The following is a 53,425-nucleotide window of genomic DNA, read 5'->3' on the forward strand; positions in this document are numbered from 1 at the left end:
ACGAGTGAAGACATTCTTGTGTAGAAATTTCACACCACCTTAGAGTCATTGGTGGGACTTGTAATTGCTTCCACCCATTTTGACACATAATCTACAACCACCAAAATGAATAAATTTCCAAAGGATGGGGGAAAGGGTCCCATGAAATTGATGCCCCAGACATTAAACAACTCGACCTCGAGAATAACTTGCAAATGCATCTCATTTCGAGCTGAAATATTACCAATCCGTTGGCATCTGTCATACCGTCTAGCAAACTCATAAGCATCCTTGAACATGGAAGGCCAATAGTACCCCGATTGAAGTACTTTTGCAGCTGTTCTTTGGCCTTCAAAATGCCCTCCATAAGGCGATGAGTGACAATGCTCAAGAATGTTTTGAATCTCTTCTTGCGGCACACAACACCTTATTACACGATCAGCACACTGCTTATAAGAAAAGGTTCATCCCAATAATAAGACCTCACATCATGGAAGAACTTCTTGAGCGACTGCCCTTTTAAATCAGATGGAATCCTCCCACTCACTAGTAGTTTGCAAAATCAGCATACCAAGGAGTGGAGTCTTTTTTTACTAAGCTTGCCATCAATAATGCCTCATTTGGGAATATCTCTTTAATTGGCTGCTCAACTTCCTTTATCTCATCATCACCTTCTACTCTAGAAAGATGATCATCCACTTGATTCTCAGCTCCTTTTCTGTCACGAATCTCCAAATTAAATTCTTGAAGAAGCAACACCCAACGAATCAGTCTCAGTTTGGCATCCTTCTTGGCAATGAGATACTTGATTGCAGAATGATCTGTGTACACCACAACTTTGGTTCGAACAAGGTAAGCTCGAAACTTGTCAAAGGCAAAAACCACAGCCAATAACTCGTTCTCTGTAATATTTTAGTTCAATTTGGTGTCGGCTAATGTTCTGCTTGCATAATAAATTGAGTGAAACACCTTCTCTCTTCTTTGGCCAAGAACAGCACCTACTGCAAAATCACTAGCATCACACATTAGCTCAAAAGGAAGTGACCAATCGGGGGCTACGATAATGGGAGCGGATACAAGAGCCTTTTTCAAAGTTACAAAAGCTTCATGACACTCCTTGGTGAACTCAAAAGATCTATTCTGCTCAAGTAAAGAGCAAAGAGGCTTTGAGATTTTTGAGATATCTTTAATAAACCTCCTATAAAAACCCGCATGCCCCAAAAAACTTCGAATTCCTTTGACAGTAGTAGGAGGTGGCAGCTTCTCAACAACTTCAACTTTCGCTCTATCCACTTCAATGCCCTTGTTAGAAACTTTATGACCTAACACAATTCCTTCTTGAATCATGAAATGACATTTCTCCCAATTGAGAACTAAATTCGTGTCTTCACATCTTGCTAAAATTTTCTCCAAGTTAACTAAACAAGTGTCAAAAGACTCCCCAAATATTGAGAAGTCATCCATGAAGATCTCAAGAATGTTTTCTGCCATATCTGAAAAAATTGCCATCATACACCTTTGAAAAGTGGCGGGAGAATTGCATAAACCAAATGGCATCTCCGAAAGGCAAAGGTACCATATGGACAAGTGAATGTTGTTTTCTCTTGGTCTTTCGGAGCTATGGCAATTTGATTATAGCCAGAATACCCATCAAGGAAACAATAGAATTCATTTCCCGCCAAACACAAGCATTTGATCAATGAATGGCAGCGGGAAATGATCTTTCTGCATGACCTTGTTCAACTTTCGATAGTCCATACAAACACGCCAACCTGTCACTATTCTTGTGGGGATCAACTCATTGTTTTCATTAGCTACCACCGTGACTCCGCCCTTTTTTTGGAACACATTGAACTGGACTTACCCAAGAACTGTCTGAAATGGGGTAGACAATGCCTAGTCACTTGAAGTATGCTTATTTAGAAGATGGAGAGACCTTACCGGTAATTATTTCTGCTATGTTGGGTGCCCAAAAAGAACTCTTGTTAGTTGATGTTTTGAAGAAATACAAAAGAGCCATTGGTTGGACCATGGCAGACATCAAGGGTATAAGTCCTTCGATTTGCATGCATAAGATTCTGTTGGAAGATTGTTGCAACCATTCTGTGGGAGCAGCAACAACGACCCTAAAAACTTGTTGTGCTAAAATTAGATATATGCAAGTGCACGCAGTCACGAACAAGTAATACAATGATAAGTATCGAGTATCATCTCCACAAGGACTGTAAAAATAAAATTTCTATTGCAAAAGTTAATTACCAAGCAAAATGCCTAAGAACCAAAATGAAATGATTAATGAACCAACTAAATGAATAAGAAAATAAGTAAATTAACTCAAAAGTGGATGCAAGATGAAAATAAAAAATGAGTTGTGAGCTTTTGAAATGTGAAAGGTTTGAACTATTGAATCCCCCTATGTTTAGCAGAAACTGTGCGTTTTGCTGCAGCAAAATGTTAGCAAATCTTTAGCAAAAATCTCAAGTTAATAAGAACTCTAAAAAAGTGCACAAAACTCTTCCAAATTTTATGCAATCAATCCTTGGACCTGTTCAAACATATTCCTATGCCAATCAAGTTCAAGAATACCATTCACAAGCACAACTCTCAAGTGTTACACAAGGATATAACATATTCCTATGTTATCTCTAATCTAATCTAATAAGATTAAGATTTTGTGTCATTCAAGCTAAGTCCATTACATTTAACCTTTCCAGAATTAAATATAACTCAATATCAAGCTATTGGTGGCCAAACAATATCAAGAAACTAACATAAACACACTTGAATGAACATGAGAATTTTTACTAAATATTTGCATAAGAAAATTACTAAACTAAAACATAAGGTTCTTCAACAATTCAAACCATAAAAATTTTAGCTCATAGCTAACTTAAGAACCACCATTACAAGATAAAATTCAACCATGGAGTTTGAATGCTAGAGTTAGAGAAGAGAAAAGAGAAAAGAAAGAAATGACAAACAACAATAGATGAGAAGTTTTCCAAAAGGGTAGATGTTAAATCTTGTTGTTGTTCTCCTCTTTTCTCCTTCTTCTTCCTCTTCTTTCACTCTTTCTTTTTCTGTAGAAAATATGGTAGAATCTCCCTTCCTTTTATGTGCTGCCCTCTTTTTTTTTTTGAAAATGGAGGTTGTCTCTTTTAGAGAACCTCCTAGATTTTGTACCAATTGCCCCAAATAAACCCTACACATGGCATGCATTTAGCCTCTCCAAGTGTTTGCTCCAGCCACCACTCCTAGAATGCCATGTCATCTCCACAAATGCCACTAATGAAGTGCCAGCTCATCTTTTTCTCAAGAAAATAAAACAAATCAGCTACTAACCTGTTTGTTGCAGTAAAAACTTCACAGAATTTTAGCAAAATTAAGAACTTGACTAACTTGCTATTTTCTTTACCAATTTATACACAAAAGTTATTGATTTCTACTAACAGCTTCAAATTGCACACATAAACATAAAATACTGAAATTTTCACAAATTAATTACAATGACACACAATTACATAAAAAACATGTTTAAAGTGATATCAAATAACTCTTTACTCAAGAGTTATCAAGGTACAATTTTATTGGTCCACATAAGTAATTATTAAAAAAAAATTAAATAAATTATTTTAAAAAAATAAAAAAACCAAAAATTAATAAAATAAAAGAACAAAATATTTTTTTTTAAAAAAAAACCTAATTCTATCTTCAACCTTCTCACTCTTTCTTTCATTCTCCTCTCTTTCTCGATGGAAGCTACTGCCCAGAATCAACAAAAAATCTAACAATCGATGGTTGAAATGAGCCACAAAATCGAAATCCTTGTCCCCCACAACCTTTAGATTCGTCTCACTCTCTCTCTCTATCTCTCTCTCTCTCTCTCTCTCATTTTTTGGTAGAGGCGAGAAGTCGCATGTTTGGTGGAGATGCACGGAGAAATCGCCGGTGCTGGTGGAGATGCACATTGGTGATGTGTTTGGACCACGAAATCGAGATCCACGAATCCCAAAACTCAGGTCCCCCAAAAACTCGCCCCCTCTCGTTCTCTCTCTCCCTGTATTTTTTTTGCAAGTTTAAGGAGGATTATGTTCGTGGTTGACAGGGATGAGAATGGAGTTTGTGGCTCTACTGGGATGGGGGACAGGTTTATGGGTTTGTGGTTGACGGGGATGAGAATGGGGTTTGTGGGTTCGTGGTTTGACAGGGATGGGGAGGACTTCGTGGTTGACGGAGATGGGGATGGGGATGGGGTTTGTGGGTTCGTGGTTAACTGGGATGGGGATGGGATTTGTGGGTTCGTGGTACGACGAGGATGGGGATGAGTTTGTGGGTTCGACAGGAACAATATTCTGGTTAGACATGGATGGACGAGTTCATGTGTTCGTAAGTTCGTGTGAAGATCTTGTAGGTGGATTGTTCTGGTTGGTCTTTTCGGTGGTAGTGGAGTTCTCAGATCTAAATTTTTTGTGTATATAAGTGTGTTTGTTTGTTAGATTTAATTTTGTTAAATTTAGTGTGAGTTTTGTTAAATTATTTTTTCTGCGACATTTGGATTTGAAAAGTAGGGTGCTGGTGGTTGTTGCGGTGATGGTGGGTGGTGGTGGTGATGGTATATCTGAAAATGATGGTGGGTTGTGGTGGCAATGGTGGTGGGTGGTGGTGTTGATGGTATATCTGAAAATAAAGAAGTGAAAAAAATTGAAAAAAAAATGAAGAAGAAAGAAAATGAAAAAAAAAGTTGTTTTTATTTTTTTTGTGTTTGAAAAATACTTTTTCATTTACATTTTTTTTTATTTTAAATGATTTTTTTTTAATTTTTAATTTTATTTTTAATATTTATTTATGTGGACCAATAATATTATTCCATGTATACGCTATGTTTATGTGAACAGTACCTTGTATACACTTAGACTGCCAACTTGACAGAAAACAGATGAAAATGGATGAAAATAGCTAATTGCTAATGAAATGTGAGTTTTGGGGGGTTTTATCGCCAAAATTTGAATTTTAAGAGTTAAATGCAAGTAAAATAAAAGTATTGAGGAGTTTTGCCGCAATTTACCCTATTTTATATGTATATTCAAATTTAATTATTTATTAAATAAATATGATATTAATAATTTTAAATTTTTTATTTTATGAACAATTTAAAGAATAAATTTACCCTAAAATTAATCCAAAGTTAATTCAAACTAGAGAAAATAGTTAATTTTTTTTTAAATTAATAATGCATTGTATTTTAAATATATTCAAATATTTTTTAAAATAAAATATTGTTTAATAAATTTGTCAATATTATATAAATTTTAAAAAAATATAATAGAGTCTAAATATTTTAATATTTAGAGTCAGAGTAAAGTTGTAGAAAAGGGTAACATGATATGATGGTGATTTCAAGTTAGTAAACATTTTAGAATTCTGTTAAAACACTGGAGTTAGATATATAGAATAATAGATAGAGGGAATTGGTGCTTCTTCTATGTCCATGTTGAGATAAGCATGTAAAATTGGTATAAGTTGGTCATGAATTTTAGAAACAAAAGAGATAAGTAGCTCTTTTACATACTCACTCATTAGTCATTAGTGATTTTCAATAATGAGGAAACCAAAGAATAATGAGAGTTGAGAATGAGATTGAGGTCCACCGTGAACCTCACCTCATCTGATTGATTCTTGACTCGTTAAGCTTACGGGATGATGATTCACCACAATCAACAGGAAATCACATCAACGGCCAAGATTGCAAAGAAGGGGGTAGGTATGGTATGAGTGGGCCCCACAATACCAACCCCCAGCCCAACTGTTTGGATTTGGATGATGAGGGAGGGTAAGGTAAGCTGGTAAGGTAAGAGAGTGACTTTTTTCCTGTTTTAATTAATTAATTAATTAATCTTTTTCCATTAATTTTCTTCTACCAACGCCACCAACAACCGAGGGAGATTAATTATTAATACGAGCGAAGTAATAATAATCTTTATAAGGCAAAGGGAAAGGCAAACATCTTCATTTACCAAAGATAAGCTATAAATAAATAAAGCCATTCTCTTCCCTCCCAACAATCTCCTCTCTTCATATTCTTTCTTTCTTTCTTCTGGAACTGCAACTATAGAACCAGAAGGAAGGAAGGAAGGAAGAAGATGAAGGTCATAGACAAGATCCGGTGTGAGGCTAACAATGACAACGTCGTCTTCTCCTTCGAGTTCTTCCCACCCAAGACGGAGGAAGGAGTCGAGAACCTCTTCGAGAGGATGGAGAGGATGGTAGCTCACAACCCAGCCTTCTGCGACATCACTTGGGGCGCTGGAGGCTCCACCGCCGATCTCACTCTCGACATCGCTAACCGAATGCAGAACACAGTCTGCGTCGAGAGCATGATGCATCTCACTTGCACCAACATGCCACTGGACAAGATCGACCACGCTCTCTCCACTATCAAGTCCAACGGCCTCCAGAACGTCCTCGCTCTCCGCGGCGACCCTCCTCACGGCCAGGACAAGTTTGTCCAAATCCAAGGTGGCTTCGCATGTGCTCTTGATCTCGTATGCCCTCTCCTCATCTCCCTTATCTCTATTCTCTTCTCAATTGTTTCATTTTCCCAGATCCATTATATTTATGTAAATATACATATCTTTCTTCCTCCTTCAGGTCAAGCATATCCGGGCTAAGTACGGTGACTACTTCGGCATCACCGTCGCCGGCTATCCAGAGGCTCATCCGGACGCAATCGGCCCCGACGGCCTCGCCTCACCCGAAGCATACCAGGTCGATCTTGCTTATTTGAAGAGTAAGGTCGATGCTGGAGCTGATTTAATAGTCACTCAACTATTCTACGACACTGACATTTTCCTCAAGTTCGTCAATGACTGTCGCCAAATTGGGATTAATTGTCCCATTGTTCCCGGAATTATGCCTATCAATAACTACAAAGGCTTCATACGCATGACCGGATTTTGCAAAACAAGGGTATGATATTGATACCTGCTATTAGCCTATTAGAATTGAATTCTTCTTTTAAGTGTTAAATTAAGGAAATGCCATTGTTTCATGATAGATTCCATCTGAGGTCACCGCTGCCCTGGAGCCTATTAAGGACAATGATGAAGCTGTGAGAGCGTATGGAATTCACCTTGGAACTGAAATGTGCAAGAAGATTTTAGGCAGTGGCATAAAAACATTGCACCTTTACACTCTTAACATGGAGAAATCAGCATTGGCCATACTAACGGTTAATTAATTTTCTCATTTCTTATAACCATCAATATCATAGAATCCAGATTGTTTATTAATACTCTTAGAATCCTAACCTGGCAGAATCTTGGGTTGATTGAAGAACGTAAAATATCCAGACCCCTTCCTTGGAGACGTCCTGCTAATGTTTTCCGAGTCAAAGAAGATGTCCGTCCCATATTCTGGTATGCAATTCTATCAAACTTTCCATTTTGGCCATAAGAGGTCAGTCGTCAGATATTGAAACGTGTTTTTCTTTGTCTCCAATAATTTCAGGGCAAACCGCCCGAAGAGCTACATATCAAGGACTACTGGCTGGGACCAGTACCCACAAGGACGATGGGGAGATTCTCGCAATCCTGCATATGGGGCTTTAACTGATTATCAGGTAACTCTTTCTTATCTTAGTACTACAAATATTAATTGCTTGTTTCATTCAGATTTCAGATAGATATATTGATTTTCTCTTTAGAATTGTTTTCTGTAAGCAGTATCACAACAAGTATGTTCCTAACTTCAATCTTAACATAAAACGTAAAGTATTATAAATAAATGATAAATATAATATAATATAAACATACATATTTTCACTTGACTATAGTATGATTACATTTTTGAAGTTATTTTTATTTATAACTAATTCAAGTTGGGACTAATTTTCTTTTAGTATTCTTATAAAGATTTTACTGATATTTGATTTGTATATATAGTTTAATTTATCTTGTAATTTTTTACGGCTTCAACATTGGATCTAGATCCTCGACCTTATTTTAAGAATACATTTAAATTTCAAATGTATTCATTTTGATATTACATATATATTCACATACAATATATTGTACCTCGATTATTATGTTTTTGAACTCTCACGCTACATTAAATTCTAATTTATCGGGTTATACTGCCCACTATCAGGGTAGGGAAAATGAATATCCTGGTAAAATTCCCATCTCTAGGCAAGACTCTCAAAGGCTATAATACCTACTTGTCCTTTGTTTTTTGAATCATGGTTCATATTTCTGTCTTGTATAAGTATCTGTTACCCATATATACTCACGGTAGAGCATTTCCCTTCTTTTATGTGTGTAAATATATCCTTTCCCCAACAGTTTATGCGACCACGTTCACGTGACAAAAAACTTGTGGAAGAATGGAGCATTCCTTTGAAGAGCGTTGAAGATATTCATGAGGTACGTTTTACCATAGCAGAATGAATTGTTGCTATTCTTATTTGCTGTGTTTATTTGTTTAATAAATGTTGTGTTGTTTTAATTATCAGCAATTTAAGAAATTATGCCTTGGAAAGTTGAAAAGCAGTCCTTGGTCTGAATTAGATGGACTTCAGCCTGAGACAAAGATCATAAATGAACAACTAGTGAAAATAAACGGAAAAGGTTTCCTGACTGTGAATAGCCAACCAGCAGTAAATGGGGAAAGATCTGATTCCCCAGTAGTTGGTAAGCAATTAATATTATCTTCATAATTCAAATGAATGGTTTGATCTCATACTTTCTGAGATGTTGTTTCTGTAGTACTACTAGTATTAATTCTAGTGATCTAATTAATACTTACTCCCATGGCAATTGGCATGGCTAACATGAGTTTGTTTGATATTAAGGATGGGGTGGGCCAGGAGGATATGTTTATCAAAAGGCGTATTTAGAGTTCTTTTGCACTAAGGATTTGTTGGACGCCCTTGTTGAAAAATGCAGCAGGGGTTTCTCATCTTTCACCTACATGGCTGTGAACAAACAAGGGCATTGGTTGGCAAATGTTGATCAAACTTTTGTCAATGCCGTAACATGGGGAGTGTTCCCAGGAAAGGAGATCATCCAGCCAACTGTTGTGGATCCTGCTAGCTTTACGGTATGGAAAGATGAGGCATTTGAAATCTGGTCAAGAGGATGGGCTCGCTTGTACCCTGAGGTTGACCCTTCTAGGAAAGTACTTGAAGAGGTTGGTTTTTTTCTTTTCTTTTCTTTCCTGTTATGTGATATTATTGTTCTGTTCTTTGATTTATTAAGCTTGTGTGTATCTCACTTTTTCAGGTGGAGAACAGCTATTTCTTGGTCAGCTTGGTCGATAATGATTACATCCATGGTGATCTTTTTGCAGTTTTTAATGAGTTCTGAGTTGTGTTGTCCTTTCTATTAGCTATTATTGAAAATGAAAATTATGCTTTGCTCTTTAGTTGGTTTGTAATTGTTATTGTCCTTTGTGAATTGTGTAATAATAAGATGAGTTTTGGAACCTCCTCCCCTGCTGCGATCCAGAAATATGGAGCAGTAACAGTAACTGCAGACCCAAAGCCGATTTCTGTAATTGTTGTCTACCTTATTCATTGTCGTTACAAGTTTTATTTATTTATAGGGTGATTCCATACAAAGTCTATAAGTTGCACTGTATCTTAAGTCACTCTCCATTGTTATTCTATTCGTTATTTCGTGACAGTAGCTCTCAAAATGCCAAAGAGAATGAATTGGACAAGATAAAGTGCATCATAATTTTACCAGTGTTTAATGTATTCTATCAAATACTTTATGTTGAACGATAAAAAAAAAAAAGAATAAATAAATTTATTATTATTTCATTATTGGTTTTTAAAATAATAATAATAAAAAATAAATAAATATCAGTCAAATAGAGAGAAAATAGGATCTCAACTCCCCACTCCCCTATTTTTACTCATCCTTTACGTTACAGGATAAAAAAAAATAATTTTATTGGAAAAAATAGGGTCTATAAATAGGAGAATTGAGAACAGAAAAAGAGAGAAAAAAATATAGAAAAAGAGAGAAAAAGAATATAAACTATACTTTCATAAATGAAATTGGATGCTCTCATCCATGGAATGCCCTCATTCCATAAATGAAATTGGATGCTGTCATCCAATGCCCTCATTCCACAAAAAATTGGATGCTCTCATCCATGGAATACTCTTATTCCACTAAATTTAAATTTATGGAATGCCCTCATTCCATTAAATTTATGGATGCCCTCATCTATGGAATGCCCTCATTCCACAAAAAAAATGAATGCCCTCATTCACAGATTTATTATCAAAATTATTTTTTTTTTAAAAAAATAATATAATAAATACACTGATTACATTCATACCTCACTGCTGCCACAAGTTGCTGAAAAAAAAGGGTTGGCGATTAACCCCGTTGATTCAAAATCGCCGAAGCAAAAAAATTGATATATCTGCTATGAAAAAAATATTAATTCATGATGTGCAAAGTGGTCCAAAGAGATAAATTATCTTTCCGAAAAGGTCAAAACGCATATATATATATATATGTATGTGTAGATGCCTACCAAATTTAATTTATGAGAATACAAATAGATATATATATATATATTCAAATATATATATTGGACTGTTTGTATATATACCAACGTGTCAAATTGAGGGTTAAAATATTGTATGATATGTATATCTATGCACACTACCCACCTCGTGTAAATGCCTTTAATTAAAGGATATGTGAGATGCATACCGTGAGATATAGTGACCAATGAACTTTGGCTATTCTGACTAATATGATAAATATATGTGCTTCGATATGTAGTTTTGTGGAAAATTGACGATTAGTAAGGAGTTGTATTTATAAACGTGAGCATCGTAGTATGCTATATAAAAAAAAAACAAACAGATATATTATATAAATTATATAATTCAATTAGTGATTGAATTATAAAGATAAATATCCTAGATACTATCTGAATAATTTAAATTAAATTTTAGATAGTATGTAATAAAAGATAAATTATTATTCCTCAAATTTTGGAATAGATAATTAAATATTAATCAAATAATCTTTTTATTTCTAAAAAATAATAAAAAGATTGCAAAACTGAATTTCATCACAAAAAAAAAGTGGTAAAATTCTAAAGTTTATAAAAAATAATAAAAAGATCCCCAAACTCAAATTTATCACCAAAAAGTGGTAAATTTCTAAATCCATACAAAATGGCACAAAATTCCAAATGAGCTCACTAAAATTAATCTTGGAATATTAAAGAGGTCATTCACCTCACCAAAATTTAAAGAGGTCTTAACCTCACAAAAATCTCAAAAATGGTAATTTTACCTAAAAATTAAAAAGTGCACTAAAATTCAAAGCCATAACAAATTAAATGGCATTCCAAAAAAAAAGAGGTCATTCACCTCATAAAAAATTAAAGTTATAAACTACGTTCGATTTGATTCCTTTCAAAAGGATACGTAGGCAACCTAATTGCTAAGATTAGGTACAATCACAAATCCTCAAAATCTCAAATGAGGTCATTCACCTCATCAAATCCCAAATGAGGTCATCTACCTCAAAAGTCTCAAATGAGGTTATTTACCTCAAAATATCAAAGTTATCGAAGATACAAAATCTTTTAACGCTATCGGAACTACGTTTGACTTGATTCTCATAAAAGGATACGTAGGCAACTTAGTTGCTAAGACTAAGTGCAGTCGCCGATACCGCAAAAAATGGTATCAAAATACAAATCCTAAAATTCCCTTAAAGGTCATACACCTAGGAATTTTTTCTAAATTTTCAAATAGCAAAGAATTTTTGAAAGTGGTCATATACCGGAATTCTTTATTCAAATTCTAAAATACTGCATTCTGAACTACAAGTGGCTTGATCCTTCACAAAGAAGGTATGTAGGCAGCTCGGTGAATTAAATGGACTGAGTTCAGCTGCAATTCCAAATTTACTCCAAATTTCCCAAATTTATTTTAATTATTTAATGTCATTGTAATTGGAATTAAAGGGTATTTCCTTTAAATAAAAGGATTGTAATTAAGAGATTATTTTTATAATCTTGGATGGATCGAACTTAAATTAATAAACTCTTATGCTATAATTTTAGTATAGGTGAAATTGTGTTTTGCATTTATTTTTAATATTCTAAATGTGAAATTTTTGCTTTAACACTTTATATCCGGGGTTAAGAGTGTTGACTTGGAAATATTTTGACATAAATTAAATGGGTTACCCAAATTTATTTTTACTTCGTATTGTTTTCAAGTTGGAGCTGCAGTGTTGTGTCATGCCTCAAGTGAAGAAGCTCAAATGTCAAAGAAGAAACATTCTATTCAACATTTGTTCTCAAATCACAGTTTTTTCTAATACTAAAAATAACAGTCATTTTTACTTCTTAAAAATTTCAAATGAAAATATTGGGTTTATTGTCATTACCTTTTATTAGACGGTCTCAGGAAAACACATTGGAAGTTTGATTAGAAAGTACAAACATTTGCACATTCGGGTCACAGCCACAGCTAGCATTTTCTTCTTGTAAACTGCAAAGACGTGTCTGTATTTCCTGTTGCGATGTAGGCTCGAATGAGAGTGAGAACATCAGCTTCAAAACCCTTTAGTTGTAGTTCTTCTAACGGCCTGCAAGTGCAATCCCATCCCAAGACTTGAGAATTAGTGAGTTTGGACAAATTCCTCTGCATTGCATTTCTGTGTAGACTGTAGAGTGATAAAGCTTCTTCCACCCTTTGACATTTTCCAAGTGCATTAATCAAAAGTTTATAACAAAACTATATCAAGACAAAGGCCACTCTGCTTTAGTTGCAAGTGCATTAATAATCAAATACAAAAATTACTACTATCACACACAGAGGCAGTTGGGAACAATTGTAGCTTTAATAATACTGCAACTGCCAACCCTCACTTATGGTGGAGGAACCATCGTTACAAACACCAACAAAGTATACAAAATTCAAACAAAACACAGAAAAAAACATGAATAGTAGAGGAAACTTCCTCATTCTCTTTACAGATGTAAGAAAGAAAGTCCCTCAAAGTCTTCTGTTTTATAAATTCAAGTAGTCAGAAAGAATTTGATCCTCTCCCATAAAGCTTTCTGTTGTAGACCCTTTGTCTTAAGAAAATTCTGCAGTTCCTTTCAAGCCGAACCACCAAAAAAGTGGCCAAAGTGGAAGCTATCTACATCTTTGACAATCTTCTACTCCCTATTAATTTACCCTGAATCATTTGCCTTACAGCACCACTGAATACATAATTCCATAAATAAATGAGTAATAGTGTCTAACCATCCTTGAGATAACACTTGGTAAGGTCTTCTATGTTCCCATCCAAAAACCTATAACTTTGGAAGGTACACAACTTTTCCACAATAACTTGGCTCACTTTTCTTCATTTTGCATCTAATTTGAAATCAGTGTATGAAAAGGCTGACTTGCAAGAGAATATCTTACTTGGATTCACCTTCCAAACCCAAAAAATAATGCACACTGAATACAGAATTGAGAAAATTATTAACACATAACCGAGTAGAAAGCACAAAATTAAAGTGAACATGCTTATTACTCAAGTAAAAAGTCTAAATCAATACCTTTAGGAAGTGAGTGCAGCCTCTTTTTTGTTGGGCAGGAAGTGTGTGCAGCCTCAGCAACCCAAACAGATTACCATCGACAGGAGCTTCACCCATTATTCGTCTACTTAAGTGAGCTTTAATTCTAAGATAAGATGCCAAATGAGTACTTCGCCTACTTTCTCCTTAGACCTCAGATTTTCTTTATTGAATCCATGAATGCTCCTGAAATAACATTTCTTAGTTTACTGAGAAATAAATTCTTAGTGTCTGTGGAAGAAGACATAACAGGTGACGTTGTGGCAATAAGGACAAAGTTTTCCCCATTTCTGACATCAATTTCATACAACTCACTGAAAACTTGCTGAAATTCATGCTTTGTTGTCTCATAAAAGGCATTACTCTGAGGAATGACATTCAAAGCCAAGATTCCATTTTTGGAGAGAATGGATTTAGCAGCCATAAGCACATGCTTCTCCCCAAATTCCAAGGGTGGAGCATAGACACCACTCCTGGCGTCACTTGAATCTAAATCAACCATGATAACATCAAACTCAGCATCAATAGAACTAGCATTACATTCTCCGGAAGGGTGAGAAATTTTCTCAAGGAACTCCATTGCATCACCAACAAATATTTTGAGGAGTGGACAATATTGCAGTCCAAAAAACTTTCTAGCAACACTTAGAACCTGTTCATCCTCCTCCACGCCCAACACCTCAAAACCCAGTTGGGTTTTGAGAAATGATAGCAAAGCCCCACCACCAACTCCTAGACATAAAGCTTTTGGCCTAAACCCACTAAAAATCCGGTCTTGAATATGTTTACCAATTAGAGAAAGGCTTGCCACCATGGGAGATAAATAGGGTTGCAGTAAAACATTATTATCAGGAGAGAATTCAACTTCACCAATTTCTATAGAATTGAAGTCAATGCCTTCCTTGGGAAAGATACGTACCTCAGATTGAATCAAATTGGGCATTCTCTTAAACCTCAACCGCCTCCGGAACTCCCTATTTCCTGCTCCATTTTCAACCTCAATTTCTACATCTTCAACTAACATCTCACCAACAATTGACCCCACAAACCTCTCCAATACCATGCCGCAAATAACACCATCTTCGTAACTCAAAATGGGTATATGGGGATTTCCATGTTTGAAGCAAGACTTAGGCGATAAAGCAAGTAAAAGAGGTTTGAAGCTGACCTCCATCGACATGCTCATGCTGTTGTTGTTGTTGTTATTTTTGCTATAAATGGTTGAGGAAGGATGATCCTTTTCGGGGGAGTTTCCGAGTAGGATGAGGCGGGAGATTCCGGGTGAGCTGTGAAGAAGGTGGAGGTGACCCGATTCGGTGCTGAAAATCCAATCGGATTCGCGGTGTTGGGGAACAAACATAGCTGCAACTAGAGGTGGGTCGAGTGTGAGAGTCGGTGAGTCGAGAACAGCAATTCGAAGAAGTGGGGAGGAATGATTTGGGTTTGGGTTGGGAGTGGGAAAGGATAGAGAGATAAATCGAGATGGAACTATGGCTTCGAATGTGGTTTTGTCGACCGCCATTGTTGGTTTGGACTATGACTCCAACAACTCGATTTGAGCTGATCAACACAAAATAAAATTAAGGAGTGAGTAGGTAAATTGGGTTAGAAAGGCTTAAATTTAACATATACATTATATTTAATTTATATATAATGAGGAGTGAATAGGTGCATTGAGTTGGCAAAGCCTTAAATTTAACATATGTTTTTTATGTATATATAATTGAGACCCCTTAAATTCAATATATGTATTTTATGGGTATATACAGTGGCAGCTAAACCTATTGAACTTTACGGTTTGTAACACTTAACCACAAAAATTGAATTTTTGGCAACTAAACTACTTAAACCCTGGTTCCGTTTTGCTCTGCACACCTCCGTCTAAAAATCACAGTTAAGTGTCACATTGGACTTTCCACGTGTACACACTTGTACACGTAACAAATTTCTAGTGGTCCACGTAATATTAATTTTAAAAAATAATTATAAATATTTAAAAAATTAAAAAATCACATTTTTTTTTCTTTTTTTACTTTTTTAAATTTAAAAAAATTAAAAAAAATTATTTTTTTTTTACTTTTTTTTTTCTTTTTCTTCTTCTTCTTCTTCTAGCCCTCTTTCTCTTTCTCTTTCTCTTGCGGGAGGAGAGGCCGAGGGCAAGGATCTTGGCTTGGGGACCGAGGTGTCGGAGCTGGTAGCTCCAGCCCAACCACATATAGCCCATGAACTACTCAAATTCCCAGATGAAAATCTCATGAAAGTTCAGGTGCAACAATTCTTGGGCATCATCAATTACTTACGAGACTTTGTTCCCCGACTGTCTGTACTGACAAGGCCACTCAGTAATATGCTCAAAAAGAATAGTCCAGAATGGTCACATGACCAAACTGTGGCAATCAAAAAACTAAAGGAAATCATGAAAAATTTACCACCTCTACAGATTCCTTCTGACGGAAAACGTGTTCTTCAAACAGACGCCAGTGACCAACATTGGAGTGTTGTCCTTCTAGAGCAAGATGAACAAGGAAAAAGACGAATATGTGGATACAAGAGTGGACACTTCAAAGATTCTCAGCTCCATTATCATTCAACACTCAAAAAACTGATTGCAATCAAGATGGGAATCACAAAATTTGAGTTCCACCTCATCGGCCATCATTTTTTAGTGGAAACCGATTTCGCTGCATCAAAAGGAATGATAAACCCGAAAAAGAACAAGACAACCAATACTCAACTTTTGAGATTGGCAACATGGTTTGATCATTAATCTTTTGAAATAAAACACCTTCCCGAAAAAGAAAATATCTTGGCCGACCTACTATCTAGACCTACGTCTATAAATATGGTCTCCTCACACCTACTCAAAACCATCCCTTTAATCAGCCACAACTCTTCCCATACCATTCCATACATATATATAATCGCATCATCATCATCGTCGCCAAAGAATTGTTCATTTCCCTGCTCATTTCCCCGAGATGCAAAGCTCATCATTTCTAAATCCAAAAAGTCAGCAAAGGAAAAGGCCTCTCACAGGGCTATTTATACTCACGAATAAATTCTCTCCAAACTTGGACCCTATTTTCAATATGATTTTCTGATTCACCCAAAGTATCCTTTTTCCCATCTAGTCCCCTTCCGGATTGCACTTTTCACTCCAAAGTCCATAGCCCATCTTTTTTGGTACCTAACATGCCTCTGTACAATGGCTATCGAAGTCCAAATTATGGCTCTTCACACTGCTATACAGTCGTTCCTCGAACAAGAAAAAATTAAACCAGCCTACGAAATCCAAATGGACATTTTGTCTTGGTACACTCCTCTAGAGGAGTGGCAAAAAATACTCTGAGATGAATGGGAAAAGGTTCGCAACAATCGACACGTCTTTGTTTATCCATCAGGACCACATGTAGCCAACATGATGGATTGCTATACCGTCTTCTTTATCAATCTTAATGCAAAATTAGACGAGAACAAGAAAATAGTTTGCAATCCCACTTTTGAACTATACGGATCCCAGGAAGCATCTTTCAGAGAGCAAGATGCAGAGTACAGAGATCTCCAAAAGATTATCTTTGAGAAAAATCAGACTATCCCACCAGAAATTTGGCCAAGAATAGAAGATGATGCCCCATGGGAAATGTTCCCCTCAGATTATTCATAGCAAGGGCACTAGAAAAGTTCCAAATTTCCGAGAACAGTCACAATCAGGTCCAAGCCCCTAAAGAAAAAAAAAAAAAACTCATCACTATGCAAAGAAACAGACACTGTGGGGGTCCTACTCCGTAAGACAAGCATTTTTGAAGATTCACAAGATCCATACATGGACCAAGAAATCAACCAGGATCCCTATCTCTTTCAGTACAATGGATTGGAATGAGAGATTGTCTATTCTGATTATGATGCATGTCCACCAGCTGGAAGTGATGAAGAGGATGAACCATCAGGTTGGCACCCACTTCAAGAAGACCCCAATTATGACTCAGACTACAATGCTGATCACGAGCCACTTATCGACCGCTAATAAGAAGTACAAAAAGATCCCATATCTCTTATTTGTGTAAGATAGCAATAAGTGAAAAAATTCCTAATAGTCATGATGTTTGTAGGAATTTTTTCTTATCGTTTGGCGTTTTCTATGTTTGTAAGTTTGTCCATTTGTTGTCAGACTGTCCTTTTCTCCGTTTGTCATTTTGTTGGTTTGTCCTCTTGTTGTCAGAGTGTCCTTTTGTGTGTTTGTTTGCTTGTAGGAAATTTCTAGGAAGTTTCCTATTTTGTATCCTACCTCATGTAAATGGCTATATATAGAGCCATCCTTTTCATTGTAAGGACATTAGAAAGCTTTCTACTAAATAAATTTCTAGTGTTCTTCTCTCAAAATGTTATTCTAAATTTTCTTTAAGAGATTTCTGAAGTAGTAATAGTGTGCATTATGGATCGTACTGAATAGATATTACTGTTATGAGTTAGGTTAAAAAAAACAACAGCAAAAAGACACATAGGTAATGAGAAAGCAAGAAACAAACTAAAATTTTACAAGTGTCAACAAACTAAAATTTATAATAGGGGGTTTTCATAACTAATATTGTCGTATTAAAATTTAAATTTATTTATATGTACACTTATTACGAAGTCTATTCATACTAAAGATAATTCTAAAAGATGCATACTATTCTCTTTATATTGTATTAAAATGTAACACCATCAAATAAATATTTATCACACTTATGCCCCAGTATTCTGCTATAGTATATGTGATAATAATAAAGTCATAAGAAAGTATTTAATTATTGCTAAAAATAATGTATTTCCAACATGGAGTGCAATTTAGTTATAATCTTTCATGACTATTTAAAAAGTTGGGATATGACCTTACAAGTTACAAAAAGAAAAAAAAGTTAGTGTATGACAAGGAAAGCGTGCTCAACAAAAATTTGCTCGCCCAAGCTCAAAAAAGAAGGTTGATTCATCCAGAGCTACTACGATTGGACCACCTTCTGGTTGCCTGAATTCATTTTCTAAAACTAGATTTGATGTGGTGGTTCAGAGATTTTAAGGGCAAGGTGGTTAGCTTAGCTATTTCAGAACATGGTAATCTGAATTCAATTTTTTATTAAATTTGAGAAAAGAAAAAATAATAACCCCAACCACATTTCTAGTTTCTATAAGTGGCATTATTACAATCTTGAACACTTTGTGCCGCAAGGGAAAATGGAAGTAGCATGTATCTATAACTCAACTTTTCAAGATGCTAAAAGCAGAAAAACACCATCCCAAATCAAAAGATGAGATTTTAACGGGAGGCCAACTTCAAAACATCGAACTGTTCATTTTTCTTATTTTGATATTCTTTTTTAAAATCTTTGAGGGCTCAGGGAAACAGAATTGGTTCAGGCTGCACAGCTTTCTGCACAAGCTCGGATTGTTCTTTCACATGAACTGAATAGAAACCAGTAGCAGTAGAAGCTGATGGAGCACGACCAACATATTTTATGTCCTCGACAGTGCCTCTGTTCAGTGCTTTCATGGCTGTGTAGAGCCGAGGTGCAATGTAATAGTATGCCCCCATGTTCATTGGCTCTTCCTGGCACCACACGACCTCAGCATCTGAAAACAATATTCATTCAAATGAAATGTTAGCTTCAAAATGTCAAATTTGTATCAGTACTACTTTGAAAAAAAACATACTTGATAATTTATTAAAGAAGCTGCTAGTTTTCAATAAACATACTTGGATATCGCTTCAGTTCTCGCTGCACAAGGTCATATGGGAACGGGCAAAGCTGCTCCACCCTACATATTGCAACATCAGATGCACTCTTCTTTTTCCTCTCCTCATCAAGCTCGTAATAAACCTGCAAAATTGGACGTCTTGTCAACAAAAAATTATCTTTTTCACTCTACATGTGATCCATAATTTCAATACTGATTATGCTTCATGACTCAGTTTGTTGCAACTTTGTGGAACAAAGAGGCAGAAAAAAGAGGACAAAAAAAACAGCTTTCTTTAGCTGTGCAGCATGATACCTTTCCAGAGCAAAGTACTAATCGTCTAATACCCTCCTCAAGGTCAGAGTGGTCATTCTGGTCCTTAATAAGACGCTTAAACCGGGTTCCCTGTTTGTCGAAACCTGGATGTCCTTGGACATCATCAAATTCAGATAAATTTGATTTGCAATCCTTGTGCCTGAGCAGGTTTTTAGGAGCCATCACAATAAGAGGCTTCCTAAATTCTCTGTGTATCTGGGGGAGACGACAATGTTAGAATGCAGAAAAACTTCTAGTTAAAAAGAAAGTCACAACACAATCAATTAGCTCCACCTACCTGACGCCTCAAAACATGGAAGTAATTAGCCGGAGTAGTACAATTGACAACCTGCCAATTGCATTCCTGAATTTGCTTCCGAACAGTTGAATCCATCTCCGGAATAACATAAGGATTGTCATCACTCATCTGCCATCAAAATTTTGAGCATATATTAATTGAATTGTGATCTAGTATTTGATAAATCAGAAGGGAGCATCTTTAAATAAATAAATAAAGTGGCTTTCAAATATAATCTACACAGAAAATGAGGGGGGTCTCAAAATGACATCTATCATGTGTCCTAGGACGACATGGTAAGTCAATACTAAAACCCTCTTCTATTATAAGAAAGAAAACAACTAATACATTATATCCATAATATAACTAGATCTGGAAGAGCTACATCAAGTAGTAAGCTTTCTTCCAATTCTACAAATTTCATGAAAGATCCAAAAAATTCTAATGAACTAAAAGATCACAAAAGGATATAAGTAGATGCATCTGAACAAACTAGAAAGGTATATCTGGTGTTTTGCCAATAAACCATTAAATTCAGGTTTTTGCACTAAAAATCTAAATTTAAAATCCCTCTTTAGCATAAAAACTATCCTTCTGACCTTGTAAAACAAGCAGAGCAACCATGGCAAGAAACTAAGGAAAATTTCTTTCTAACCTCGTAAAAGTACACAACAACCATCCATGACAAAAACACACACACACACAACAACAAGACAGGAGGTATTATTAATTTTTTAGAAAGGAGGATAAAGGGATCGATAATGTTTTTCAAGGCTTCATGTTTACAGTTTTTTTGCTTATGTAGATCAATTACCAAATTGGTTCTACCACTCAAAAAATGTTGCTACTCCCATCGATCTTCAAAGTTTAGCTTCCAATCGTTTTGGGCTTCCACGGATTCGTAAACACCATTTCAGAGGCAGAAGACGGTAACCAGACACGCCAAAATTATCAGACAAAGGTAATTCTATTCAGATTGGTTGGATAAACCATCATTATTTCACTCACAGATTTCACCTCTAAATCCTCTCCTCTCCGTTAGCAATTAGAAGAGGTATACCTAAAATCTATTATCATATATATTTATCTATACATGTGTGTGAAATCTGGTTCAATTCATAATGTAAAATCTGTTATGGATATATATAATATTGAATTGGGTAAGAGGAGAGAAATCTAGATTTTAAGAATACACTAAGGGCAGTTGTCGAAGAGGGGATTCTTGGGTAAGGTGGCCAGGGATCAGGGTGGTGAGGTCAAGGAGCTGTGGGATACTGTTGCTGGTGGCGATTCCAAGGATAAATTTCATTGTTCATTGTTCTGTCTTTTATTTTTTTTTTCAGGTTTCTGATTTAGTAGTTGCTATTTGGTTTTTGCTGCGTTAGAATTATGTAAAATCTCTTGTTCTGGCTACTTAAAATTGAATACGGCAATCTAAATGTTCCTTTCTTTGTTACAATTTAAGTGTGTACTTTGTTTTGCACATGGTCAAATCGGAAAATGTGATTAGTTGGTATACCAATGCAAAATTCAAAGGCAATGATTTCGTCTTTTTCTGCATTTTATAGTACATATATGTGTGTTTCTTCTGTATATATATCTATGTTGTTATATTCCAGTTTCCTCAGTGAATGGGATTCAATCTCCAGGTTTGTTCCTTTTTGTTTTTTTGTATATATATTGTATGAATTTTACTGTCAGTAGTATATATTGTGTTTCTGTTAAATGGCCAAGGTTTAAAGAGGAGCTTCCATCATTCTCCACCACACCACCGTTATCACGACACTGCTTTGCCATTGTTTTGTGGTTGACGTGTTTGGCCGGAATAATTGTTTCAACGATCAGTGCTTAGATCATGCCTGGCTGGATTCCATGGGCAGAGCCGTTGAAGAATTCATCCGTCAAGAGTATATATATAATCGGAAGTCCGTCAGGAGAGCTGAGAAACTTCGTCATCGGCTGTCAACAATGACTGGTGTGAAGGCTGTTAATGAGCCCAAATTATGTTATTTTAAAATTATTTCCATAATTATAGTATAATCTGTTTCAGCATTTAGACTATTTGTAGTAATGTGTTTATTATTTTATTATAAACATCATGGTTATATTTTTCTACTTATAATAATAATAAGTTAGGTTAAAACTTCATTTTTTTTAGAATCAATTAATTATAATAATTTATTTTCTTAAAATAATTAAGTATTTTTTTTTTGAAAAAGGAGAAGAGATCCTTATGTCATTGACAGGATCCTCCCCGATATATATTAAAAGTCTCCCTTATGGTGGAAGAAAACCATAATTACAAATAATAACAAAAATTCTAAGGCAAGGTTATTCCCCCACTCTGCCTCAGAAGAAAAAGAAGTAAATACATCCACATACTGGCCCTATACAAATGAATTCCATTCTCTACACAAATCTAAAAAAGATAGGTCCTCAAAATGTTTAGTTTTAAAGACCCAAGTAGCTGTCAAAAATTTGACTTGCTCCCACACATCCTCTTCTGATTTAGTAGTCCCTTCAAAGATTCTGGCATTTCTTTCAAGCCATACGGCCCAAATTGTTGCTAATATCGTTGTTTTCCATAACTTTGTTTTGCGTTTACTTCCATTTAACTTGGACACTATCAAATGTGATACAGACCTTGGCATAGCCCATGATAATTCAAATTCTCCCAACACATATGTCCATATTCGACGAATATATTTGCATTCCAAGAAAAGGTGGCCAACAGTTTCTCCGCTGCCTTTACAGCAGACACACCACCCCGGGGAGATACAAAGAAAAGGCTTCCTTTTTTGCACCTTATCATGGACATTTACTTTTTCCAAAACCACAAGCCAGCCAAACACCTTAACTTTTGATGGAACACAACTTTTCCATAGGGACTTTGTCCAATCAAGACCCCTAACTGATGGATTTGAAGTCAGCCAGGAGAAGGCTGATTTACAAGAGAAAACACCAGAAAGATCTGGTCTCCAAATACGGCTATCCTCCGAGATACTCAGTACTTTTACATGTTCTACTTTTTGCATCAACGAGATAAGGCTTGGTATCTCTCTATCCATTAAGTTCCTTCTGAATTTGAAATTCTAACTCTCCACCCATCCACCTGGTAATCCCTCGTCAACTATCATTTCCTTTATAGGAGCGTTTCTTCCATTTGAGATCACTGCTAAATCAGGGAATGCACTAACCAAAGGACAATCGTCAATCCAGACGTCTTCCCAAAACCGAATTCTATCCCCTCTTCCTATTTTAAAATGTACCAATCCCAGAAACTCGTCATACAAATCTGAGATATCTCTCCACGGACCTTTAGGAGATAGACGACTACCTTTCTTAGAGTCCCAAAGATTATCAGCCCTACCATATCTACTGACCACCACCCTATGCCACAACGAGTTTTGCTCTAAGGGAAATCTCCACAACCACTTCATAAGCAAACTTTTGTTTCTTAATTCTAACCTCCCAATTCCTAGGCCTCCCTCATGTCGAGGCCTACAAACCTCATCCCAAGCCACTAAATGCTCCCCGCCTGTTGACTCACTGCCTTCCCACAAAAAATCTCTCATCATCTTCTCCAATGCTTTAATTACTGACTTAGGTGCTTTAAATAATGAAAGGAAATATAAAGGAAGGGAAGATAGAACTGACTGAATGAGAGTCAGCCTACCCCCTTTAGATAAAAATGCACATTTCCATCCATCGAGTCTATTGGCGCACTTGTCCAGAACTGGTTCCCAAAAACTCCATTCCCTAGGCGAACCCCCCAAGGGCAGCCCCAAATATTGCAATGGCCAACTTCCTACTTCACATCCAATCCTCCTCCTTGAAACCATTTCCTCATTCGTACAAATTCCCAACAATTGGCTTTTGCTCAAGTTAATCTTTAATCCAGATAAAGCACAAAATGCTTCTACTACCCTCAACAGCTTGTGTAACGATTGTTCATTCTCAACAAAGAATAGCGTATCATCTGCGAACTGAAGGTGACTAACTTGGACTCTCTCCTTTCCTACCAAGAATCCAGAGATATTGCCTGAGCTGACAGCCTTATTCGTCATTCTCCCCAGCACATCTGCAACTAGGGTAAATAGGAAGGGCGAAAGTGGGTCACCTTGTCTGAGTCCTCGCGACCCAGAAAACTTTCCCCTTGGTGCTCCATTGACGAAGACTGAAAATGAGGTAGATGATATACACCCTTTGATCCACTTCCTCCAAATTTCTCCAAAACCTTTCTTGCACAAGACTAAGTCCACGAATTCCCATTCGACTCGGTCATAAGCTTTTTCAAAATCAATTTTGAAGACCAAACCGCTTCGACCTCTACTCCTGTAGTCTTCTACTGTCTCGTTAGCGATAAGAACTAAGTCCAGTATTTGTCGACCCTCAACAAAGGCCGACTGAGTTTCAAGGATAGTCTCACTCAAAACGCCCCTAAGTCTGATAGAGAGCATCTTAGCAATAACCTTATAAACGCTTGTTATCAGACTGATTGGTCTGAAATCTCTAACCCTGCAACTACCAAGCTTCTTAGGAATTAAGCAAATGAATGTTTCGTTGATGCTTCCTTGAATAATACCATCTCTTTCGAACGACTTAACCACTTTCATCAAATCTTCTTTGATTACCTCCCACTGAGACTGAAACAAAGCCAAACTGAAACCATCCGGCCCCGGTGCTTTACTACATTCACAGCTGAAAACTGCCTCTCTGACTTCGCTTTCATCAAACGGTCTTTCTAAATGCCTGGCGGAGTCATCTGGTATTGCATGCCAATCAATTCCTTCAATACTCCTACCCACTCTTCTTTCAGAAGTATACAAACTTGAGAAAAAAGAAGTTATCTCCTTGACTATTTCTTCCTTCTCCTCAATAATTGATCCATCTTCTCTCTCAAGTCGTGATATTGTGTTCCTGGATTTCCTTGCATTCAGCAGGTTATGAAAGAATCTTGAATTTGCATCGCCTTCCATAGCCCACTTGCATTTTGATTTCAACCATACAGCTCTTTCCTCTTCGAAGACCAATTGCTGCCATTCTTTTTTGATTGCCCTTCTTTCCTCCATTAATGATTGGTTCCACTCATCAGAGGCTTCCAAATTGTCTAGCTTCATCAGTCTTCTTTCCATTGCAATTTTTGTCAAGTGTTTATTACCGTATATCTTTTTGCTCCATTCCTTAATGTTGCCTTTGACTTCCCTCAATTTACTCATAAACTTAGTGCCCTCCCAACCAGCTCCTTCAGCCTTCTGCCACCAACTCTCAAAATTCTTGGAGAACGTACTGTGCTCTAGCCATTGATTATCAAAGCGAAAAGGGCTAGGACCCCAGGAAGGGGGATTAGAATCAAGTACAACTGGACTATGGTCCGAAACAATCCTGACCAACATCTCTTGTCTCACAAAAGTGAACGCATTACTCCAGCTATTGGTGAATAAAAATCTATCCAGCCTGCAGCAAATAGGCTTGTTTCGAAAATTCGACCAAGTAAATTTTCCATTATTCAACTGCGGATCCATTAACTTCAATTCTCGCACCAATTAATCAAACATCTTCATACTCTTAGTCCAAGATTTACTATTAAGTTTCTCTTGCACTCTCCTCACCACATTAAAATCCCCTCCTAAACACCACATATCACCACAAATTGCACTTAGACCCGCCATCTCATCCCAAAATACTGACCTCTCCTTATATGAACATGGTCCGTAGACCCCTGAGAACCACCACGGTCTTCGACCTTCTGCTTCAATTAATACTGAAATGGAAAACTCACCGACCATGGACTCCAACACATTGATACTTCTAGTATCCCATACTACCAACGTACCTCCTGATCTTCCTATGGCAGGCATCAAAATCCATGCTTTAAACCGGGATCTCCAGATACTGCCAATGAACTTTCTGTCAACAAATGCCTTCTTCACTTCTTGTAACACCACCAAATCCGGATTCACCTTACTGATTGTAGCCTTGATTGCCTTTCGCTTCATCTTGTCTCCACTTCCTCTAACATTCCAAGTTAGAATTCTCATATTGATCTTTTTGGAAGCCCCTCTGATTTTTGACCTTTCTCATAATTTATGTTAAAGGTCAAATTTTTAAGCTCTCTATTGCTCTTCCTTCCACCTTTGGAACACTGATTCTTTTGATTCTCTTCCTTCTCTTTAAGTATTAGATTCATGCCCAATTCTGCCATGGATTCAACTAGCTCCGATTCAGAAAACAACACATTATCTCTCTCGTCTGGATCGGCCACTTCCATTCTAGCTTGCTCTGTAACTAGTTCATGAGGCGCTGAATCACCTTTAGCTCCATCCTCCTCTTGCCAAAGCTCCTTGATATGACATAAAATATCTTCATTTTCTTCTGCTACTTCTTCATCTTCTTCTACATCTTCTTCTTCGTCTTCCTCTTCAGTACAAGAACCATCTTCGTCTTCCGAATTGTCATCTTCTGAGCTGATTTTGTTAATTGCTTCCACACTTAGTTCTTCATCCTTGTCCAACTCCTCAAGGTGATCTTCCCCACCTATCTGCTCCATTACATCAACGCTGCCAGGAGAAATGAATTTTCGTTTTCTAATGTATACTTTCAGCATTTTTTTGCTAATAATTTCCTCCCCAAGTAAAACTTTTTCTGATTCTTGTAATACTGAGTTTGAAATAAGTCTTCCTGTAGCCATGAAATCTTCCCATAAATTAATAGTTGCATTTTTAAAATCCTCTCTTCTCTTCGGTCTTACTTTCTTGAGAATGCCTTCAAAAATCGCATTTAACTCATTCAAGACAGCCGTTGATTGATCTGCTAAGGGCACCCGAACTGTCCTTTTTTCCAGTAATATTGTATATGGGCCCAAATGTCTGTAATTAAGGTGACCCATGTCACTGCTCAGCACCTCCAAACCCAATAAAGGGACAGCCACACCAACCGGCCCACTAACAAGCTGTCCGAATCCTTCCTTTGGCCCTACCCCCTCCAAATAATTAATCTTGGGCCTCTCCCTAGCATTGATTCGGCCCACCTCAGTTACAATACTATTCTGGCCCAATTTAATAAAGATATCATCTTCATATAGCTGCCACATGTACTTTAAATTAATAAAAGTGCTAGGTGTGGACAGCCTGACACGTGGCCCTTCTAAATCCCTCACCAACCTCCTAAAAATACTATGAATAGTTATCATTCCCCTAGATTCTTGTGATTTCTTTTTGAAAATACCAACCGCGTCCACACCATTAATCTGCGCATGAAAATCAGTCTCGATAGTCTCAAAATCGTCTCTGCCCATTAAAAGCTTCCCTGAATGAGCTCCGGCCACCATGATCCCCAAAGCTACTGAGTTCTCCGATTCCGACTCCCCTATTTTTTCTAAAAAAGTTGTTGCAGATTCTCTCTTGCTCTCATCTTCATTCACGACCCAGTTCTCAGCCTCTTGGTGAACATCAGGCTCGGCTCCACCATGAATCTCAACACTGCCAGCCGCTGCCAATATTTCTTCTTCATCCCTACCATCTCCAACCTTTTCAACTACCGCCACTCCATTTACTCCATTTTTTCCCTCTACCGCAGGCACATTACCATCCCCAAACACCTTGTTGTGATCAAAATCTTGATACCAACAAGTACCAAAATATCCATGAAACCTATAATTTAAATCATTAAGTTTGAACATTTTCAATTCCACCCGTTTACCATCGTGCTCTAAGACCACATATTCTGGTACAAAACCAGAATCATCACCCCTCAACTGAAGTCTCATATGCGAGAGCATGCTTGCTTCAGCCGTGTCTTTATCCACATCCAAGAGACCACCACAACAATCACCAATTTTTCTGAAAATCTTCATATGCCAAAAGTTCAGAGGCAAACCTTGTATTCCAATCCAGGAATCCCTACACTCCACTTTAATATTTTCCTTTTGTGACTCCCAACTCCATGGATGAAAAGACACTACAGTTTGTGCCCCTGGAACACTCATATTTTGAGTTTTGATTAATTCATCTCTATCCATCTTGTCCTTACACCAAACTATACATCTGTCATCAAATAATTGACTAACCACCAATTTTCTCCCTAACTCCCTAGAGAGATTATAGAATATGACACTCCAGGATGCATGGCTGTTGTCTCGGATAAGGATAGTGGCCAACTCCCAATTTCTGATTTGCGCCCTCGATCTCATGTATTCATAAAACTTTGGTTGGTGAAATCTCTTCTCTGGATAAGGATTTTTTGGTTTGAAGCTAGGATTGATGGCTGGGAATAATTCCCTCCACTCAATATCTCCTTTCCTGCGGCCAAACTTTTTAGCAGATACAAACTTTTTTGCCTTAGCATTCTCCACCTGAATGTTCTGTTTGGTCGTTGTTTTCCACGGCTCCTTCACTACATTCGCCCACGATCGCTGATTCAATGTTCTTCCATTGTTTGTCTCTGCTTTCTGCTGAGTCCAAGATTGAATGGTTGTAGGCTCCCACGCCTTCTGCTCTTCTCTGTGACTGCTACTCCGGTCCTTTGATACTGTCACCGGCCTCTTTACAACCCCACTGAGACAATTCTTTAGCTCTAACCAGCCCTTCGCACCCTCTTCTTTAGGCACAATGATCATCTTAAGTTTGTTTTCCTTCAGCACAGAGATTTTCAGGAAAGAACTTTTGTTATTGGCATAGCATTCCATGAGGCAGCTTGCAACACTATTACGGAAGGATCGTTTAAGATTGACTCTTTGTGCCCCTGATTTCTGTTGAATCTCCTCCAAAGTGTCAATAATCCAATCTGCTGCGTCAATGGTTACGGTAACTTCGTATCCAAACAATCTTGTTCTTTCGCAAATACGAACTGCTCCCCCATCGTACGACAGTGTAACCATAAACACTTTATGCTTAGTTTGAAAACTCCAATATTTTTGGAATTTTTTGGCCACAGAAGGACCAGGAAAATTTTTCCAGCCAAGACCAGTAGGGTAGTGGCCATGTTTCTTCCCAAAACCAGTGGGGTTTTGGTGACGACCATGACCAGAAGGGCCATGGATCCCCCTCGTATGCATGGGCACACTTCTCAGAAAGAGGAGAGAGAAGAGAGCATAATTAGAGGAGAGAGAAAAAAAAAAAAAGAATCCCCTAATTTAAATTCATAAACCTTTTAAAACTGGGCTTTCACTAGAAAAGAGAATAAATTTCTTAAAATAATTAAGTATTTAACAAGATCTCTTTTAGCAATTAATAATTATAAATAATTTTTTATATAAATCCATGTTATAATTATTTTAACAGTTAAGTCTTTTTTTAGAGAACAGTTAAGCCATTTAATTATAATATTTATAATGAATTTTTTTTTACGAAAATTAGACTTCTTTTTACACAAATTAAAATTCTCTTTTTGTATAATAAATTTTTGAAGTAATTAATTATTTTTAAATGATATTAAATTATTTTTTATGACTAGAAGAACTAAGTATGAGTTTTTTTATTCGAGTTTGAGGTTCTTCGTTTTCTGGAGGAGCTTGACTTTGTTTTTTGACTCTAGTTTTGTTTTTTTTTTTTTGAGTAAATGACTCCTTATCCAAAAAAAAAAAGGAGGAGCTTAGCCATTTTTTTTTTCTCCATCTTTTTTTTAAAATATATTCAACCTATTTCATTTTTTACTTTTTAAATATTTAAATAAAAAAACTAAATAATTAAGTGTAATAATTTTAAATTAAAGTTATAAGTATAATAAAATTTTAATTATGAAATTATATGTATATAATTTTAAATTATAAAGAATTTTGCTATAAAAATTTTAATAATTTAAGGGCAAAAAAAATTACTAAAAGATTCTTATTTAATAATAAATTACAAAAAATTAATTAATAATCTATCTATCTATATCTATCTATATCTATATATATAAAAGAGAAGTATCTGGCGGTGACGTGGATCTATATATCTATATATCTATATATATAGGAGAAGTATGAGGCAGTGACGTGACACTCTAAAATCACTCTAAACACTTCTAATTATTCTCTCCTTAATTCTCTCATTTTTTAATCTTTTATTGCTTAATTAATAAAAGAAAATTTAAAGAGTAATTTTTATTGATTAATTAATTAAAAAAAACTACTAAAATATTTATTTATTTATCAATAAAATATATTTGTTAGTTTTAGAAAATTATCTAAAATATCCTTAACCAAATATATTCAATGTATATATATATATCAAGTTAATTATATTCTAAATCTCAATTCTCAATAACTCAAATTTTATTATTATATATCTTTTATATACAAGCCACACTCTTCCTTCTCTTCATCTCTCTCTACGATTCTTTTCTATTTTCTTTGTATGACATTGTTTAATGTATATTTATCAACCTATTCCAAATTTTATTTCTTTATCAACCACTCTCCCTTACTCTCTTTCTACCAATTTATCTCTTTTATGGCAACATCGTTTTACTTCTATATTTGTTTTTTCGAATCTCTTTTCTTAGTATTAATTTTATATTTCTTTCATTCAAATTCATATTTACATGAATATCCTTAAGCATTTATTTGTGTTTATACTTCTATATTTGTGTTCAAATCACTTTCCTTAGTATTGATTTGTGTTTACAATTGAAGCTAACTCTCTCTTTCTTTGCGCCTCGGTCTCCAAACACTCCGGCCCCAAAATTATAGAAGAAAAAATTATTTTAAGCCATAAGGTTAAGGAATCAATTCCCAATATTTACTTTTTTTAATATTTGTTCTATGTCAGCATATATCAAGCTTTTTATTTGTTAATTCTTTTTTATATTATCTCCTTAATTCTCTTATTTTTATATTTTTTTAATAAATAATATTCATATACTTATACCATAAATTCTTCAATTTTATATTTTTTCTAATATTTTAAATTAATGATTATTAATTTTCTATTTTTTCTAAGATTTCAAATTAATGATTATTAATAGTAATGTGGAAGTGTTAAAAAATATCTATAATATATAATCTATCTCACTACCAAATCTCATGCTTGAGTGAAAACAAAAGAGAAAGCTCTTTTCGTCCAAAAAAGAAGGAAGCTCTCCCAAAAGTGATGCTAGAGGGATTCACATGTATGTGTATTACTTTGTTATTTATTTTTCTATAGCGCTTTCTCTATTGCCTATTGTCATATATATTTGGTTTCATTTATAGCATATCAATGCATTATCTATTCCTATATTTATTGGCGGGATTCTAAGTTTCATTTAAGGAATTTTTATCATTGCATATTAACTATTTATGTGGTTTTTTTAATTATTATTTTCTCTTTTTGTTTAACTTGGAAATTATTTGGATGACTCTATATCTATTCTATATAAAGTATAGATATATAACTGAAATTCTTGGTTTTTGAGAATTTTATGGATGACTTTTAATTTTTATTTAATAAAATAATAAAATATTATTTATCTATAATAAAATAATAATAAATATCCTAAATTAAATATTTGAATTAAATATTTAAATTTGAACTGATATTTATCTATAAAGCAAAACACATTTACCGGCTTTGTTGGAAAGCCACAAAGATGGGTATCGAATCGAGCAGAGAAGATGTAAGTTTTATTTTTTTTTTGCAAAAATACCAATGATGGTGGTAATTGTTTGAATTTTGGTAAAAAGTTTGGATTTTTATCAACTGGGGTTTGTTGGTGTTTTTTTTTTATCTACAGGGTATTGTTATGGAGAAGAGAGTTACTGAGCTGAGTCTGTCTGAGTTTCTATGTTATGGGCCTCAAAAAGAGGTTGGAAAAGAAGGGAAACCTTTGCTTAGGAAAAGCAAAGATGGGAATATTACAGAGTGGAATGTTGAAACTGATGACTCTCTTTGTACACTCCAAGAAGCTTTTGAACAAGTGGAACCAGCTTTGGGGTTTAACATAGAATTGAAATTTGATGACAGTGTTTTGTATCAACAAGACTATCTTATTCATGTTCTTCAAGCTATTTTAGATGTGGTTTTTGGCTATGCCAAAGACAGATCTATAATCTTCTCAAGTTTCCAACCTGATGCAGTTCTTTTGGTCAAGAAATTACAAGACAAATATCCAGTAAAAATAAAATCATATTTTTGAAAATTAAAACATAGGTTTTTGTTTTTGTTTAGTTTTGTAAAGTGGGGATGTTTTAGAATTTACTAATTATCTTTTTGTAATATTTCAGGTCTATTTTTTGACCAATGGAGGAACTGAGATTTTCCTTGATGTTAGGAGAAATTCCTTAGAAGAAGCCATGAAATTGTGCTTGGAAGGTGGTTTAAATGGGATTGTCTCAGAAGTTAAAGGGGTTTTCAGAAATCCAGGGGCTGTGCCCAAAATCAAGGACCATAATCTTTCACTCCTAACATATGGAAAATTAAAGTAAGAGTCTATAGTCTAATTTTTCTACATCAAATATCTTGACTTTTGTTCTAATTGGTAACTATATATTAACCTTTTCTTTTTATTTGATGTATTAATGCAGTAATGTAAGTGATGAAGCTGTGTACATTCAACACCTAATGGGAATAGATGGAGTGATTGTAGATTTGGTACAAGAAATTAGTCTTTGATTTAATGAAACCAACAACAAATAACATTGAAGAAGAGAGCCTTTCTCAAGGTGATGATGAGAACATAAAGCTCAAAACAAAGCCACAATTTTCTCAGAAAGAGCTTTCTTTTCTCTTGAAGCTCATCCCTCAGTTGATACAGATTTAATACAATATTTTAACCTTTTGTTTTTTTTACTTATATTGTTCCACTTTGTTTTGTGGTGAAAAGAGAGTTGGATTAGAGGAGTTTGACACGCCAATATACTCGTAATGATGTACATAAATTTATCGTAGTCAGTTTCCTCTATTAAATCTATACATAAAAGTTATGTGTTGCTAACTTCTTATTTTTCTTTTGAATACTATTTTGTTTTTGGTTTTACTTTGCTCTTATGTCATTAATGATTTCATCTTTATTATTTTCTTTTAAATCATTCTTAAAAAATACAGAGTATATGTCAAAGAATATATTGGTCGCGTGGCACTTTCATTTTTACGGATTTTAAGTTAATGTTTTTAGGAATATGTAGTGTATGAATTGTATTATGTACATGATACGTACTTTTCGAAAAATTATGATAATGTTTTTTAATAATAATAATAATAAAAAATACTAGTAACAGAAGAAGATCGTTACTGGTGAAATTTTTTTGGGTGCAAAAATCACTAGCCAATTTGTGACAATGATACGAAATTTTTTTGGGTGCAAAAATCACTAGCCAATTTTTGGGTGCAGGGCAAATTAAAATGATACGAGCTCCTATTTTATTTTTTATCTTTTTTTTATTTATTATTTTTTTTTGTTATTTAGCTTTTGTTTTATTTTTTATCTTTTTTTTATTTATTATTTAGTTCGCCATAAAGAATTTAAAAATTAAATATCTATGTATTCCTTTTCCTATTATAATTTGGACATTCTTATTCTAATTTATATCATAGCTAGTTGAGAATAATAATATATGTCATCAACCCAAAACCTATTTATCATCTCTTCTCTGTCTTTTTTCATTCCAATATATATAACAGAGATTGATGACTATCATTAGTTTTCTTATCTACAATTTTAAGACTAATGCTATCTTCAATTATCAACAATTTAGAGATTGATTTTTAATTTTCTTTTTATCTTACCCCCATTTAAGTAATATTTCTTTAATTATTGGAACATCAATTTTTAGTTTATTTTTGGATTAACTTAAGAACATATTTAAATCATTAAGCCTTCTTAAATACTAATATAATGCATTCGATATTCACTTTTAATTGACAATATTATAAACTATAATATTTAGATACATATAATAATAATCTCACCTAATAACTAATAATATTTTTTCTTTAATTTTTAATCGTATCACTTTCAAATAACATAGAAAAAACTAACATAAAATTTACTATACGTGCCTCGCACATTGCTTTTTGCTAGTATCTATATATGCATATATAAATATAATAACATTTTTGCTTAGGGATAATAATTTTCTTTACAAGTTGTATAGGTAAGAATCAAAAGCGTTAGTTTTTTTTTGTTCATTGGCTATATGAGTTTGTAATTTTTTGTTTACCTAACTATCTTCTATTTTCTTTACTATATGTGTTGACTTTATACTTCATTATTTAAAAAATTTGTTACGCTATCAGGCTACCAGCAAAATAAATAATAAAGAGAATTTTTTGGTGATAGGAATGAACTTTGTTGTCGATTAATAGACTTTTTTAAATTCGATAATGGTTAATAGGGATTGTGAACTTTACTTCATTATCTAAGAAAATTAATAAGTCTTATTAAATTTTCTAATTAAGGGTAAAAAATTTTTAAGACTTTAAACAGTATTATTAATATATATATATAATACTAGGTGATTGTTACGTGCCAAGCCACAGTGTTAGTTTTATTTAATATTTTAGTTTTTTATTTTAATTAATAATTAAAATAGTATAATTATTTGAACGATTTGTTTTATAAAAATAAAATATGTGTCAGTATATTTAGTAAGTAAAACATAGTTGTGTTATAATAATGTATGTTATTAATAGTAAAATGTACATTAATCTTCTAATTGAAAAAAGTTCTATTATCTCATTTCATATCTAATAATAGTTACACAACTATATATTTATAGACTTTCACATTCTTTGCAAATTACTAATAAGCACCAATAATATTTTCATATTCTAATATTTTTCAACCTTCTCCTCTTGGTGGTAAAATTAAAAATAAAACTAAAAATAAGCACAAACATATAAGGTAAATACTAATTACAGCCCATTTCATCTTTTTTTTTATTATTTTTTTAAGCCCAAACCCAAAAATGTCTAAGCCAACACAATCAATCTTCTTTTATATTATCTTTTCTAGATATTTTATCTATATTTTTCTTTTTTAAAAAATAAATAAAAAAATTATTAATATTCTCCAAGATAGGTTTGTTAGAGAGATATGTAGCTAAGATGATTTTTTTACTTTAAAAAGAGATTATTAATATTTAAAAGATTGTTTATTTAAAAGATTATTTAATTTTTTGGGTTTAATTATTGGGTTTATTTTTTAACGGGAGATCAAACCTAATCGTTAAATTTAACAGAATATTCTTTTATTTTTAAGTATATTCTGTTAAACCAAGAAATGACGATAGGCACTTTTAAGCCCATTTCATCTTTTTTTTTATTATTTTTTTAAGCCCAAACACAAAAATGTCTAAGCCAACACAATTTTTTTTTTTTTTTGAAAAGGAGACAGAGGCCAATGTCTCAGATTGGCCCCTATCCAATAAATAATGAAAACCCTCACTTGTGGCGGAGGAAAACCGTGGTTACATGAGTTTAAGTATGATTCAAATAATTTTTGTTTGAAGAAAACCAAAAAGCTGTAGGAAAGCTTGTGACAGCAGTCACAGGAACCCAAGGTTATTACAACAGCACACTCCAATCTCTGCTTAAGTCTAAAAAGGAGAGATCTTCAAAATGTTTCGTTCTGAAGATCCAAGTGACAGTCCAGAATTTGATTCTTTCCCAAACATCCTCCACAGGTCTTTCCAGTCCATCAAAGAGTCTGCTATTTCTCTCTGTCCACACTGCCCATAATAGTGCCAAAATGGCAGTCCTCCACAATTTAACTTTCCTTTTATTCCCCATTGGTTTGCTTATTAGGACAGCAGAGACTAATCCAGGTAAGACCCAATCCAAGCAAAATTCTTTGAACAACAACGACCAAAATTTCCGCGTATATGTGCATTCTAAGAATAAATGTTCAATTGATTCGTAACTAGACTTGCAACACACACACCATCCCGGAGAGATTGCCATGTATGGTCTTCTTTTTTGCAATACTTCATGCACACTTGCTTTCCTCAAGAATACTAACCATCCAAACACTTTGACTTTTGCTGGTACACAACTCTTCCACAAGGTTTTAGTCCATTCTAGGTTCCTTGAGCTATTATCTGAAGTGAAGCAAGAGAAAGCGGACTTACAAGAGAAAGAGCCACCATATTCTGGATTCCATCCCCTACTGTCAATTGATAAGTCAACCAAGTTCACATGTTCCACTTGTTGTAACAGATCCATCAGACTCGAAACTTCCCTGTCCAATAGGTTTCTTCTGAATTTGAAGTCCCAATTTACCACCCTGAATCCACCTTCCTCCACAATTGCCATATCTTTGATGCACATATTCTTTGTTCTAACCAGGTTGGCTAACTCCGGGTAGGAATTAAGTAATGTATTCTGTCCAATCCACACATCTTCCCAAAAACGAATTTGATTCCCATTTCCCAACTTGAAGGTCACCAAGTTTAAATATTCACCGTAAAATGATGCAATTCCTTTCCAAGGTCCTCGAGAAGTCATTCTCTCACCCGTTCTAGTATCCCAAAGATTCTCCGACATTCCATAACGGCTTTTAACAACTCTATGCCAGAGCGATTCTGTTTCCAACGGGAATCTCCACAACCATTTCATCAACAGGCTCTTATTCCTCATATCTAAGTTGCCAATTCCCAAACCCCCGTCCTTTCTTGGTCTACAAACTTCCTTCCAATCAACCAAATGTTCCCCTCCCGAGAGGTCACCTCCTTCCCAGAAAAAATCCCTCATCATCTTCTCAATCGAATGCACCACCACCTTTGGTGCTTTAAATATGGAAAGATAATAAATGGGTAATGATGAGAGAACTGATTGGATTAAAGTTAGTCTTCCCCCCCTCGAAAGGAAGGAGCATTTCCATCCATCCATCCTTTTAGCACACTTTTCCAAAACTGGTCTCCAAAAATCAATTCTATTCGGGGATCCCCCCAGAGGCATACCAAGATATTTCATTGGCCATTCTCCTATCCCACACCCAATAGACGAGGCGCAACTAACAACCACAGACTCTTCCATGCAGATACCTAGCAATTGACTCTTGCTCATGTTGACTTTCAAACCCGAGATGGAGCAAAAAGCATTGACCACCACAACCATATTTCTCAATGACATCTCATCATCCGCAAAAAGTATTGTGTCATCTGCATACTGTAGATGACTAACTTGCACTTTCTCCTTCCCTATGAGGAAACCAGAAACCTTCCTTGAATCTAATGCTTTGTCAATCATTCTTCCAAGTATATCTGCCACTAAGGTAAATAGGAAAGGCGAAAGAGGATCGCCTTGCCTAAGTCCCCTAAGACCCCGGATTCTTCCCCTAGGTTTTCCGTTAACAAAAATGGAGAAAGAAGTAGACGAGATACATCCCATAATCCACTTCCGCCAAGTCTCACCAAAACCTTTGTGTTCGAGTACTAAATCGAGGAATTCCCACTCAACTCTATCATAGGCCTTTTCAAAGTCAATTTTGAATACTAATCCCTTTTTATTCCTGCTTCTGTACTCTTCTACTGCTTCATTTGCTATTAGTACTGAATCCAATATTTGTCTTCCAAGTACAAAAGCTGATTGAGTCTCTGAAATCGTGTCTTCCATCACTAATCGAAGTCTAGTAGCCAAAACTTTAGCTACTATTTTATAAACACTAGTGATAAGACTTATTGGCCTATAATCCTTGATCTTACAACTGTCAATCTTTTTTGGGATTAAGCATAAGAAAGTCTCGTTAATGCTCCCTGGGATTCTTCCTTCCTCTTGAAAGGCTTTGAAAACTTTGAATAAATCATCTTTTACAACATCCCAATTGGATTGGAAAACGGCTAAACTGTAGCCATCAGGTCCCGGTGCTTTATTGCCTTCACAATCAAAAACAGCTCTTTTAATTTCTTCTTCTTCAAAAGGTTTCTCTAGATCTGTAGCTGACCAATTCGAAATTTTCCCCCAATTGATTCCTTCCACATCTAGCCCCTTCCTCCTTTCGGAGGTATAAAGTTTAGTATAGAAGCCAATCAGTTCTTTCACTATCTCTTCTTCCTTATCAATCACAGATCCATCTTCTCTCTCAATTCGGGATATTGTGTTCCGGGCCTTCCTTGCACTCAGCATATTATGAAAATATCTAGAGTGCGCATCTCCTTCCTTAGCCCATTTGCATTTTGACTTCAGCCATACACTTCTTTCCTCCTCAAAGGCGAGTTGTTTCCATTGTCTTTTTATATTTCTCCTTTCTTCAGCTAAGTTTTCATTCCACTCATTTCTCTCTTCTAACTCCTCTAAAGCCGATAGCCTTCTTTCTAACTCAATTTTTGCCATACGATTGTTTCCAAAAGTAGATTTGCTCCAGGTCTTGATCTTCTCTTGTACCTTCTTTAGTTTGCTCATGAATTGTGTACCAGGCCAACCTGCCACCTCTGCCTCTGACCACCATTGTCCAAAGAGCTTGGAGAAAGACTTGTGTTCCATCCAATGATTGTCAAATCTGAATGGACAAGGACCCCATTTTGGTGGTTCTGAGTCTAATATTATTGGGCTATGATCGGAAACCAATCTGACTGCCATTTCTTGACGCACATAAGGAAAAGCCATGTTCCATTTGTTAGTGAAAAGGAATCTATCGAGTCTGCTGCAGATTGGTTTTTCTCTGAAATTTGACCACGTGAATCTACCATTGGTGAGTTTAGGGTCAATCAATCTCAATTCCTTAACTAGTTCATCAAACATCTTCATACTCCTCGTGCATGAACTACTATTCAACTTCTCTTGAACTCTTCTAACTACGTTAAAATCCCCTCCAAGGCACCAATTCTCCCCACAAAGGGAACTGAGGCCAGCCATCTCATCCCAAAACTCGGTTCTTGCTTTATAGGAGCACGGACCATAAAGACCCGAGAACCACCAAGGTTCTTTTCCTTCTGCTTTGATTAAAACTGAAATCGAGAACACTCCCACCAAAGAGTCCAGAACTGTAATACGCCTAGTGTCCCATATCAATAGTGTGCCACCCGATCTCCCAATGGATGGGATAAGTATCCATGCTTTGAATCTTGACCTCCAAATACTTCCCACAAAATTTCTGTCTACCATTTCCTTTTTTACTTCTTATAGAATTGCTATGTCCGGATTGAGTTGGCATATTGTTGCCTTTATAGCCCTTCTTTTCTCCTTATCTCCACTTCCTCTAACATTCCAAGTTAGTAACTTCATTATGTTTGTTTATCCAGCCCCGATTTTTTATAACTTTTGTCATAGTTAATGTTAAAAGCCAACTTCTTCAACTCCCTGCATTTTCTTGTTGCTGTACCCTTTTTTGCCCCACCAACTGATCCTTCACCCTCGTTAGGAATGATATTCATTCCCATCTCAGCCATAGTATCCATTATCTCTACCCATGGTGCTGTGGAAGATTCTTCTTTACTTAACTCTTTTCCACCTAGTTCCCCACACTCCTTGCTTGCTATAATTTCATTCTCACACCATAACTCTTTGATATCACACAAGAAGTCTTCATTTTCTTCACTAGGGGCTTCTAGGCAGTCCTCGCAGTCATCTTCGGAGGCTTCACTCTCAGAAGAGTATTCACCAATCTCCTCCTCTATTGGATCGACATCATCTCCCAATTCCTCCAACTGGAAATTATCGAGGTTCTTGTTAACAGCTTCCTTTCCCACCATACCTCTTGATCTTCTTTTCCTTCTATATGTTTTCAGCTCTTTTCCTGATTTATTATTTTCTGCATATTCTGTTTCTTTCGAATTGTGTAGTACCGACTTCCAAGGATCTTTCATTTGCTCTTCGATATCTGCCCAGAAATTTATTATAGCAGCCGTGAAAGCTTCCTTTTTCTTTGGCCTTACACTTCTCAAAATACCTTCAAAGAAATCGTTGATCACTTGTACAGGATTTTTCTTATTGCACACTGCCATTTTATCAATAGAAGACACTTTTCGAGCTGTACTTTCCTTGTTATGTCTCCCCTGTTGTGCTTCAGAATGATATTCCATTATCTTATTATTTAAGAAAGCACTTCCTTCCTTCTTATGGTCCAAAATAAGTTTGTATGGGCCATTTTGGTAATACCACATCCCATTAAGTTGGATAGTGTAATTACCCACCAGCTTATTATTATTGAGAATTAAATTCTTTGGCCCATTATCCTTCCAGCCCACCACCAACCTCATTTCATTTTTACTCCAGCCCAACAAACCCTTGTCCACCTGTTTTAATCCTTGAGTGACATTTAAATGACACGTGTCATTAATAATACTGCTTGGTGAGGGTCCATCTCTTTTCCTATCCCATTTATCTAGACCCACTTTATTTACAATTCCTTCTTCATACAGCTGCCATATGTAATTTAAATTAATAAAATTACTTGGCATTAAATGAGATTGCACACGTGGCGCCTTCAAGTCTTTCCACAATCTTTTTAATATCCTTTGAATAGTAATCGTCCCCCTTGTTCCTAGTACGTTCTTATTGGAACTCCCATCAATTATATCTAAATTGATATAATCATCAAAGCTGAGATTTATCCGAACGCGTGGCACCCTCAGACTTCTCCATAGGCGGTTAAATATAGTAGGGAGACTCACCACCTTCCCCTGCTCACGATGGCACAATTCAGAGGCTTCGTAAGGATCGAGACCTAGGATACAATCTTTTGATTCGGCCGCCGACCCATCTCCACAAGTCAAAAATGTTTTTTTTGGGTGTAGAGCCCTAGGCTGTGCTACGTCCTTCACCATCGCCTGATTTCCCCCATATCCCGCCTTCTCCGGCACCGATAGTGACCTCCCTGGAGAGCTCGATTCTGTAGGGAGATCACCCACCGCCTCGTCATCATCTGCAACATCTTTCTCAACTCCTTCAATCGCAGCACCATCATCAACCTCCTTCTCTTGCTCGACATCTCGAGACCAGCAAGTCGATTGGTTGAGTCTCTCAACCCCATCGTGTCTCTCATCACTACCTGCCTCCCCCACCGTTTCGTCTTCATCCCTACCGTCTTCTCCATCTTCTTTTTCTTCTTCAGTATTCGTTTCCCCATCACCAAGCCACTTATCATGATCAAAGTCTTGATACCAACAGGTATTGAAACATCCATGAAATCTGTAACTTAAGTCATTAAGCTTAAAGAGCTTTAGTTCGAGATTCATGTTATCATGATTGAGAGATATGGTTTCAGGAATGAATCCGAAGTCATCACCCATCAATTGAAGTCTTAAGTGAGACAAGAAACTAGCCTCAGCGGTATCCTTGTCAACATCCAATAGTCCACCACATCTTGCCCCAATCTTTCTGAAAGATTTCATGTTCCAGAGATTCAGCGGCAGCCCTTGAATCCCAATCCAGGACCCTCTGCATTCTACCTTCACATTATCCTTCTGATTTTCCCAACTCCATGGTAAAAAAGTGACCAAAGATTGAGCCCCAGGAACTCTCATACTATGCATCTTAATAAGCCCATCCCTTTCCAACTCATTCTTACACCATATTATACATCTATCATCAAAAAGTTGGCTAACCATCTCAGCTCATAGTCTCTATAGATAGATTGTAGAATATAATGCATGAGTGTTATTCCTAGTGAGGATGATTGCCAAATTCCACTCTTTGGACAAAGCCTTGGAGCGCATGTATTCAAAAAAAATCGGCTGAACAAATCTTTTCCTTGGATAGAAATTCTTGGGTTTGAATCCAGGGTTAATTTCTGGGTATAAGTCTTTCCATTCAACTTGTTCCTTTGGTCTGGTGTGTTGAGTATTCATCATAGGTCCCCTCGTCTGCTTCACAACATCGGCCCAAGAACGCTGAGTCGTGGACATCCCTGCCTTCGGATTGACTTTGACCTGGCTGCTTTGTTCGATAGATCCTCTCGTCTTTCTTTTAATAATCCCATTGAGACACTCTTTAAGTTCTGACCAGCCCTTCGCCTTGTCTTCTTCTGGTACGATGATCATCTTAAACTTGTTGTTTCTTAGCACTGAAATTTTCAGAAACTGCCCTTTAACATTTGCAAAGCATTCCAGTAGACAACTTATAGTGCTGTTTCTGAAAAAACGCTTGAGATTGACTCTTTGTGTCCCTGTTTTTTGATAAAGCTCCTCCAAAGTGACAACCATCCAGTCCACTGCATCTATAGTTACTGCAACTTCATATCCGAACAGTCTAGTTCTTTCACATACGCGGACAGACCCTCCATCACTTGTCAAAGTTAACATAAACACTTTGTGTTTAGTTCGAAAACTCCAGTACTTATGGATATTCTGATTCACAGAAGTACCAAGAGGATTTTTCCAGCCAAAACCAGTGGGGTTCTGGTGCCTTCCATGGCCAGAAGGGCCATGGAACCCCCTCGTTAGCATGGGCACAATTCTCAAGACGAAGAGAGAGGAACCTTTATTGTAAATCTATATGCATGGCTGGCGGTATTTATTATAGCTGTAAAACTATTTCACAGTATACAATCTCGAAAACAAGCCAACACAATCAATCTTCTTTTATATTATCTTTTCTAGATATTTTATCTATATTTTTCTTTTTTAAAAAATAAATAAAAAAATTATTAATATTCTCCAAGATAGGTTTGTTAGAGAGATATGTGGCTAAGATGATTTTTTTAATTTAAAAAGAGATTATTAATATTTAAAAGATTGTTTATTTAAAAGATTATTTAATTTTTTGGTTTAATTATTGGGTTTATTTTTTAACGGGAGATCAAACTTAATCGTTAAATTTAACAAAATATTCTTTTATTTTTAAGTATATTCTGTTAAACCAAGAAATGCCGTTAGATAGGCACTTTTAATATATAAAGATACCTTAAAAATTATCTCTAATAAGACTAAAAAAAATAATTTTAAAAATAACCTCAAACAAATATTTCTCCAATAACATCTATATATTCTCATTTATTATAATATTTCTAAGAAAATATCTAATTTAGAGCAATATTTTTTAAAAATAAATAAAAATTAAAACAGTAACTATACAAAATCTTAATTTTTTTAAAAGAAAAAAAATTGTATGTACTAACTAAACAAACCGTACATACTAATTTTTTTTTTAAAAAAAATTTCCATAAATTTTGATTTTAAGAAAATAAAAATATAATACTAGATTTAATATTAAATATTAGTAGGTTATGTATATAGATTTTTGCAAACAGACCCTTTTCAAATCATATATGTTGTTGTGGTTATTTAAAAATTTAATATTTTAAATTATTTATTCTAAATTTTAAACTATTCCTATTAATTTTTTAATAATATTCTTTACTACTTCAATTCTTCTTATTAATTTCATAGTCCTCTCTTATTAGAGTTTTGTAAAATGTAGGAGTCTCTCAACACTAAGAATTTTCTATTAATGAGAAGGTTGTATGAAAATTGTTGATTCTTTTAATTTTTTGTCAGTTATTTTACACTTAATGAGTCATATAATAAGTTTTTTATATAATTATTGTGGCTAATTATAGGCTTACTTAGATACTAAGACCTCCAACACAATTTTAAGTTAATTTTGTTAAAAGAAAATTACTTATCCAAGTTAGGTTGTTGTTGATGGAGGTGGAAGAAATTTTTTTACAGTTTTGGTTGTTCATAGTCTTGATACTTCACAGATATATAAGTTATAAATTACTCTTTATACAATTGGGAGAATGTTTCTTCTAATATGAAATTTCATATATCTTAAAGATGCCATACTAATCCATCATTTTCAATATTTTGCAGGTATTATTTTGGTGGGAGAGATCAAACAATTGAGCACTTTACTCTTTAGTGCTTTCTTTAGAGTTTTATTGTCTAGTTTTCCTAATGCATCTTTGCATGCTTTTAAGATAGACAATGAGTTTTATTGATGAATTCCCTCTCCTTCGTTGCCTTTTATTTTTTGTCCACTAAAGTGGTTTAATAAAAAAAACAGAAAGACACATAGGTAATGGGAAAGCAAAAAACAAACTAAAATTTATAAAATGCATAACTAATACGAGATTCTTTTTTTTTTCCTAATACGAGAATCTTTTATTGAAAAGAAAAAGTATAACAGTTCAAATACCTGAAGATAACGCTCTAATCTTGCACTAGAATGTTCAGGTCCCTGGCCATCATAACCATGAGGAAGCAGCACTACAAGTCCAGTCTGACGTAACCACTTAGCCTCTCCACTGCTCACAAACTGATCATATATAACTTGAGCCCCATTGGCAAAATCACCAAACTGTGCTTCCCAGAGAACCAATGAGTTCGGATTTTCCATAGAGTAACCCAGCTCAAATCCAAGAACACCAAACTCTGAAAGTGAACTGTAAACAAGAACATAATTAAGCCATGGACAACACAAATTAAAAATACAATGCAGACTTTGTTATTTCTCAAAAGTTATATAGCTGAATCTAGCCGTCGTCCTTTCGAAGTGGAAAGTAAACTCTGCTCTAGTTGAAGTATAGATTCTAGCGTGGAAAAGAGCATATAAAATTAAACAAGAACACCAAACTCTGAAAGTGAACTGTAAACAAGACCATAATTAAGCCATGGACAACACAAATTAAAAATACAATGCACAAGTAGACAAGACTTTGTTATTTCTCAAAAGTTATATAGCTGAATCTAGCCGTCGTCCTTCCGAAGTGGAAAGTAAACTCTGCTCTAGTTGAAGTATAGATTCTAGCGTGGAAAAGAGCATATAAAATATGGTATATCTAATCAGCATAAACACCCTTGAAGAACCACATTAAATAGTATAGTGGTTAGGAAATACATTCCAGTGGTTACTGAAAACTAAATGCATATTATGACAAGGTACCCTGAATAATCCACTAATAGATTTTAACAAACAAAAAATCCAATAATATTTCACATTTCCCGTGAGCATGAGTCAATCAATAATAGTAAGGCAATAATTAGAATACTCTATATAAGTATTGGAGTAGACAACAATCCAAAGGTTTTTATGATAATGTCAACATGCAAAATCAACAGTAGCGTAGACATCATCAGCCACAACAGAGCCAAAGCAGGAAACATCACATATGTTAGAAGAACGTTGTTATGACTTTATGACAAACAGTATTTGTTATGAGCTATGATGGGGTCCGCATTTTTTTCAGTTAGGACACAAGTGCTTATACTAGATTATAACACATCAATAGTGCAAAATTAGGTGAAAATATTGTATCTCTATAGCATCACTCAATTGATAGTACTATGATGAGGGGTCGTAATTAAAATTTACTGCACCTAAAAGGATCATCTTGACAATTGGTCATAAAAATGAATTTGGTCCGAAAAAGTTGTAATCTCTTCCAAATAACCAAATCCTCACACTGAAAATAATAAATATTAAGGGAAAACCTTGCACAATCTGCAGATTATATTCATTGGCCCAAATCATCAAGCTGAATGTGCCAAGTATGGTATATAGCTGAAATTTTTGTAATAAACCTTTCAAAATAGCTGGTTTGGAGAGCCAAGACACTAGCAAAAGGTACAATTAGAGATGATTACCTGTTGCTCACTGTGAACCTTTCCTCATCTTGATTCATAACAACATGATCCAGAGGGCAGTACTTTTCCCCTGTTTCCTGATCATGGACTACAGAATGCCGATGACTGAATGTGCCTCTTTCAACATCCTGACCACTCAATCGAACATGGTTACCTTCCACTATCAATGTAGCAAAGGCAAGTGCTTCAGCAACTGCCCAGTCAATGCCTTCACCTGTTTCAATCATTTGATGACGCAGTTCATAAACTTTCTTCACTGCTCTGTGAGGCTTAAAATTTTCTGGGAGTAACGTGATTGCCTTCCCAACATTCTTCAAAATCTCTGGTTTTACCCTGCATGATAAGATACAAGTAAATTAGAATAGAGTTTAAAACATCAGATGAAGCCAAAAACCAAGTAAGCAATTTTCTGGAAAAAAAGGCACTTTCATACCCAGTGTTTTTGATTCGTGAAACTTGTTCAGGAGACTTAAATCCAGACCAATGGGACGAGAGCCAGTCTCTTCTTTGTGGAACATAATCTTTGCTGGCCAAGAATTCTTCATTAAGGATTGAAGTAACTTTCTGAAATATCTTATCAATGTCTTCTTTGTTCACTTGCCCAGATTCTAACAGCTTATTTTGGTAAAGCTGAAGAGCTGTGGGATGGCTCCTAATAACCTGCAACATAAAGTGAAAAATGTCAGGAGTATAGAAGACTCATCTAACAAAGAGAACCACAATAATCAAAACATTTGCTGGATTAATGCAAAGAGCACAAGAATTAAGAATTAATATAAGGAAAAAAAATGCACACATGGAAACGGGAACAAAAAAAACAAAGGCTTCCCAAATGTTTTCCACTTAAGTAACTATATCAAGCTAGACCAAACAGGAGCGAAGGACAAACCTGGTACATTTTGGGCTGAGTGAAAGACGGCTCATCAATCTCATTATGCCCAAACCTCCTGTAACAGACTAAATCAACAACAACATCAGAATGGAAAGTCTGGCGCCACTCTGCTGCAAGCTCGCAAACATGAACAACTGCTTCCATGTCATCACCATTTACATGAAATATAGGAGCATCCAGGGCTTTTGCAACATCAGTGCAGTACTGCGAAGATCTCCCAAACATTGGATCGGTTGTAAAGGCAACTTGGTTGTTTATTACAAGATGAATGGTCCCACCAGTGGTGTAGTTTGGAAGGGCACTAAGATGAAGTGTTTCGTAGACAACACCTTGTCCAGCAAAACTACCATCTCCATGAATCAACACACCCATGTTCTTCGTTCTGTCAACATCATTTGAGTAATACTGTTTTGCTCTAGTTTTTCCAACAACAACTGGGTCTGCAGCTTCCAAGTGACTTGGATTTGCAACCAAAGACAAATGAATTCTTTTCCCACCTCTTGTAGGTCGATCATAAGAAGTTCCCAAATGGTACTTAACATCACCAGTACCTGTGTAAAGCCCAACCTCGTCGACAGGCTTTATGCCACCACTAAATTCACTAAATATTTGACGAAGAGGCTTTCGAACGACATTACCCAATACATTAAGTCTTCCTCTATGAGACATTCCCATAACAATGCTCTCAACCCCAAGATCTGCTGCCCTGTCAAACATCTCCTTCATACCAGGAATCAAAGTCTCTGCACCTTCAAGCCCAAATCTCTTGGCTGTTGTCCACTTAGTGGCCAAGAAATTCTCAAACTGTGTACTCCATATAAGTCTATCAAGAATAACTTCCCGCCGCTGCCTATTGTATTGCATCTGGGTTGGAGTTTCAATCTTATCTCTCAACCAGTTACACTTTTCGCGATCAGCAATGTGCATGTACTCAAATCCAATAGTCCCACAGTAAGCCTGCTCAAGGCGGGTCAAAATTGATCTAAGTGTTTGTACTGGACGATTCTCAGACAAAAACCCAGCCATCTTCCACACCCCTAAAAAGAACTCCCTATCAAGATCAGCTTCTGAGAAACCATAAAGGGCAGGGTCCAAATCACTTGGGATTTCTCGTTGTTCCAGAGCCAAAGGATCCAACTTGGCTTTCATGTGCCCATTTACTTGATAAGCTCTCACAAGTAACATCAATCGCATACTCTCTTGAATGGTTTGGCCTGAAATTCCAGGGGAGGTAGAAGCCTGACCCACAAAATTTTTAAAGAAGTTGTCCCAAGACTCATCGACGCTATTTGGGTCAGCTTCCCAAGCCCTTTGAAGCTCTTCCAAATACACACTGCTAGTTCCATCTAAGAAGCTATCGGTTAACCTAGACAGCGGAACAGGACGAGGCACGGGTGCAGCCTGAGCCTTAGACTTAAACATTGTGGTATGAAAATAACGATTCTGGGAGGGAACAACTCGTGTTCTTGCGACATATGAACCACCTTGCAATATGGTTCTTCTAATGGCAAGCTTTGCCAAACTAGAGCCAGCTTTAAACCACGCCATTTATTTTTATATGTATATCGATCAACTACAAAAACATCTGTGTAATATTCCTTATGCTAGAGACAGATCCTATTCAAAATCAAACAAACTAATAAGGAGCCGAATTCAAAAGAAATATACACATACATAAATTAGATTAGATAAGATAAAAGCTAGATTAAAAATGTTGTAAATGAGACTAAAAATGGAATACCTATAAGTGAGATTGAAGGAAATAAAAATGGTGGCTTTTATTCTTTTACTTATTTACATAGGTGGCGTTTGGTAATACTTTTTTAATCAGTTTTTTGTTTTTAAAATTAGAAAAGTGAAAATATTTTTTAAAAACATGTTCTATAAAAACTGTTTTTGCTTTTAAATTTTTTAATTAAGAATCAAAATTTTAAAAACAAAAAAAAAATCACTTTTGATATTTTTTTAAACAGTTTTTTTTGCTTAATCAATATTTTGGACTCCGACAAGACCTGAACCTAAATCCTCTCTCACGGCTCTTGTGATGAACCCGATCTCTGACCCGAATCCGAATTCGACCCCGGACCTTGACCCGACTTAAATAAAATCAAAAAAAATGAAAATAAAAATGAACTTTACAGAACACACTTTTGTTTTCTGTTTTTAAAATTGAAAAATAAAAGTGGTTACAGAATGCATTTTTATTTTTCAAAAACAAAATTTTTAAAAACAAAAAATTTACTTTCATTTTGTGATTAAAAAATTACAAAACAAAAGTGTTTACCAAACCCTAAACCCTAAAACCCGAACCCCGAAACCCTAAACCCCTATAACCACTTTTGTTTTTCAATTTTAAAAACAAAAAACAAAAGTGTGTTCTGTAACCACTTTTGTTTTTCAATTTCAAAAACAAAAAATAAAAATGTGTTTTGAAACCATTTTTGTTTGTCAATTTTAAAAACAAAAAACATGAATTTTGATTTTTTTGCCTTTTCTAAATAAATAAAAAAGATCAGATAAAAAATACGCATTAGCAAAATCAGCAAAATGTTTTACTTGATTGATACATTCATGATTTGTAATTCAGGATCCATACCACAAAACACAAATCAGCAAAATCACATTTTATAATTGTTTGTTCTCACAAGAATTTCTCTAGATTCAATCATTCTCAATTTTCTCAGAATAAAAGTTCAAAATTTCACAAATGGCTGCCCGTGGAAAATGTTGAATCAATATGACAAAATAGAGATTACAAATTTCTCTTCTTCTTCTTTCAATTAAACACCTTTCATCTCAACCCAAAAATACCCAAATAACGAATTATAAAATAACCATCGAGTACAAAGTTTCAAAACCTCAATACCAAAAGAAAAGAACTTGCAGCAAAGTAAATCATAAAACACCTATACAAGATTCTGAAATTGAATTAAAAGAATTGAACACTAAATTCTCCGATCATTAACGCAAAATCAAATCAAATCAAATCATTTGCCACGGAACACTAAGATCAAATCCATACATAACGAAAACAAAAAATCAATTGATTATTAAACAAAGCAAAGCAAAAAAGATGTGACCTGAGACTTTTAGATTGGTGATGGTAGTCGGCGATGACGAGAGTGAGGAGTCTGGGTACGGGAGAACGATAAAGATAATGGGGAGAAGAAGAGGAATTAGGGATTTGTTTTAGGAATTTAGGTTTTTTTTTAAAATCTGAACCGGGTAGGGATTTGGGTTCATATATTGCTCAAAGAGGCCACTATACCAAGACAAAGTAACTAGATAATTCCCTATGACATGATAATTAAATCGAGCTCTCAAAGCCCATCCCCTTCTCTCTAGTCCTTCTACTTTTGAAAAACCCTTCCAAGACTATTCCTTCTACTTTTGAGAAATCCCTTCCAAGACAACTCATATGTCTTTTTTTTTTATTTTTTTTTTTGAGTGTAGCGTAATGGTATTTTACAATCTGTTAATAGCTTAATAGTTTCAAGGTCCTAGGTTCGAACTCATGACCACTCCCTTTTTCCCATCCCTCCCTCACCACTAAGCTAGCCTTAGTGGCTTAGACAACTCATATGTCTATGATTGTGATTTTTTTCTTTAATACATACTAAATGGAAAATTAAATTGGAATCTCTTCTTGTCTCTAAATATAATAGCTAGTTCCAACTTTTGCAAAGTGTTGCAAGTTGATCATAGGAAACATATCAGTCATATATAAATATAAATTGTCAAAAGAAAAAGCAATAACAATAATATCACTAAAATTGTAGTCTAAAAATTTACACAAACCAGAAATGGTTGTATACCTATTTTCTTGCTAATTTTCTATGCTGAATTCTTATGTAATCATAAAGGAAAGAATAAAAAACAGCTAATAATACACTAACTTAAAATATTATAACAATAATAAGAGACCAAAAGCAGTAAACAGAAAGGATAGTTGGAGTGGGTGATGAGATGAAGCATGAGAGTTCATCAATGATTGATTTGCAGGCAAATCCATTCTTCATTCTTCCACATATATTGACCCTAAATTTAACACTATATTCTTCAGAGGGACTTAAAATAGACTTGGGTAGCATAAATTATTCTCACCACTAATCTCTAGCAAATACATTATGTGAATCAACCACAAGCAAGCAAATCAGAAACTATATAGATTCATGCATACATACATGAAAAGTGATTAAGTCATTTCTACAAACACATATATATAACAGAATAGAATATATATACTAACATCAAAAGAAAATTACGTAAAACAACATATGAAATCAAGATAAAAAGAGAAGGAGATTTAAGCACAATCGAAAAACTAAAATCTAAAAGACCAAAATCTTATTTCAGAGAGATTAAACCCAAATCAAACCCAAATAAGAGATTAAATTTAAAAACCTAGAAAAAGCTAAGGAGAGATTTTTTCAAACTTTGAAAATCCTAAAATCAGAAACATACAAGAAAAAAATCATACTTGTAATAGTAAAAAACCTTCCTCTCTAATAAGCTATACTCATCGTCATCTTCATGCTGTTCTCATTTTTCATTCTCAAATCTGAGAATAAAAAAAACATAAATAAATCTGACAGAGAGGGAGAGAGAAAGCCACACATATATCGATTTCATGTAAATGTCAACATAAGAAATTCTTGTCAATTGGTTCGACTCTGAATAAAAGATGATTACATCATTACAGCATAAAAGAATCAAATCGGTATATTTCAAAAACAACTACCTACTATCACCTAATGCTGTTTTTCTCAATTATATAGGTTGATTTAATAATAATAATAATAACAATAATATAGGATTAACAGAATATAAATAAAATTCGGAAAAAGGGAACGAAGAAATTTCTGAAAGCTACAAGTAAAGAAAGACCTGTTGTTACCTAATCACTCCTTCTCAAAACCCTAAAACCCATTCCCGTGAGAAAAACCAAACAATTATATTTATAACAGTGAGACTCAAAAGACCAACTGAGACAAAAGTCGAAAGATCTTACCAATGCGAATAGGAACAGGACAGCTGAGAGAGAGAGAGAGAGAGAGAGAGAGAGAGAGAGAGAGAGAGAGAGAGGAAAGGCGAAGAGGTAGCTCTGGTGAACCATTGACCAAGAGAGAGAGGAAAGGCGAGGAGGTGAGCCAACCACGCTTCAATGGGTTTCAGTTTCAGGCTTTAGAGGGAAGGAGAGAGAGTTAATTGGGTTTTTGGGGGAAGATGAGTGGACTACGGCCTGGGCTTGGTGTCTAAAGCCCATTAATAGTACAGCCCAATTTTGAGCCTATTTAAATGGGTTGGTATTTTTCTAAACCCATAAGTTTTTGGCACAATAATTTTAGGGATTATTTCACAAATACATAAAAATGAAAAAAAAAAATTACAAAAGTACGATTGTAAAGAATTTTAAATATTTTCACGTTTTTTTATAATTTTATTAACAAAAAATACAGTTTTTTGACGTAATTTTATGTTGTACTCTTATGAATTTGTTATTGATTTTTTGTTATTTGTATGTAATTTTCTTGTTACTTTAATGTAGTTTTCGTATTGTTTTCATAGATCATTGTAAAAATATATAAAAAAAAGTAAATTCTATTTTGGACCATGTATTTTGTAAAAGTTACAAATTGGCCCCTCTATTTTGTTAAATGATAAAATAGACCCATTATTTTTTAAAATAGTACAAATAGGACCCTGAGTTTAATTTTTGACAATTTTTTTAATATAATCAACTTGAAGATAATTTCTAACGCGAACAAATGTAGAAAATTTAACAAGTTTTGTCATAACACCTCTAGGTCAAGTTATTATTAACTTTTATTTTCATAAAAAATCACTTCAAAGTCCAATTTGTACCATTTTAGAAAATATAACAAAATAGAGGGTCCAATCTGTAACTTTAGGGTTTGGAGTTTGGGGTTTGGGGTTTGGGGTTTGGGGTTTAGGGTTTGGGGTTTGGGGTTTGGGGTTTGGGGTTTAGGGTTAAGGGTTTGGGGTTTTGGCGTTTTGGGTTTGGGGTTTTGGGGTTTAGGGTTTAAGGTTTGGGGTTTAGGGTTTGGGGTTTTGGGTTTGGGGTTTAAGGTTTGGGGTTTGGGGTTCGGGGTTTGGGTTTTTGGGTTTTGGGGTTGGGGTTTGGGGTTTGGGGGTTAGGGGTTTGGGGGGTTTAGGGTTTGGGGGTTTGGGGTTTGGGGTTTGGGGTTCGGGGTTTAGGGTTTCGGGTTCGGGGTTCGGGTTTTAGGGTTTTAGGGTTTAAGGTTTAGGGTTTGGGGTTTAGGGTTTGGGGTTTGGGGTTTAGGGTTCGGGGTTTGGGGTTTGGGGTTTGGGGTTTGGGGTTTTAGGTTTGGGGTTTAGGGTTTAAGGTTTCGGGTTTAGGGTTCAGGGTTCAGGGTTCAGGGTTCAGGGTTCAGGGTTCAGGGTTCAGGGTTCAGGGTTCAGGGTTCAGGGTTCAGGGTTCAGGGTTCAGGGTTCAGGGTTCAGGGTTCAGGGTGTTGGAATTATTTTACCAGGATATTAGGGTTTAGGGTTTAGTATGTTTATTTAGGGTTAAATATAATCTTTTAAAACGATGAAATAAACACATATAAAGTTTAGGAAACCTTACATTGGGTTTAGGGAATAATATGACTCCTTGGGTTTAGGGTTTTGGGTTTTGGGTTTAGGGTTTAGGGTTTAGGGTTTAGGGTTTAGGGTTTAGGGTTTAACACGGATCTTAGGGTTTAGGGTATTCTTTAGGGTTAAGGGGTTTTGGGTTTAGGGTTTAGGGTTTTCTTAGGGTCTTAGGGTTTAGAGGTTTAGGGTTTAGGGTTTAGGGTTTAGGGTTTAGGGTTTCGAAATCTAGGGTTTAGGGAGGGTTTAGAGAGAGAATGGGTTTAGGGATAGAGAGAGGGTTTAGGGTTTAGAAGGTTTGGTTTTTTAGGGTTTAGGGTTTAGGGTTTTAGGGTTTATTTAGGGTTTAGGGTTTATTTTAGGGTTTAGGTTTGAATTATTTGGCATTAAAATAATGAAAATAGGGTTTAAAAATTCAGTGGTTTAGGGTTGTAGGGTTTAATGGGTTACTTGGATTTTGTAATTTTCTCAATTTTCTAGGGTTTTCTCAAAAATGCCAATTTTAATTCAACCATTTAAATGGGTCAATTCTAACTATTTAATAACTATAAATAATTATTAAATAATATTGTCA

At 35.2% G+C, this 53,425-nt stretch overlaps 4 protein-coding genes across 9 annotated transcripts; 2 read left to right on the forward strand and 2 right to left on the reverse strand.

Annotated features, from left to right (window-relative positions):
* Nucleotides 1–5,564: 5,564 nt before the first annotated feature.
* Nucleotides 5,565–9,595, forward strand: LOC115708085 (methylenetetrahydrofolate reductase (NADH) 2). 2 transcript variants are annotated; one of them, XM_030636270.2, is made up of 9 exons: nucleotides 5,565–6,521; nucleotides 6,628–6,945; nucleotides 7,034–7,207; nucleotides 7,294–7,394; nucleotides 7,486–7,597; nucleotides 8,319–8,399; nucleotides 8,489–8,666; nucleotides 8,828–9,165; nucleotides 9,258–9,595. In XM_030636270.2, the coding sequence occupies exons 1-9, from the start codon at nucleotides 6,120–6,122 to the stop codon at nucleotides 9,339–9,341; spliced, it is 1,788 nt and encodes a 595-aa protein (XP_030492130.1). In that variant the 5' UTR covers nucleotides 5,565–6,119; the 3' UTR covers nucleotides 9,342–9,595. The 2 variants fall into 2 exon arrangements, with proteins under 2 accessions (XP_030492130.1, XP_060974825.1); XM_061118842.1 differs by having other exon boundaries at nucleotides 5,731–6,521; nucleotides 8,828–9,595.
* Nucleotides 9,596–12,765: 3,170 nt separating this feature from the next.
* Nucleotides 12,766–15,221, reverse strand: LOC115708086 (uncharacterized). Of its 2 annotated transcripts, XM_030636272.2 has the most exons (3): nucleotides 13,579–15,221; nucleotides 13,277–13,477; nucleotides 12,766–13,195 (listed from the first exon to the last, which is right to left on the reverse strand). In XM_030636272.2, the coding sequence occupies exon 1, from the start codon at nucleotides 15,116–15,118 to the stop codon at nucleotides 13,751–13,753; it is 1,368 nt and encodes a 455-aa protein (XP_030492132.2). In that variant the 5' UTR covers nucleotides 15,119–15,221; the 3' UTR covers nucleotides 12,766–13,195; nucleotides 13,277–13,477; nucleotides 13,579–13,750. The 2 variants fall into 2 exon arrangements, with proteins under 2 accessions (XP_030492132.2, XP_030492131.2); XM_030636271.2 differs by having other exon boundaries at nucleotides 12,766–13,477.
* Nucleotides 15,222–18,688: 3,467 nt separating this feature from the next.
* On the reverse strand, nucleotides 18,689–51,417 carry LOC115708090 (uncharacterized). 4 transcript variants are annotated; one of them, XM_061118850.1, is made up of 10 exons: nucleotides 51,248–51,417; nucleotides 50,717–50,797; nucleotides 46,234–47,853; nucleotides 45,778–46,004; nucleotides 45,345–45,677; nucleotides 43,897–44,143; nucleotides 19,922–20,050; nucleotides 19,624–19,839; nucleotides 19,328–19,451; nucleotides 18,689–19,203 (listed from the first exon to the last, which is right to left on the reverse strand). In XM_061118850.1, the coding sequence occupies exons 3-10, from the start codon at nucleotides 47,782–47,784 to the stop codon at nucleotides 18,968–18,970; spliced, it is 3,063 nt and encodes a 1,020-aa protein (XP_060974833.1). In that variant the 5' UTR covers nucleotides 47,785–47,853; nucleotides 50,717–50,797; nucleotides 51,248–51,417; the 3' UTR covers nucleotides 18,689–18,967. The 4 variants fall into 4 exon arrangements, with proteins under 4 accessions (XP_060974833.1, XP_060974839.1, XP_030492136.2 ...); XM_061118856.1 differs by lacking the exon at nucleotides 50,717–50,797 and having other exon boundaries at nucleotides 51,248–51,272; nucleotides 51,303–51,412; XM_030636276.2 differs by lacking the exon at nucleotides 50,717–50,797.
* On the forward strand, nucleotides 31,310–32,641 carry LOC115708092 (glycerophosphodiester phosphodiesterase GDPD2-like). Its single transcript, XM_030636279.2, has 5 exons — nucleotides 31,310–31,498; nucleotides 31,616–31,993; nucleotides 32,106–32,302; nucleotides 32,406–32,485; nucleotides 32,526–32,641. Exons 1-5 carry the CDS (start codon nucleotides 31,472–31,474, stop codon nucleotides 32,639–32,641), a joined length of 798 nt encoding a protein of 265 aa, XP_030492139.2. The 5' UTR covers nucleotides 31,310–31,471.
* Nucleotides 51,418–53,425: the final 2,008 nt, after the last annotated feature.

Source organism: Cannabis sativa, chromosome 1, assembly GCF_029168945.1.
Source record: "Cannabis sativa cultivar Pink pepper isolate KNU-18-1 chromosome 1, ASM2916894v1, whole genome shotgun sequence".
NCBI classification, from domain to species: Eukaryota; Viridiplantae; Streptophyta; class Magnoliopsida; order Rosales; family Cannabaceae; genus Cannabis; species Cannabis sativa.

What these genes read in the sequence shown, in the direction of transcription:
- LOC115708090 (XM_030636276.2), bottom strand. Translation starts at nt 47,784, where the DNA reads ATGGCGTGGTTTAAAGCTGGCTCTAGTTTGGCAAAGCTTGCCATTAGA. An exon ending in GATTAGAGCGTTATCTTCAG is followed by an intron (nt 20,051 to 43,896) that starts GTATTTGAACTG and finishes TTTTGATGGCAG; the next exon opens with ATGAGTGATGACAATCCTTA. An exon ending in TCCATGTTTTGAGGCGTCAG is followed by an intron (nt 19,840 to 19,921) that starts GTAGGTGGAGCT and finishes CGTCTCCCCCAG; the next exon opens with ATACACAGAGAATTTAGGAA.
- LOC115708086 (XM_030636272.2), bottom strand. Translation starts at nt 15,118, where the DNA reads ATGGCGGTCGACAAAACCACATTCGAAGCCATAGTTCCATCTCGATTT.
- LOC115708085 (XM_061118842.1), top strand. Translation starts at nt 6,120, where the DNA reads ATGAAGGTCATAGACAAGATCCGGTGTGAGGCTAACAATGACAACGTC. An exon ending in TCGCATGTGCTCTTGATCTC is followed by an intron (nt 6,522 to 6,627) that starts GTATGCCCTCTC and finishes TTCCTCCTTCAG; the next exon opens with GTCAAGCATATCCGGGCTAA. An exon ending in GGGCTTTAACTGATTATCAG is followed by an intron (nt 7,598 to 8,318) that starts GTAACTCTTTCT and finishes TTTCCCCAACAG; the next exon opens with TTTATGCGACCACGTTCACG.
- LOC115708092 (XM_030636279.2), top strand. Translation starts at nt 31,472, where the DNA reads ATGGGTATCGAATCGAGCAGAGAAGAT. An exon ending in AATTACAAGACAAATATCCA is followed by an intron (nt 31,994 to 32,105) that starts GTAAAAATAAAA and finishes GTAATATTTCAG; the next exon opens with GTCTATTTTTTGACCAATGG. An exon ending in AGATTTGGTACAAGAAATTA is followed by an intron (nt 32,486 to 32,525) that starts GTCTTTGATTTA and finishes ATAACATTGAAG; the next exon opens with AAGAGAGCCTTTCTCAAGGT.